Source organism: Durio zibethinus, chromosome 17 (genome assembly GCF_047325235.1).
Source record: "Durio zibethinus cultivar Kanyao isolate XHJ-2024 chromosome 17, ASM4732523v1, whole genome shotgun sequence".
Lineage (NCBI taxonomy): Eukaryota > Viridiplantae > Streptophyta > Magnoliopsida > Malvales > Malvaceae > Durio > Durio zibethinus.
Window position 1 is genome coordinate 19,412,885 of NC_143178.1, and position 72,089 is coordinate 19,484,973.

Genomic DNA, 72,089 nt, shown 5'->3' on the forward strand with positions numbered 1-72,089 from the left:
AATTTTTTAAAACCCTTAAACTTAAAAAACACATTGTCCTCAATGTGTAAGCAAAAAGAAATGAAGCATAAAAGAGGAACAAGAAAACTCCCCAATCATAATGGAGGTATGGTGGCTAAATCTCCCATGAATACTTGGTCGAAACTAGTGCATCCTTTCTTCAAGCTTTTATTCATCCTACAAAATAAAGAAACAACTCCACAAAGAAAACAACATCAATATGTACAAGGAAGAACATAACCAAATGAACAAGGAAAAACTAAACAATGTAATCAAATAAACAAATGAAAGTATCAACAAAAAAAAAACAATATCTATGTACAATCATGATCAAAAGCAAATAATATGTAAAGTAAAACTTGGGTTGCCTCCAAATAAGCACTTTCTTTTAAGTCAAAAGCTTAGACTATGAGCTCAAAATCAATAAATCAATCAAATGAACACCATCAATCACTTCCTTAACCTCTCTTCCATAATAGTGCTTTATTCTATGCCCATTGACTTTAAAGGGTATTTTTTCCATTTCATCCATGATCTCTATAGTGCTATAGGGAAAAATCTGTCACTAGAGATGGGCCTAACCATATCGACTTTAGCATACCTAAAAAAAGCTTTAAGCAAGAGTTAAAAAGCAAAATAGGTAGTCTAAGCTCAAATGTCCTATCCAAAATAAGCTTATCATGCCACTTTTTCATCTTTTCCTTAAATAATCGAGCACTATCATAGGCATGTAGGTGGAAGTCATCAAGCTTATCAAGCTATAAAAGACATTTCTCCCCAACAATATCTAAATCAAAGTTAAAATTCCTAATAGCCCAACATGCCTTACGCTCAAGTTTTATTGGCAAATGACAAGCTTTCTCATATGCTAGCTGATAGGGTGACATTCCAATCGAAGTCTTGTAGGCAGTTTTATAAGTCCATAATGCATCATTCAATCTCCTAAACCATCTCCTAAACCAATCTTTACGACTCAAATTCATGATTTTCTCAAATATATACTTGATTTCCCTATTTGACAATTCCACTTGACCACTACATTATGGATAGTAAGTGGTTGCAACCTTATGAGTGTCCCCATACTTAGCTACCAAAGTATCAAAGACCTTATGATAAAAATAGGATCCCCCATCACTAATGATAACTTTAAGGGTTCCAAATCTAGCAAATCTATTTCTCCTCAAAAAACTAAATACTACCTTAGCATCACTAATAGGTCAAGTTGCTACCTCTACCCATTTAAAAACATAATCAATGACCATCAAAATAAAATGGTTATCGTAAGATTAGATAAAAGGTCCCATGAAGTCTATACCTAAAACATAAAAAATCTCAACCTCTAAAATCGGGTTCAAGGGCATCTCATATCTTATAGACACATTCTCTACTCTTTGACATCAATCACACCTTTAAACAAACAAATGTGTATCTTGAAACAGAGTGGGCCAATAAAATCCTGAATGAAGCACTTTTGCAGCTGTCCTCTATCCTCTAAAATGTCCACCATAGTCTAAAGAATGACAATGTCTTAGCATATTCTCAACCTCTTCTATCGAAACAGATCAGCTCAAAATTTGATCTTTACACTACTTAAACAAATAAGGTTCTCATACATAATATCGAACATCATGCAAAAACTTTTTTTTTTGGTGGAATGATAGCTCGGGGGGTAAAACTCTTCTAACCAAAAAATTCACATAATCGACATACTAGGACAAAGTGTCGTGCCTAAATGCCATCAACTATTCATCAGGAAAACACTCACTAATGCTTAGATTACTGTGATGTCACTATTGTCTAACCTAGGAAAATGGTGAGCCACGAGGTTCTCCAATCCTTTCTTATCTTTAATCTCCAAGTCAAACATCTGTAGGAGGAGAATCCACCTAATCAACCTAGGTTTTGCATCTTTCTTGGTCATAAGAATTCTAATTGTAGCATGATCAGTGTAAACTATCACTTTAGATCTTATGAGATAAGAGCAAAATTTATCAAAACTAAATACAACCACTAACAGTTCTTTCTCAATAGTTTCATAGTTTAACTAAGCTTTATTTAAAGTTCTACTTGCATAATGTACGACATGAAATTACTTTCCTATCCTTTGTCCTAAAACAACTCCTACTGCATAGTCACTAGCATCACACATGAGCTCAAATGGTAAAGCTTAATTAGGTGCTACAATAACTGAAGAAGAAACTAGCATTTCTTTAAGCACTCAAAAAGTATGCAAGCAATCATCATCAAACTTAAACTTAACCTCCTTTTCCAACAACCTACATAAGAGTTTAAAAATTTTGGAAAATTCTTTAACGAATCTCCTATAGAACCCCACATGTCCAAGGAAACTTCTAACACCCTTAACTATAGTAGGAGGTGGCAATCACTCTATCACCTTAATCTTAGCTTTATCAACTCGCAAAAGAAACATTATGACCTAGCACTATTCCTTCTCTAATCATGAAAGATTTCTCCCAATTAAGTACTTGGTTGGTCTCCTTGCATCTAGTCAAAAAAAGAGCTAAATGATTGAGACAATCCTCAAAACTATCACCTAAGACCGAAAAGTAAACCATGACCTAATTGATGATATCTGCAAGTGCACAAAATCAACAAGTAATATAGTGATAAGTAGACTATTGTTCCCACAAAAATTGTTTTATTGAGAGTAATAAGTACCGAAATTGTCTCACCTTATCTTATACTTGGAAAACTCAAAAATTATGCAATTAAATATACTAATATACAAACCAAAAAGTTAAATAAATTAAACTACTAACCGAATTTAACAATGCAAAAATAGAAACTTTAATCCAGTAAATTAAAACAACATTAATGCATTAAATTATTTAAATGCTAAAGCAGTCTAATAAATTGAAGCAGTACACTAAAACAGATAAAAAAAAAATTAATGCAGCAAAATAATAACAATGCAGTAACCCTAAAATAACATGCAGAAAATTGAACTAGTGCAGAAAATAAAAACTAAACAATGCAGAACAGAAAAATTAAAAGCAGAAAATTATGCAGTAGCTAATTTAATTATGCAGTAATTTAATCTAAAACAAAATTATGTAAATAACCTAATGCAATAGTTAAAAATTAAGTGAACTAATATTTTAAATTGTTAAAACAGAAAATTAAACCTAAAACTAATGCAGAAAAATTAAATAGTGTGGTAAAATTAAATGCAGTATTTAAAAACTAAAGCAGAAAAATATGCAGAATAAATTAATGTAAATGCAAAATTATATATGCAGAATTCTTGAAGACAAATCAGAAATAAACTTCATCCAAAAAGCTTCCTACATGCCCATACAAAGTGTATTTATAGCCCATGCAAAATCCTACTCCAAGTAGAATTAGGAATACTTCACCACTAAGAAAAGAAATCCAACTCCAAATAGGAAAAGAAAATAGAATTGCTACCTCATCATGCCACATCATCTTCCTTAACCAATAAGAAAACATTTAAAATGCCATGTCATCTATAGTAATCCCGTGCATATGCACCTACACAAGCTACCATAGACTTGTAATCATGTGAAAGTACAATTTTGCCCCTATTCATTGTCAAAATTCCAACTTGAGTTCTTGCATGAATTTTCATATTTTTTCAAGATTCACCATCTTCAACTCCATAACACTTGCCAAAGCAAATCTTGAACATTTTTCCCATTCTTGAACTTCATGATTTTCAAGAAAATCAAAAACTTCCAAAAACATCTCAATTACCCATAATATGATCAAGAATCATCCAAGAACCATCAAGAAACTTAAAAAATCTTCAAGAATTACTAAGAATCATACTTTTCTTAAAAAAAAAAAAAAAAAACCTATACAACAGAAAATTCAACCATTTAGGACTAAAAAAAACTTTATTTGGCTAAAAACTAAGAAAAAATCAATCATAAAAGCACTAGAAATAGCTCTATAAAATAGAGTTATCAAGGCTCAAAACTTGAATTTTGGCTTGTCCTCAAGCAAAAAACTAAAAGAAATAGAAAATAACATGCTAGAGATATAACACACACACTCCCAATGCTAGATTCTTATGAATCCTCAAAAATTGCATAATAAGTTGTCATAACATATAGATCCATAGACCTACCGCTATACATGATTTTCAGAAGTCGCCACCAATATTTTTTGTTTAACTATGATTGGCCACCTAATTGAATTTGTCCTATTTAAAGAGGAATCCCAAGATTGACTTAGGTATCTTTAAGTAGTAAATTTTAGTCCATGAAACCATATTTATGATTCACCAAAATATTTAATATTGAAAATTACTCTTAAAATTATTCTAATAGTTTGGTAGCGATTTAAGATAATTCTCTCACCTCATGAGTATTCAAGAAGACTATTGTCCCACCCTAAAGAGGCTTTGTCGTATTTACTTTGAAGCATATCTCCCAATAGATTGGTGAGATTTTCTTGTAAAAAGATTTATAAAAATTTTTGAGAATTTCATTAACCCTCCTAATAGTTTGGTACAACTTAATTTGAAAAGTAATCCTCCAATAATTTGGTAGGATAAAAATTTTTATTTATTCATGAAATTTCCCAATAATTTGGTGGATTTCATAAAATTAAAATCCATGAAAGTTCTCTAATAGTTTGGTAGGATTCATGAATTTATTTGAAAAGATTTACTGTTGTTATTATTATTATTATTATTATTATTATTATTATTATTCATTTTATTATTGTTACCTTTTTTAGAAAAATGATTTTTATAAAATATTTAATAAATAATAACTTACTTAATAAAAATAAATAATAAAATATAGTAAAATATAATAAATAAAAAACTAAAAATAAAATAAAATATAAAATGAATAAAAATTAAAATTAAAATAGAAAAAAAAACCTACGATGGGTCGATCAAACCACGGGTGGTGCACAAATCCTATTCGAGTTACGTGCGGATCTAGGCTTGCTGAAATAGTGTCATTTTGGAGCCCTATTAAAGCCAAGCCTTTCATTTTTACCTCAAAGCCCTTTGCTCTCTCTTTTTCTCTCTCTAGCCTCGATTTTCTCTACCTTCTCTCTAGAAAATCCTAAGAACATCAACCAAAAATTGAAAAAACCCATCAATTTCTAGAAAACTGGCCAAAAATTGGTCAAAAAATTCAAACCTCGCCAAAAAATTCAACCAAAAAATTCAAAAATTCATCCTAAACCTAGATTTTCCCAAAATTTTCTTAGATTCTTTAAAGTTTCTCATAAATTCAACCTTGATCCCAGAATTCTAAAACTTCAATCCCCACAATCCAGAACAGAAATCAGAAACCCAAATCCCTTTAAAGCACTGAAACTCTGAATTCAAACACTCTCAAATCAAAATTCTAGAAACCCAATACCTAGAGAAATTTTTTCAAAAGCTTAAACATAACCTTTCTATCTAAAAATCCACTATCTTGTTCTATCAAATTATGTCCAATTTATAGGCAGTGCCTAGTAGAAATTTAAGGGATTGGACAAAACCAATCTAGGTTTGAAACATGGGATTCAATTATGCCCGAGCATAATTTTAGACCTTTGTCCTTGTTGATTTTCCTGAATCAAATTAAAAGTCCTTTGATTTGGTTTTGCATCAAAATCTTTTACTAAATAGCTTGGATCCTTCTGATTTAGTTATAAACTCAATTTCTGTATTCGAATGTAAATCCAGAAGAAAAGAAAAGAAATAATAAAATAAAAGTAAAAATAAAATAATAATAATAACAATAATATAGTAGTGATATAATAATATATTATACTATAGAATAACAATAATACTAATAGTAGTAGTAATAATAGTGAGAATAAAAATAAAAATAAAAATATAATATAATAATATAATAATAATATACTATACTATATAATAAAATAATAATATAATATAATATGCTATACTATACTATACTATAATAATAATATAATATAATAATAAATAATAATACAAGAATAATAATAGTAATAGTAACAAAAATCAACCCTAGTTGACCCCGAACACAGAATGGTGTCTATAACTGCCTCTCTTTACGCATCCCTGTTAGACAAGGATGCTGTAATGACCTAGACATCCACTCTGTTTTGGTCCAAAAACAAGAGTCAAATCAGTAAGTAAAAATGATCGAAACTGAGTCACAAGTCAAAAAGGTGATCTGGATCGAGTCGAGATCAAACAATCAAAATTAAACCACAAGTCTAGAAAATGATCTGAACTAAGCCGATATTGAATGATCGGGCCTGGATTAAGTCGAAGTCAAATGACTAGGATTGAATCGCACATCTGGAAAAGGATCTAGATGGAGCCAAGATCGAACAATCGGGATTGAACTACAAGTCTAAAAAATGATTTAGATTGAGCTAAGATCGAACAACCCGAGTTGAATCGTAAGTCTAAAAAATGATCTGGATGGAGCCACGATCAAATGATTGAGATTGAGCTACAAGTCTGAAAAATAATCTAGACTAAGCTGAGATCAAACAACCGAGATTGAACCATAAGTCTTGAAAATGATCTGGATAGAGCCAAGATTGAATGACTGAGATTGAACTACAAGCCTGAAAAGTTAACCTAGATCGAGTTGAGATCGAAGGTAGGTGACCATGGTCGAACCAAAGTCAAGAGATGATCTGGACAGAGCTAAGATCAAATTTCCAAGATTGAACTACAAGTCTAGAAAAATGATCTGGACCAAACTGAGATCGGATGATTGAGATTGAACCGTAAGTCATAAAGATAATCTGGATTGAACTAAGATCAAAACAAATGATGCAAGTGCGTGCCTTATCTAGGATGCAAATGTTAATCACGGTACTAAGGCTCTAGTAGCTTTCCTCTGTATTCTACATATTTCTCATAAAAAGATTACAAACCACTCTTCATAGCTCAAGACAAGCATTTATCTTCATCCAAAATAGAGCTTTCAAAATTGATAACCTTATCACAATTTGAAGATTTCATCTTTGTCTCTTATCACTTTCAATTCTCTCAAAGTAATACACAATCTCTTATTAATCATTATCTTAATTTCAAAATAGAATATACAAGTTATGCACTTCTTCTATTCATGGTAAGGCATAAAAAAAGAATAGGCAAATATTGAAAGTGGATAATAGGATAAAATGGATATCATTTATTTAAAGATGAAATAAATTATAGATGATGGTAAATGAACAAAATAGAGGTGTATAGGGATGGTTATTTGGGATAGTAGTGCCCTAAGATGAACAACTAGATAATCATGACAACAAATCTTAGATTTCCTCAAAAACTCACCCATATATGGCCTGACACTTTAAAGCTCTTTGAAATTCATTGACTTTGATACACCTTATAAGTGATGCCATATCCTCCTTATCTAAGTCACCTTTGCAGGTTTTCAACTTAAATAATCCCTATTTGGTTCAAGCCACCCTTTTAGGTTTTCAACTTGAACTTTTTTTTTTAGCTTAAGCAAAGTATTTCTTCACAGTGTCAGAATTTATAGGATTAGGGAGATCATCTCTATCTATTTCTGATAAAATTAAAGCTCCCCCTAAAAAAGCTATTTTCATAACATACGATCTTTCCTAATTCAGAGTCCATTTCCTTTATCATCATGTTGACTTGAGAGAATTCTTTTCAATACCAACTCACTTTCTTGAAAATTGATAAGGTTAGACCTTTCTGTCATGAGCCTCATCATTTTTTTTGGTACAATTAGCTGTAACAGAGGGCTACTTAACTCTTTTTTTCAATAAAGTTTAACTATTCATAGCACTCTTAGACCTATTCAACTTTTTCTAACGTTACTTCCCTTAGAAATCTTAAAGATGGGATTTTTACTTTCACTGGCAATACAACTTCTATTTCATAGATAAGGAAAATGAAGTTGCCCCAATGGAGGTACATACGAATGTTCGATAGGCATGTAGAGCAAAAGGTAATTTCTTGTATCAGTTTGTATATGTCTCAATCATCTTTTTTAAAATCCTTTTGACATTCTTATTTGTAGTTTCTATTGGCCCATTCATCTTTGGGCGATAAAGAGCTGAATTATGATGCTTAATCTTGAATTGAGCACATACTTCTCGCATCATCTTACTATTCAAATTTTTTGCATTATCTAAAATAATCCTATCTGAAAGTTTGTAAATACAGATTATTTCTCTCATAATGAACTTGTAGACTACTAATCGAGTTACTGTTGTGAAAGAAGTAGCTTTGACCCATTTAGTGAAGTAATCAATCAACACAAAAATAAATCTATTCCCATTTAATTCCTTTAAGGTGATAGGACAAATGACATCAATTCCCCACAAAGAAAATGGCCAATGTGGTGCCATAATATGTAAAATAGTGGGTGAAGCATGAATCTTATATGCATGAATCTCGCATTTATGACATTTTTAGGCATAATCAATGCAATCTCTCTCTATTGTCAACCAATAATTACCAGCACTCATAATTTATATTGCCATCATATCTCCATTTCCATATGCGCTACATAGACCATCATGCACCTCACCAATGATTTTCTTAACCTCTGAAACACTTACACAACATAGTAACACTTAATCTCTACTTTTTTTATACAAAAATTCCCCATCTAAAAAGAATCCCATAGCTAATCTCCTTGAGACTCTTTTATTATTTTTTGTTGCTTGATCCGAAAACTACTGATCCCTTAAATATTGCATAATATCGTAATACCAGGGATTTTTATCTTCTTCCTCCTCCAAACTGGCATAATACAATGGCATGTCCTTGACATCTAACTTGATAGGCTAAATTTCAACTGTATTACCAATTCACACCATCACAACCAAGGTGGCCAAGGATTCTACGATCTGATTTTTTCACAAGGTAAATGTTCAAATTGGATTAGCTTGAATTGCTTGCACAACTCCAAGATGTATTTATGGTATGGGATAAGTTTTGAATCCCTTATCTCCCATTCACTTTTTTAGTTAATAGATGACCAAGGCTGAATCCCCAAATACCTTTAATGTATCAATATTTCTATCTAAAGTAGCATGTAATCCCATAACACAAGCCTCATATTCAGCCATGTTGTTGGTGCAATTGAAGTTCAATCTTGTTGTAATAGGATAGTGGTGTCCTTTTGGGGATATTAAAACTGCTCCAATCCCATGTCTTATGGTATTAGTAGCCCCATCGAAATACATTCTCTATGACTTTTCATCACTATTTTCTTAGTTTTGAGATGGCCATTAAGTCTTCGTCTGGAAACTCAAGTTTCATGGGTTCATAATTATCAGTGGCCTAGTTCACAAGAAATTCAGTGATGGCACTTCTTTTGATCATCTTTTGGCTTACATATACTATATCATAATCTAAGAGTATCACTTGCCATCTTGTAATTCTTCTTAATAATGATGGCTTCTCGAAGATATAATTGATTAGGTCTAGTTTGGCTATAAGCTAAGTTGTATGATAAAGCATATACTACCTAAGTCTTTTAGCTGTCTAAGCTAAAGCATAACACATCCTCTTTAGTGATGAATAGTTGGACTCATACTCTGTAAACTTCTTACTCGAGTAATAGATAGCTCTTTATTTCTCACTAGATTCATCCTACTATCCTAGCACACATCCTATTGATTTCTCATGCACCACTATGTATAGAATCAATGGCCTTCCTAAAATAGGTGGTGCTAAAATGGAAAGGTTTGATAGGTATTATTTAATCTTATCAAAAGTTTTTGACATTCCTCATTCCATTCACCGGGATTGTTCTTTTTGAAGAGCTTAAAGATGGGATCACATTTGAAAGTAAATTATGCGATAAATCAAGAAATGTAGTTTAATCTACCCAAGAAACCTTAGACTTCCTTTGGTGTGCTTAGCAGGGAAAAGCTCTGAATGGCCTAAATCTTGTATGGGTCAACTTCTATTTTTCTTTCACTTACTACAAAGCCTAGCAGTTTTCCTGACTTGGCTCCGAACATGCATTTGGACATATTCAACTTGAGCTGAAACTTCTTTAGCCTCTCGAACAATTTTCTAAGATTAGCTACATGGTCTTCTTTTTTTTAAGATTTGTAATCATGTCATCCACATATACCTTAATCTCTTTATGCATCATATCATGAAAAAATGCCACCATAGCCCTTTGATAAGTTACCCTAGCATTTTTTAGTCCAAAAGGCATGACTTTGTAACAAAAGGTTCCCCACATAGTTATAAATGTGGTCTTTACCATATCATCCTAAGCCATTTCTATCTAATTATAGCCAAAAATCCATCCATAAAACAGAACACCGAATGTCATGCTATGTTATCCACTAATGTATCAATGTGATGTAAAAAAAAATTATCTTTTAAGCTAGCTATATTTAAATCATAGTAATCTACACACATTCATACTTTTCCATCCTTTTTAGGGATAGGTATTGTATTAGCCACCCATTCAAGATACTTGGCCACTTGTAAAAAGCTTGTATCAAATTACTTTTTTACTTATTGTTTAATTTTTAGTAACAACTCTGGTTTCATTCTTTTAAACTTTTATTGGACTGACTTACATTCAGGCTTCAAGGGTAGCTGATGTTCTTTTATTTTAGTGCTAAGCCTAGGCATGTCTTAGTAAGTCCAAGCAAACACATCTATAAATTTTTGAAGCAAATCCTCTAACCTTTGTCGATCAATTGCTAGGAGTAAGGTACCAATCTTGACTTTTTTTTGTTCTCAACATCACCTAGGTTGATATTTTCAGTAACTTCCTAATGAAGCTTGATAGATTTATTCTCCTACTTAATTAATATCATTAAATTTAGAGGTAAAGTGTATTCTTCAAAGTCCTCTTTAGTGTTAAGTTCATCAGTATTAATTAAGTTTTTAAAATTAAATCCTCGATGATTTTCATGATTACCTTCATATTCATTTGAGGATCGAAAATAAATGAAATAGGAAATATTGGCGAAATGCTTTGATGGGAGAATGGATTGAATAAAAGAAAGGGATAAAATGCATGCTCCTATCTTTTATTGAAATAGTGAAAACTAAAAGGCCCAAACATAAGAGATCATCCTAATGCTTTTAGGCATAAGCAATTAAGAACTATAATTACATTGAAAGAAAGTCATAAACAACAAGCATTTAGATGACATTCCAATTTTTCAATTCATAGTCTGGTGGGCATGGGTAAATCAATGCTTCCTCATTTTGGCTATCATCACCTACCATATGAATAGACAATTTGATGAAAGTTTCTTCCCACTTTGGTTGTTCTCTTATATTCTTCTCAGCTCTCAGGTACATGTATCTTCCAAGAATAAAGGTTTCATTTAAATGAGGAACAACCTAGACCCAGTCTTCTGTTATTGTTTTCAATCCTTGGTGGCTTTTTTATCCTTTATAGACTTTTTCCCAAACTAAACCCAATATTCTAACCCTTATTAATCATCTGATTAATCACAATCCTGCTTAATTTAAGCCCTTCACCTATTGCGTTGACAAGTTTAAAAGATCGATAAGAATATTTCAATGACTCTTCTATAGTTTTTACATATATGGCATTTATAGGTTGAGTTACTAGCAAATCTTCTTCCCCAGCCACAATTACCAATTGGCCTTTCACATTAAATTTGATCTTTTTATGTAATAAATAAGGAACAATGCCTGCCATATGAATCCATAGCCTTTCCAATAAGCAATTGTAAGATATAGAGATATCTATGACTTAAAATTTTATGTTGAAAATGCATGGCCTAATCTACGTGGGTATCTCAATATCTTTCAATACTTCAATTTAGTCCCATCAAATGCTCGAACCACCATATGACTACTTTGGATGTAGGACCTATCAAGGGGCAATTTGGTCAGGGTAGACATGGGTATGACATTGATAGCCGATCCATTATCAATGAAGACTTTGGCTATTATGTGGCTTTCGCATTTAACAATGATATGCAAAGCCTTGGTACTCTTTCTACCCTCGGATAGAATTTCATCATCATTAAAAGATATGTGATGTAGTACCTTTAAGTTTCTTACCAAATGGTTCACATATTTTATAAATACATTATGTGCCACATAAGCTTGATTCAATACCTTTAGCAAGGCATTACAATATGGTTTTGAGTTCAGTAGAAGTGATAGTAAAGAGATTCTGGCTAGCATCTTATTCAATTATTCCATCACAGAGTATTCACTATGCTTTACCAACTTCAAAAACTTGCAGGCCTCTTTTTTTAGCATAAACTTTAGGATATCCTTATCTAAAATCACTTTTGGCTTAGTTTATTTTTCAGCCCCTTTCTTGCTTCTTCCAAGGTCTTTGGAGTATAATATCTTTCACTTCTAGTTATGGCCTCTACACCTGTTATGTTGGTAGCCTCAAACTTTAGCATAGTTTTTTTTTTTTTGCCCTTGATTGTTACTTCACAACTATATTTCCATGGTACAGCTTTCTCATCTTTATAAGGGAATGGGCTTGGGACCTTGAAAGTTATTGGTTTGGGAACAAACTTATTCCCAACTAATTTTGGCTTCTTATTGCAATGAATGGTAATAGGCTTTGGCACCTATTTATCTGTCATAGCCACTTCAGTATTCTTTAAGGCCTTTGACTTCTTATACAACTTTATCTAGTAAGAATCCATTAATTTTTGTACCTCATCATGAAACTATTGGTATGTCTCAATAGATTATCGTGGAGCCCTACTATGATACTTGCATCTTTGTTTTAGGACACATTTCCCATGATAGGTGCATAGGACCACTAGTTATATCAATCTAGCCTCATATGGAGCATCATATAGCTACCCAAATGACATGTTGATCTCTTTCACTCTTTTTTTAATATGCCTTTTATCTTCATTCAAAGTATTGACTGCATGATTAGATAGTGGATTCCCGTTGACATTGGGTGCTGAGATCCCATTGGTTTCGAAGCTTTTCAACCTTTTCTTAATTACATTTTGCACCTTATGCTTCAAAGAATTGCAATTCTTAGTAAAAAAGCCAACCACTCCATAATGGTAGTCATAATAGGCAATGGAATCACACAGTTAAGGATAAGAAGGTTAAAGCTATTTGACAGGAATTAGGGCAATCAAGTGGTGTTTATAAAGCTCTTGGTAGAGTTCTATGTAACTTATGGGAATAGGATCAAATGTCAATCATTCTTGGGTCTGTGATTCCCAAACACCACTTGTTGTGTTGGCTAGGTGAGTAAAGAAAGGCATGGTAGGGTAAAAAGGTTATGTAGTTGATTGGTAAGGTGAAGTAGAAACATGTTTTACAGTATGGTGATATATGGGATAGGTTGGTAGAGGGTAATTTCTTAATTGCTACCCTTCAAAACTCATAGCTTGAGCCTCACTTTCTTTATTCTTAGGTACCCTTTTAGCAACAGAGGATTTCCCCCCCTCAAGTTTACCATTTTTAATGGCATTTTTTATGATTTCTCTTAAATCACCATATCGATAAAATTTTTGTTCTTGTTCCCTATATCCTCTCATAGTACAACCTCTAGTAACAAAAAAAAAAAACTAGAGTTCTTACAAACAACATTGTAGTTTTTTTTTCTGTTATTGGAAGTTGTACCTAAACAGTAACATCTTGTCACCTTTGGGTATATTCTTTAAAGGACTCAACTTTCTTCTCCATTCTACACAATAAAAGGTGATTAAGAGCCATCTCTATGATGTGGTGATACTGATTAATGAAAAATTGAGTCAAATCCTTTCATGATCTTATACGAGTCTTGTCCAATTGAACATACCACTTTGCAATAGACCCAATTAAGTTGTCCTAAAAAATGTGCATAAGTAGCTTCTTATTGCTAACATGCTGCCATTTTACACTAGTACATCATGGCATGTGTAATAGGGCACTTAGTACAATCATCATGTCTAGCACCAAACAAAGTCCCACAGCATCCATGGATCCATAAAAATCAATGCCTTCTATTGCTCGTAATATTTCTTCAATCATGCTCATGGCTTCATTGATCTTAAAGTCTTTTGAAGGTACAGTTATCTATAATTTCACTTTTTTTTTATCTCATCTAGATTAGGGATTTGGATAAGCTTAATTGCTTTTTTAGTAATCAAGATTTGTATAACTCTGAACATTCCTTTAATTGAGAGCATAAGTATTCTAGAGTAACTGTAATTCGAGAATGTGGCCTATTATGGCTGAAAGCTTGTAATGGTTTAATGTGGACTAAAACCTAAAAGATATAGTGACTCAGTAACTTCATGTGAAACACCCTCTTCTACTACTTTCCTTTTGTTTATTTTCTCCAAAGCTTTCAAAATTTTGCTTAGTTTTCCCTTAATTATCTTCTGGGCTTTTTTTAACCTTTCAAAATGGTTTGCATTATCATGTTCCATCTTTTTGGCTCTAGCTCAGGTGTTATATGGATGTTGAGCTATTCTTGCACCTTAGTACCACAATTTACAATTAGTGATAATGATATGATAATGAATGAATGTGATGCAATGCATGAAAAAAAATATTTGCCCCTTTAAAGATTTCAAAAAAAGTGAACATTCATTTATCCTATAAGAGTCTATTTTACATCAAATCTGATACTTTCCTTCTATAAAAGTGCCTAACTTGTTCATATTGATCCTTGGCTTCCTCAATGAATTTTAGCAATTTTATCTATGCTCCCCTACTGGCATGACCAAGGCTTTTCATGTCTCAACCTCCTCTACCATTTCTCTTACCTTAATCATTGCCTTACCTATCTGGGCTCTAAGATGCTCTATGTACCTTTATCTTTCCAACCCATCTCTCTTGTCAAACCACACCTAATAGGATAATTCCTTATGCTTTTCGGTGAGTGCCATGATGTGATTTCTTTGCTCATTCAACTTCTACTTCAGCATCTAGATGTACTCTCTGAGCATTTCATTTTATTGCTGAGCTTTACATAATCATCCTCTATTTGGGAGCATTTTCTTTTCAGCTTTTCATTCTCACAAGCCAAATTTGTGTTGTTTATTTTTTTGCCCTGTGCTTATATGTGAAACCTCTTATATTCTTATTACAGCTCCATCAACTCCTTAAAGGCATCATCCTATTCTCTAATAACCTTTTGAGTCTTGTTTTATTCTTTAAAAATCTTATGGACTTGAATTTCTAACTTATCTGCCTTGTCTTTCCAATGTTCCTTTTCTTCCTAAAGTTTTAAAAATTTTTATTTCAATTTCTTTTTCTCTGCTTCATGTTCTTTCCTTGTAAGTTCTGACTATAAAGGTTCCTTACCTATCTCCTGGTTCACTGACTGGTAATGGTCCTCGATCATAGGTGCAATCTCTTAGCTCCTTTTGGCTTTTCAAATCAGATATCCCTGTGTGGTTTTGTCAGTAAATGGTCCAAGGCTCACCCTCTTGGGCTTCTTGCAAGCCTTGATTATACCATCAATTTTTTAAAAAGTTTCAGGATCCCCATACAAATAGTCATATTGGCTAAGCTTGTATGTCACGGGAATAAACTGTTCAGCTCCATGCTATCTCCTTACCATCAAAGGTGCATAACCTGTTGACCCCTATAAACCTATGAGTGGAACCCTTACCTCATGTTCACACTAATACAATATAGGTTTCTAGTTCATCCATGAAGCTAACCATTTCACTTGACAAGCTGTGAGCTTTTGTAGCAGACTCTCCTATTCTTTCTGGGTCTTTTCTTTCGACCATTTACTTTCACAGAATTCCCTAATTGGATTTCAACTACGAAAATAAAGCTTGGAGAAAGCACTCTTCTTACAATTGAAATGGCTCTTTATCCATAGGTATAATAATGGTGTGCAACCCATAAAACATGCTTTGTCATTTTATCTATAAAAGTTCAAAAATTTGATGGTTTCTGCCAATATAGCTGGTGAAAGATTACACCTTTTTTAAATCTATTCAAATAAGTCTACCACTTCTATCTCAATGTAGCCTAAGACCTTGGGGAAAATAACCATCCTATATATGGCTAAAGGAAACACCCTCATTACCTGATCATCATTTGGATGTTTGATAATAAAATCTTGAAGAATCTCCTATAGAATACCCTTATGCTCTCTTTTTTCTCGAATATATGAATCTATAAGCTCTTTTTCCACTTTTAAAATTTGATCCAGCTTTTTACAATTCCCTGATTTGTGCTTTTTAACATACACTCTATCTAGATACCAATGATGCATACCCTCTAAAGTCGAATACTCATCTATTGTTGGCACCAAATCGACCTCATTAAAGATGAAACAATGGTATGAAAGATCCCAAAACTATACCATCACCTTAATGAGTGAGTTATCAACCTTCACTGATAGGAGATATGCAATATGACCAAACTTCTGACAAAAAGCATGCAACCTTGAAGGAGCCATGCCATTCCATATATCTGATAGTCTTTTCACATTATTTTGTTTGAGGAGCAAACAAACTTCTTTTGGCAATATAGAGATATAACCAAGCGATAAACAATCTTCTTCTTTTTGTTGCCTCTTTTTTGACTTTATCTTCACATTTGTGGGTGAAACACATTTAAAAGTATAGACGAGGTGCAAACCTAGCGTTCTATGGTTTCCATGAAAGCTTTTGTTGAAAATTCTTTTAGGGCAAGAACAATATGCAATCTACGTGTATGTTGATGAATATGCAAAAAAAGAAAAGAAAAGAAATAATAGAAGACAAGAAAATTAGTTAGTCATTTCAACAGACTAAACAATATAAAGCAAGTAAACTAATAGCATGACCCTAAACTTTAGGTTAACTATAAAGGATGGAAGGATATGGCTCTACCTATGGTTAGGCTCTTAAAGGTAACTATATGTGGTTTGGATTACTTCTAAAAGGTTTTCAGATTGTTTCTTACATTATTGTCCATCACAGACTAGGAAGGCACTCTGATCCTTGCCCATCATAGGCTATAAGCGAAAAGGGTTCAATTTGAATGGGAGTGTTTCACAGGCTTATGCAAAGATATGGAATCTCACAAGGGCATAGGTACTTCACTACCTCCTAAAGGTAGAGCTTGCGTGGAGAGCTTATGTTATGCACATGTAAATGAATGACAGATATATATAAATGAATAACTAAACAGAATATAAGCATTGAAAAAAAAAGAAATAGGAAAGAAAGAAAATAATCTCAAAGTTATTAAGTAAGGCTTAGATAGTAAGAAATCATTTACTAGCCTAACTCTCATTATCCCCAATGGAATTGCCAAACTATCATAATATATAGATACGTGAACCTACCACTAGATATTGTTTTCAGAAGTTGCCACTAATCTTTTTTGTTTAGGTGTGATTGGGCACCTAATAGAATTTATCTTATTTAAAAAGGAATCCCAAGATTGACTTAGGTATCTTTAAATAGAAAATTTTAGTCCACGAAACCAGATTTCAGATTCAAAAGTACGGTTAAGCGTGAGAAAGATTATATAGCACCTTCATAGCGTCCATCTAAAAGATGGCACCAATTTGATTTCAAATTATCCTTAACCATATTTATGATTTACCAAAATATTTAATATTGAAAATTACTCTTAAAATTACTCCAATAGTTTGGTAGCAATTTAAGATAATTCTCTCACCTTAAAAGTATTCATGGATACTAGTGTCCCATCCTGAAGAGGCACCGTTGTCAAATTTATTCATATGTTGTATTCAAAATGATAATTATTAAAGTCTTCCAATAGTTTGGTAGGATTTACTTTAAAGTATATCTCCCAATAGTTTGGTGATATTTTTTTGTAAAAAGATTTATAAAAATTTTTAAGAATTTCATTAAGCCTCCCAATAGTTTGGTACGACTTAATCTAAAAAGTAATCCTCCAATAGTTTGGTAGGATAAAAATTTTTATTTATTCAAGAAATTTCCTAATAGTTTGGTGGAGTCCATAAAATTTAAATCCAATGAAATTCTCCAATGTTTGGTAGGATTCATGGATTTATTTGAAAACAAATTTTTTATTGTTATTATTCTTTTCATTGTTGTTTTTTTTTTAGAACAATGATTTTTATAAAATATTTAATAAATAATAACTTACTTAATAAAAATAAATAATAAAAAATAGTTGTAGACACCTCATTTAATCAAAGGTCTAAGTCAATTGGGGTCAATTTAATTTCAGGTCTACAAGGCCTAAATTTTATATAGTTTTTATATTTATGTGTATTTATCATCTTCATTGTTTTTCTTTATTTTATATATTTATCTTTTATTATTGTTTATAAAAAAAAAAAGGCAAAACTGAAAAGATTAAAGTTTGGCTAGGTGATTACTTTTAAGTACGATATTAGGTATTAATCCTTAGCCTTTAGCCTCTTGAGTTGAGTTAGAAGTGATCCAGAGACAGCCTAAACTTTTCTCTATCAAGGTAGAACCTTATACCCGATAGTAGCCATAATTCCAGTCGCAATACAAAAATTCAAAAAACGAACCCTGTTCTTAATAAACCGCAATCAAGCAGAATAAAAGTCACAAAATGATTCACCATCATTCATTGATTGCCAAGCCATTGAAACAGAACTCATCCAGTCACCACCAAAAATTGCCAGGCCTTCCATCCTGCATCAAATTTCATCATCAATAACAATTTTTAGCTAGCCTAAAGCAGCAACACAGAAACAATTAGGAACACAAATTCTCAAATTGGATAAAAAGTTTCATAGGCAAAAACAATAAGGAAAAATATAAACAGTGAAATACACAATATAGAGGCAAAAGGAAATATTTAAAACCAAGTTTTTGGGCAATAGGCATATGCTTTTAGAGATTTGATCTTTACTAGTGTGTAGGTTATGTGAACAAAAGAGAAGAAAAGCAGAGATGGTGATTGGCAGCACCAGAGGTGACTTACAGCAGAGGTGACCCACATTGGTCAAAGAGTTTTTAGGGCTCTGTGTGGCATCATTGACTGAAACTAGTAAATGGTTAAAAATCTAGGGTGGTTGATCCATAAAGGATTCTGGAGAAGACTAGTAAAAAAAGAAAAGAAAAACCCACCTTCAGTAGTAGCGGGGTAGGTGATGATCGACACAAATTATGGGAGATCTGAATGGTGAAGAAGAAGAGCATGATGAAGAAAACGATATATTGAAAGTTAAGGAAGATCAGATAGTGAAAAAGAATAAAGATAGTTAAAAAAGTTGCAACTCTTAATTTCAGATTTAAGGCGTTTGAGGTGGATTTAAAAAAAATGAGCCCATATTCAAGACGAGAAAGGCAGGAAGAAATGAAGGTGAAAATTTTGACTGGATCAACTACCAGACGGTGATGGAGTATGGTTACCGGCGATAAACTATGACAAGCGATGATGGCCAAAAATTATGGGAGACAGAGGAAGTTTGAGGGAGAATTTGAAGAGAGAGAGGAGAAGAAGAAATGGAAAATTCTAATTTTTTAGGCTATTTATACCTTAAGTAAAACGACACCATTTTGGGCATTATAGAAGGGTAGGATTCACGTGTTTCTAAGTAGGTAACCTGACTCGTAATGCGACCCACACTAACAACCCATCTCCTTGGCCTTGTAGTTGAGCCATGCCAAGCCATTCCACTGGCCACACCAACCAATTCTTGTGCCTATAATTGAGTCGTAACACCAACAGTGACGAGTCGATTTTTTTTTTGTATTTTTTTTCATTTTTATGTGTTTTTTTTTAATTTATTTATTTTTTTTATTTTTGAAATAGCTTGCATGATTGGATTTTAGGAAAAGTTAGAAAAAATAAATAAAATAAAACATTAATATTTTTTTGAGAATAAATAATAATTATCCAATGATGAAATTTTTAGAAATTGCAAATGATAAATTTCTATAAAATTCCTAGGTGAAATTGTTTTTCTAAATTTGTCCCAAATGGTGAAATAATTTAGAGAAAGTTTCAATAATAATAATTAATATTTATTTTTAATTCAAAAAAATTTTAAAAACAATAATTGTCATATTATTTCTTTCCAAAAATTAAAAAAAAAATTTCTAAATAGACCCAAATGGTAGAAAATTTAAAAATAAAAAAAATTCTAAATTGGCCCAAAGGGTTGAAAATTTAGAAATAAATGATAATAAAATTTTCGAGGATGAAATTCTTAGTAATTGCAAATAGTTTATTATCTAAGAAATTTTTAGGTGAGAAGATATTTCTAATTTTGGCTCAAATGGTGGATGAATTAGAAATATTTCAATAAAAAAATGATGATTAAACCTTTTTTTTTCAAACGACGGAGTCTCTTCAAGAAAACAAATGGGATTCTTGAATACCCTTGAAGTGAGAAAATATTTTTAAGAATTCTTTCATATTGATAGAGAAATCTTAGAAGTCATTTCCAATATTTAAACATTAAAATAAAAATCATTAGAACCAAGATAATTGTTAAGATAATTTAAAATTAAATGATACAATTTTAGGATGGGCGTTGTGGAGGTGCTATAACCTTACCTACACAGAATCAAACTTTTGAACCTAGTTCTGTTTAGAAAGTCAAAACCTATTTTTTAAGGACCCTTAGTCACGCTTAAGAGCTTTTTAAAAAGATAAATTCATTAGGTGACCAATCACACCTTAGATAAAAGATTTGTGGTGACTCTTTTTGTTAAGTCTAGCTATAAATTTTTGGATCTATATATTATGACAATTTAGCAACTCCACTGGGGACTGCCAAAGAGTCAGGCCATAAAAGTTTTAAATTTATCTTATCCTTTGGTCTAATGGTTTTAAAGTGTAATTATTATGTTATTTGTTTACTAACTTTTGTCTTTTATTTTATTTATGGGGTTTGAAAACTTATATGTTCCTTCACACATACTATCACATACATTTGCATTACATGAGCTTTATACCCGAGCTCCGTCTTTTTTATGAGGGAGTAAAGTACATACGCTCTCTTGAAATGATAATCTCCATAATGGCTAGCAAAATACTCCCACTCAAATTGAATCTTTTCTATTGGTAGCCTATGATAGGTGAGAATTGAAGTGCATTACTAATCTATAACAATGATGTAAGGAACAATTTGGGAACCTTTAGTGGTCAAAGTCACTCAACTTTACCTATAATCAACACTTAAGAGGCCAACCTTAAGATAGAGCTATTCCTACTCAGTGATAGATGTACCCCAAAATTAAGACACAAGAAAGAACAATTTGTGTAATATATTGATTATCTAACCATTTTGTTTGTTTGACTTTATGCATTTGCATCATTTCAATATCACCCTATGCATCATTTTCATTATCATATTTAACATTGTGCATATAGGGAATATTTGTCACATCTTAGATCTCATATATGGAAATGTACATTCCATTCATGCAGAAAGATACCAAACATAAAGTATAGCATTTCTGATAATGTAATTGTGGTACTTAAGGTTCAAGGATAGCTTAACTAAGAAAGAACCTCACATAATCAACTCACCAATGCAATATAAGAGCTCTAGCTAGATAAATGAAACAAGAAATTTCTAATTATCTAAAAAATAAAGCGAAAGCCCAAGAGAAGCTTGAAGGGGAGTTGAGTAAGATTCTGAAATCCTTGAATAAATTGAATAAAGGAAAAAACGTAGAAAAAAATACCAACCTATAAAATCATCCCTCACAAGATGTTGTTGATCCTCTTTATCTTCCAAGTTATGGGTCACATCAAGCCCAGTGCACATAGAATGTACTATCATAGCAGTACACATACCTTGTAGGGTATACATGCCCTAGAATGCCACTGACTTCAAATTCGAGGCATTGTCAGAGTTATGTAAATCTTGTCTTTACTGTGAAGGTAGTAGAACAAATACCAATCCTCAACTTAGATGATCTAAAAGAAAAAGAGAAGTAGAGACCTAAGGTGAAAGAAACTTTAAAAGACTTAAAAGCTAAACAAGCAATAGGGGGAATTGGTTTTTATGATTCCGTGGATGCTGCTAGGCTTTGTTTAGTCCCAGATGTCATTATACCTTCGAAGTTTAAAGTTTCAGAGTTTGAAAAATATGATGGTACAAAGTGCTCAAAGACCCATATCACCATGTACTATTGAAAAATGGCTGCCTATATTAATAATGAAAAACTGGTAATGCACACATTCCAAGATAGCCATACTGGCTCTGCTATTAGGTGATATGTCTAGCTAGACATTACCCATATTTAGTCTTGGAGTGATATGGCTTGTGACTTTATTAGTTAGTATCGACATATCATAGATTTAGCTCTTAATCATCTTTTTTTGTAGAATATGGAAAAGAAGGCAACTAAATCATTCAAAAGAGTATGCCTAGAGGTGGAGAGACATAGCTACTCAAGTTCAGCCACCTTTGATTGAGAAAAAGATCACAATATTGTTTGTAAGGACTTTAAAATCTCTATATTATGAAAAGATGATAGGGAATGCAATGAAAAACTTTACTATATTGTGATTTCAGGAGAAATTATTGAAAATGCCATCAAAAGTGGCAAGCTTCAAGAAGGAGAAACCATCAAAAAAAGAGAAATGCCTAAAAAGAAATAAACTAAAGCCTAAGCTATGAATTTTGATGGCCAACAATTCAGAAGCTGTGCTCCATATCTACCACCTGTTCATCCTATTTACTATCTCACCGTTAATGGTATTGCATAAGCCCTTTACCAACCATATCCACTACCAGCTTACCCACCAACCTACTAATCAGCCTTTCAAGTATCTACATATGGGTCTAGTCAAATCACTACATCAGCTTCAAAGCCTAATAACCAAATGGGTGGTTTAAGGAGATCTTGAAATAACTAAGAAAGGGCCCATATTGATCCTATCCCTATGATTTACATTGAGTTATTCCTAGAACTGGTTAAAAACAACTTGGTATCTTTAGTTATTCTAGAACCATTAAAGCTACCTTATCCAAAATGGTATGATGCTAATGTGATATGCGATTATCATAATGGGAACACGGGTCATTTTATTGAAACTTGCCCTACTTTCAAACACAAGGTGTAAAGTTTGAGAAAGATGTAAAGTTTGCCCTACTTTCAAACACAAGGTGATCACATAAAGGCCTAATTTTAAGAAAGATGTTAAGGCTAGTTGAAAGTTGCTTGTCATTTTGAGATTTCTTTTAGAGTAATGTTAGAAATTCTTTCATGCGATCAGATTTCATTTGTTATCATTTTAATAAAAGGCAAGTTGATGCATTTCCTTACATTTTCTGTTTCATCCAAGTCATATTCCATGCTTTGTTATTTGCCACATCTTTTTATTTCCATTCTCAAATTCTAAATGATAAATGTTTAGACATTGATAACAATAATTTTGGGATTTAATTTTGGAAACTCATTCACATTGATAAAATTCAATTTGTGGAGACTATTTGAGCGAAAGAAGCAAGCTGTTAGCAGATGTAAAATTGATCTGTAGTCTTTTATAAAGATCCATGAGTTTGTTTTTGTTCAAAGAAAGCATTCACATTTGAGATAAAAAATGGTTGTATTTCTTTTATCATTCATAAAACCATCCATTACTACCATTTTTAAGCTTATTATGATTTTTTCTAAAAAACCCCAACCAAGGATCACCCTTCATACTGTGGGTAAATTTTGAGAAAAACAAACTTTAACAAATTTTGAATGAAAATCTACTGAATGTGAATTTTTGAACTCGAATGAGAAGCTTTGAACTTTGGATGTGAATCTCCAAAATTCAAATGTGAATATTTTAATGTTGGATGTGAGCTTTGCAATTTTGATGCAAATCCTTGAATTGAACTTTGGATGTGAATCTCTCAAATGTGAATCTTAAAATCTTGAGAATCAAATTCTTACGAACTTGAAAAATCTTGTGAATATGAGCTTTTATGAATCTAAGTTCTTACGAATCTTAAAACCTTGGGAATCAAATTCTTGCAAGCCTGAAATCCTTGTAAATCTAAAATTTTACAAATCAAATTCTTACGAATATTTAATTCTTGTGAAACAGAAATTTTAAGAATCAAATTCTTGTGAACCTGAAAATTCTAACAAATTTGAAAATTCTTGCGAAAATGAAAATTTTTGTGAATTTTTTAACTTTCCGAATCTTTGAATTGTGAATATTTGAATTTCAAAATTGTGATTCTTTCAACTTAAATTGTGAATCTTTGAGTTTCAATTGCAAATATCTTTGAATACTTCAAATTGTGAATATTTGAAGTTTTGATATTTTGTAATTTGTTGTTAAGTCACACCCGGATCTGATGAGGTGTCTATGTCTTTGCACAATTCTTGTTTCACAGAAAATGCGTAAAGAGGGGCAACTATAGACACCCCATTTAAACCAGGATCTAAGTCAATTAAGGTCGATTTAATTTCGGGTCTAAAAGGTCTAAATTTTATATATTTTTTATATTTATGTGTATTTATCATCTTTTTTTTCTTTATTTTATATATTTATCTTTTATTATTGTTTATCCAAAAAAAAAGGGTAAAACTGAAAAGATTAAAGTTTGGCTAGGTGATAACTTTTAAGTATGAGATTAGGTATTAATCCTTAGCCTTTAACCTCTTGAGTTAAGTTAAAAGATTTGACACTCTTAGATTTGCACTATAAATGGACAAGACAAGTGATCAGAATGGGGGGAGTGATCAAAGAAAAGACACAAGAAATCAATAGAAAATTAGAAATAGAACAATCTAGAAAATCCTAGCAAACATTAGTCAATACCACCACTCTTTGCCTTACTTGAAACCACTCAACCATAGCCTCAGATTCCACTCCATCACCATCTTATTGCCAACCATAACCTGCTCCTATCACAAGACCATCAAACATTTTTTGAAACCATAGACCCTATACACAAAAAGAACTAAAAACCTAAAAGCCATCCTAGAGATAACCTAAACTATTATCTGTCGAGGTAGAACCTTATAACCAAAAGCAGCCATAATTCCAGCCGTAACCCAAAAATTCAAAAAACAAACCCGAGTCTTAATAAACCACAATCAAGCAAAATAAAAGTCACAAAATCGTTCACCACCATTCACTAATTGCCAAGCCATTAAAACAAAACTCATCCAATCACCACCAAAAATTACTAGTCATTCCATCTTACATCAAATATCATCACCAACAACAATTTTCAGCTAGCCTTAAGCAACAACACAGAAATGATTAGGAACATAAATTCTCAAATTGGATAAATAGTTTCATGGGCAAAAACAATAAGGAAAAATACAAACAGTGAAATACACAATACAGAGGCAGAAAGAAACATTTAAAACCAAATTTTTAGGGTAATAGGCATTGGCTTTTAGAGATTTGACCTTTATTGGTGTGCAAGTTATGCGAACAAAAGAGAAAAAGAGTAGAGTTGGTGATTGGTGACACCAGAGGTGACTTACAGCAAAAGTGACCCACATTGGTTGGAGAGTTTTCAAGGCTCTGTGTGGCTTGTGTTGGTGAAGGGATCGAGGATTGCTGAAAGAAGTTTTGCAAACCAAAAACAGTCTTCGATGACCAACGATGGTGCAAGGTAGTAGCATTGACTAAAACCAATAAATAGTTAAAAATCTGGGGTGGTTGATCCAAAAAGGATTCTTGAGAAGATGAGCAAAAAAGGAAATGAGAAACCCACCTTTAGTAACAATGGGGGTAGGCGATGATCGATGTGACTTCTAAGGGATATGAATGGTAAGGATGAAGAGCTTGATGAGGGAAACAATATATTGAAAGTTAGGGAAGATCTGATAGTGAAAAAGAATAAAGACATTAAAAAAAACTGCAACTGTTAGTTTTAAATTTAGGTCATTTTAGGTGGATTTTAAAAAAAAACAAGCCCATATTCGAGTTGAGAAGGGCAGGAAGGAACAACGATGAAAATTTTAACCTGATCAGCCACCGAAAGGTGGCAAAGTATAGCGACTAACAACAAAACTGTGACAGCGACAGTGACAGTGACCAAAAATAATGGGAGAGAAAGAAAGTTTGGGGGTGAATTTGAAGAAAGAGAAAGAGGAGAAGAAGAAATGAAAATTTTTTATTTTTTGGGTTATTTATGCCTTAAGTAAAATAACATTATTTTAGGCATTATAGAAAGGCAAGATCCATGTGTTTCTAAGTGGGTAACCCAACCCACAGTGCGACCCACACAAGCAACTCATCTCTTTGGCCTTATGGTTGAGTCGAATCGAGCCATTCCACTAGCCACTCCAGCCAGTTCTTATGCCTACAATCGAGCTGTGAAACCAACCGAGCCGAATCGATTTTTTTTTTGGTATTTTCTTTCCATTTTTATGTTTTCTTTTTCAATTTATTTATTTTGTTTTATTTTTTAAATAGCTTGCATGATTGGATTTTAGGAAAAGTTAGAAGAAATAAATAAAATAAATATTAATTTTTTTAAAACAAATAATAATTATCCAATGATGAAATTTTTAAAAATTGTAAATGGTAAATTTCTATAAAATTCCTATGTGAGAAATTTTTTTTCTAAATTTATCCCAAATGGTGGAATAATTTATATAAAGTTTCAATAATAATAATTAATATTTATTTTTAATTCAAAAAAATTCAAAAAACAATAATTGTCATATTATTTTTTTCGAACATAAAAAAAATAAAAAACAATTTCTAAATAAACCCAAATAATGAAAAATTTAGAAATAAAAAAAAATTAATTGGCCCAAATGGTGAAAAATTAAGAAATAAATGAAAATAAAAATTTCGAGAATGAAATTTTTAGCAATCACAAATGGTTGATTATCTAAGAAATTTTAGTTGAGAAGATATTTCTAATTTTGACCCAAATGGTTGATGAATTAGAAATATTTTCAATAAAAAAATGATGATTAAACCTTTTTTCCAACGACGAAGTATCTTTAAGAAAACAAATAGGATTCTTGAATACTTTTGAGGTGAGGAAGTATTTTTAAGAATTATTTCAGATAGATGGAGAAATCTTAGAAGTCATTTAGAATATTTAAATATTAAAATAAAAACCATTAGAACTAAGATAATTATTAGGATAATTTAAAATTAAATGGTACCATCTTAGGATGGGCGTTGTGGGAGTGCTATAACCTTCCCTACACGTAATCAAACTCCTGAATCTAGTTTTGTTCAAAATGTTAGAACCTATTCTTTAGGGACCCTTAGTCAAGTTTAGGAGCTCCTTAAAATGATAGATTTATTAGGTGACCAATAACACCTTAGATAAAAGATTAATGGCAACTCCTTTTGTTAAGTCTAGCTATAGATTTTCGAATCTATATATTATGACAACAGTAAAATAAAATAAATCAAAAAATTGAAAATAAAATAGAATATAAAATAAATAAAAACTAAAATTAAAATAGAAAAAAAATCTGCGATCGAGTCGGGTGGAACCACAGGTGGCGCGTGGATCTTGTTTGGGTTATGTGCGGATCTAGGCTTGCTAAAATGGTGTCATTTTGGAGCCCTATAAAAGCCAAGCCTTTTGTTTTTACCTCATAAACCTTCTGCTCTCTCTCTCTCTAGCCCCAATTTTCTTTTTTTTTTTCTCTAGAAAATGCCAAGAACACCAACCGAAAACTTGAAAAACCCACTAGTTTCTGAAAAATTGATCGAAAACTGACTAAAATATTCAAATCTTGCCAAAAAATTCAAAAGAAAATTTTAAAAATTCATCCAAAACCTAGATTTTCCCATATTTTTCCTAGATTTTTTAAAGTTTTCCAAGAAATTCAACCTTGATCCCAAAATTCTAAAACTTCAATCCCAATAATCTAGAATAGAAACTAAAAACCTAAACCCCTTTCAAGCACCAAAACTCTGAATTCAAACACTTTCAAACCAAAATTCCAGAAACCTAGTACCTAAAGGAATTTTTCTAAAATCTTAAACACAACCTTTCCCTCTAAAAATCCACTCTGTCTTGTTCTGTCAAATTACATCCAATTTATAGGCAATGTCCAATAGAAATTCTAGGGATCAAACAGAACCAATTCAGATTTGAATCTTGGGATTGGATTCTGCCTGAGCATAATTTTAGACTTCTATCCTTATTGATTTTCCTGAATCGAATTAAAAGTCCTGTAATTTGGTTTTGCATTAAAATCTTTGACTAAATAGCTTGGATCCCTTTGATTCAGTTGTAAACTCAATTTCCTTATTCAAACGTAAATCTAAAAGAAAAGGAAAGAACTAGAAAAATAAAAGTAAAAAAAAAATAATAATATAGTAATGATATAATAATATACTATACTATAGAATAACAAAAATAATAACGATACTAGTAATAATAGTGAGAATAAAAATAGAAATAATAATATAATATAATAATATAATAATAATATACTATACTATATTATATAATAAAATAATAATATAATGTAATATGCTATACTATACTATAATAATAATATAATATAATAATAAATAATAAGACAAGAATAATAATAATAATAATAATAATAATAATAATAATAATAATAATAATAGTAATAAAAATCGACCCTAGTTGACCCCGGACATAAATGAGTGTCTACATAAGTATATCTAGAAAGAAAATCAAGAACATAGATCCCACACAAACTCATTCAAGAATAAACTTACATTCCAATCACAAATTTTCGTGTGTGTGTGAATAATCCATCTTAAATCAACATAAGAAGTTAAGCAAATATGAAATCAACAAATCCTATCAAAGCATGAACAAATTTCATAAGTTTACTTTTCATATACCTCTTCACTAATTTAGCCATAAACTTAGCCAAAGATCAATAGGACTTTATTAAACTTGTAATGTCAAGCTAGGGTTAAGGTATGATAAAGGAAACTTTAGGCTTATAAAACCTCAAACATGCATTACTAAGATCGAGTACAACATAATCCCTAAGTGCTCTAGTGTCTTGCTCAGCCATGGTGATTGTAGGATTAGGTTGTCTCTCCCTTTTAAGTCTCCTAAGTGTAGTCTCAAGCTTGGGATCTAGAGGGATCTACTCACGTCTCCTAACTTAGTGTATAGATGGGCCACAAGATCACAAAATCAAAAGAACAATTCACAAAGAAAAACCTAAGTATGTACAACTAATGAGAATGAACAACCAAACAAGGTAAGGTATGTACTCATAAAACTAAAGCAACCCTAAGACTAGCCTAGTGTAGGTACACTAAAGGTGAACCAATCTATAGCAAAGCATGATAAGGAATGATATTAATCTAACACTCTTGACTCCTAATCCTCAGCAATTACCTTAAAAATTGGATTAGACAATTCTACAAGCGCATATGCAGTTTAAGTAATAATAGACTAAAAAGTCCAGATGTTGATCCCACAATAATTGCAAATTGAACACCTAGCTAAGAGAGAAGTCCCTTGAATTGCTGTCACTAAATCAAGATCCAACTCAGCCATTGAGTTTAATTGTAATTTGAAATTAGATTTGAAATTTTGTAGATGGAATTTACAAGAGATTTTCTCCATATTTGAACACCAATGAGTTACGAATCTAAGAAAAAAATTTGACTCCAAACAAGCAAGCATTAAACAAGAACTAATCCAAAAACCACAAATAGGTCGAAATTGCAAATAGCCAAACAACTTTGAAAAACACTTGAGATCAATTGAAATTGAATACAAAAGCTTAAGAATCTTGAACTTTTATTGAAGAAATCATCAAATGCATCGAAAATTAAAATAAGAAGAGTAAATTTTGATGGAAAGTAAAAGAAAAATTTCTTCCAAACAACCTCTAAATGAATTATTTGGAGAGAGAAAAAAATGCAAAGAAAATAAAATGCAAAAACTAAAACTAAAATTCTTAAAAGTCCCCTATGGTAGACCACTCTCCCCTGTTTATAAACAAATGGGAGGTGCTTTAGCCCCTAAGAATGCAACAAAAAATTCTAGCTAACTGCCATCCTTCTAAATCCTTTTTTCTCAACTTCATTTAATCTTTGAATGATTGTTTACTTCCTCTAGTGTTCCTTTTACTTCAAGCCTCCTTTTCACCCCAATAAGCTCCAAGAAATCAACATTATGGCCAATAAGGAAGCCTTCAAATAGCTGACTCAGCAGCTCTAATTGGTCCCTTTTTGAATCTTCAAGTTTGTGGCCACACTCTTTGATCACATGGCCCATGCATCCAATGGTCATGGTTGAACTTTGCCTCTTCATTTTGGCACCAATAGCAAACATCTCTCCCTTCATTTTGCTGCCAAAATTCAAACATTAAGTGGACATTTATGCATTACAAACCCTGAAAAATTTCTAGAAAATTACAAGTCCAAAATGGCTTTCAACTACACTAATGCATCTATTACCTTTCATGCACGTATAAAAATTTTACAAAGGTAATAATGCATTAATGAGCTAAAAAAAATATTTACAAATGAAAAATACAAGAATTAGAACTTGAAATAAAGTTACATTGAGTTCAATTGAGCTAAAGAAATCATAGAAGAAAGGACTAAGAAAAACTTCCATGAGTGACAATAGAGCATAAACACTCTAATTTTGGCCTTTTTTAGCTTTCAGTCCCAAAAATCCTTCAAAATGAATCCAAAATCTCCAAAATTCATTATTTTGTATATTTTCACCTACATATGGAATATTTATGCATTTAGGAGTATTTTTACCAAAATTTTCAAGGAAAAAGCCAAAATTTAAGAAAAGTTACATTAAAAAAATGAAAAAAAAAAAAGGCTAAAAGTTTAGAGCAATAAAATCACTTATTTTAATTTAGGGTTAAAAATTGTAGTTTAGTTTAATTGCCTTCACCACCCTTTCAATAGATCCGAATATAATTAAGGTATCAAATTTCAATAGTTAATTTAGGCCACCACCTCAATTCTTGTGAAGATGATATTTCAGGTTTTTCATTCTATACATGGAAGACCCATTGCTGTGTTGCGTTACAGTGTGCTGAGTTTTTAGATCTTGCCTTCGTGGACATTACTGTTTCTATCGAACCAAACTCCAGAAACTAAACTGCAAAACCTGTGGCTATCTCATTATTGCCAATATGATTCATCAAACCTTGTGATTCTTCACAACTATAACCAATCTCATACCAATCATGCATGGCTCTACTAATATCTCACTGAACAAAACTAACAGAACAGTCTCTCTGGCAGAGAGAATGTTTCTTCAAAATTGATTCTTATTTGGGTCATTATACATGTAACACCAACGCGAGAAGAAACATACGCAGAATTGGTCAACGTTTTATGTTGGAGGGAGAAGAAACAAGTTGTCTGGTCGAAACAAGAAAGGGAGAAAAGTCTGAAACACAAGATACAAAAATTGCTGCAAAACAAATTAGCATCCAGAACATACATATATATATATATATATATATTTAACACTTGTGACGCTTGACATGTAAAACTATATTAGACCTCTAACTCTTAACACAGAATGGACCCTTCATTCAAGATTATGTTGGGCAATTCCAACTCTGGAATATAGACACGTTGAACCATATATGACAAGCTGCCATCAGCTCCCTTGCTTCTTTTGCGTCCACCAACCAGCAAAAGCGCCATCTGAAGATATATAGAAACAGAAAAAAATAGTCTAGAATTCGTTGAAACTTTGGCCTATAATCTTTGTAAACCAACACCTGAAACAATTATTTGTCATCCTCCCACTAACTAAATTAGCTTAAAACATTTTAATATTTCGTTTCCAGAAGAAAAGCACTGCCTGCTATGAGCATACTCGGGCTCTTTGCCTCTCTCGCTCTTCGGATGCAACCACAGATGATGACATGTCTCTTTCTGCTAAACATCTTTTGTACGGAACAAACCCCTTACTACACTTTTGAGGAATCATTCTTCCCTCGGGACAAGGATGTTGGGATTGAGAATCAACAGAATCTGAATTCTTCTCCCTATTTTCTGCTCGAGGAACTGTGCCAGTATTTGAACCAGTACAGGATCTTTCATTTAAAATTTCCTTCTCTTTCATCCTCTCTTTGAAACAAAAATCCATATGCGTTTGATTAAATGAGGTAATGTAATAAAAGGGTAGACCTGGGTGAAAAGCCCAACGTGGCAGAGTAGCACCACTGGTGGATTCTACATGGTCATTTTTATCTGGATGAATTTCCATGTGAGGGGATAAGTTAGCTCTGGAAGGCACCATACTCCAATCATCTATGACTGCCCCAAGTGACAAACGTGTGTCCAAGTATGTCGATGGTAATGCCTGAACAAGTATCTCACTAACAGCACCAATATCCTCTTGACCAGTCTTAGATGTTTGCGACTTTAAATTTTCTGCACACATGAAAGGTTTAACAGAATCTTTCACCTGAACTATTTTTCCAAAAAGCTTAATACTAGTGAAAGGCACAACTGTTGTTGCATCTCCTTTGGCACACATAGGGTCCTTGAAATCTACATTGGATTTCTGGATAATTACATGAAGAAAAAAGAAATCAGTCCAAATTCTAGACAAAGTGAAGGTTAGCATAGTTGTTTAGAATATAAACAAAACCAAAGATTTAATGCTGCAACTTTACCATGAAAAATATGTTCTCCACAGCTGAATGACCTAACATATTAGCAGATGACAAAGATGCTTTCTCTTCCTCTGCAGATAAGTTAGATGTCACATGGTCAATTTCCTTTTCAACAGGGGATGTATTGATTGACTCCATATTGGTACTAGAAGAAGTTGGGGAAGAACATCCGTTTTGTTGCTCAGAGTCAGTTGACCCCATTGCATCGGAAGCAAAGGCAGACAAGACTGATGCCAGCGATTTGTTATCTTGTTCTGTGACAAAGTGATTGGGGGATGAAGATGTCTCTGGTTGAGATGATGCCGATATTCCTTTGTGCGAATCAACAGATTTGCGGGGATATGGACGTATTGGCTTTCTTTTTGGACGAGGAGGGGGTATCTCAATTGGCTTAATGGAACACTGAAAGCCACCATTTGACTCCCGGACAACCTAGAGCCACACTCAGAAAACATACAAGTATGAGAGACTGATGAGAAAAACCTAACTAAGAATGTCTATACATTCATTGCATGGTCAAAAAAGATACAATACATTTTCTTAATCAAGAAAATCTTTCAATGAACTTAAAGTAATAAACCTTTGAGAAAAACTTTTGAGCATGGCTTCGAATTTGAACTGCAGTTTTGGTGCCTACATGCTCTGCATTAAAATAAGAGTAACTTAAATCTGTTCAAACCATAACTGTGGCAAAAAAGTGAATGAGATCATCCATGGTGCACTTACCTTCTATTTGGCGCCAGCCACGACCATACAACCTTAAAGCTTCAAGAAACTTCTGATGCTCTTCCTCAGTCCATTTTTCCCTTTGTTTAGTTATGGTATATGGTTTCCTGACCTATTATAAAGGGAAAGAAACAAACAAAAAAAGACTAACAATTACTTGTTGGGAACTGGTATTGAAAGTATACTTCACAGCCAACGTGAAGAAACAAACCTTCAGCGTATGATCATGCTTAAATGTGTACAACTCATGCAATTGGATCAACGTCTCAGATTGTGGGCTGCCATTGGAACGGCATATACCGGATTTAAGAGCATTAACCGATGTTTTGCCTTCCATTTGGTCCTATATCAAAATTTGCAAGAGCATTTAAACAATAGGGAAACACTCTTCACAACAAATGGTACCAAAACCAATGCTAATTCTCATTCAATCAAGCATATTCACCTCCACACAGATATAGGCATAGTGATAACAATTAAAGAAGCAGCAGAATTGCATCTTAACAAAATTTGCACACAAATATAAGCATATTCACCTTGAAAATTTATGCCTTTTATCATAATCAAACTAAATTAATCAAGCAGAGTGCATAACACTGGGAAAGGATAAGCCTCATAAATATAGGATGTTATGTACCTCAGCCTCAGTAGCCATCAAGGGAAATGGATATTGCTTCAGATCTTGCGGAGCTAAAAGTAGAATACTCCTGCAACTCCCCCAAAACCAAAATCACTCTTTAGATATATATATATATATATATATTATAATCCAACTAATTTATTAACACCACTTTAGATTTGCTCTTAATCTCAACCACCTGTCATAATTTTTCTTTTCCAATTAAAAGAAAAGGGGAAAAAACAAAAAAAATCAAAACTCCTCTCCACCGCAATGAACTGATGGTCACATAAGATAGATCATTAAATTAATAAAAATATTATCCAAATAAAAAAAAAAGAAATTAGATCACCCACGACTCACCAGTTAAAAAGAGAAACCTTGGAAACTGACAGCCGCCGGAGAAAGAGAACTTAAGCAAGGAAAGGAAAGGAAATGTTGTGTTGTGTTGTGACAGAGAAATCGCAGTAAATAATATTAAGAAATTAAAATAGCAGGAAATTTGAAAAAAAAAAAAAAAAGGGAAAAGTAATAAGAGAATCGAAGATACAGATAAAAGGGAAGCGAAGGAAAAACAGGACGGTTTTGGATTAAGGAAAGCAAGAAATATATTATTATTATTAGTATTACTATTTTATACAGGAAAGGCGCCACATCAGATGTAATTTCTGAATTCTTTTTTATTTCCATGGAAAATTCGAGCTTGGAGTCTTGTGGCTGAGAACGCTCGGGTTCCTTTACACGCGGCATCTTTTGCTTGCACTTTTTTTTATTTCAAAGATTTTTCTCTCTTGTTTTATTTTGTGGAAGATATTGAGTGATGGATGGATAAATGATAAAAATGTAGCCATTTTCAGATATTTCATGACTTTTGTTTCCACGCGCACTTCGCTTCACTCCTACTTTTATTCATCTTCGTACCATTAATGCCAGAGCGTGCCTACAGTCGCTGGCACAGGAGTGGAGAAACAGAAAATTTAAAAAAAAAAAGGCAGGAGAAAAAATCGAAAAATATCTATGACCTCTAAAAACAAGGAGAGACAAAGACGGCTGGCCGAGTGGTGCTTGTGACATAAAGGACTTTGACAAGCTGAGCTGGGGGCCACCAGACCTCCCATGCGCTTTTTGCCACATCAGCTCTTCTTTAACGTTAACGCTACGCGTAGCAACTACAACACAATACCGTCCAAGTAAATTTTAAATATATTTTTCTTTTATTTATAGCTCTTTCTAGACAGTTTGAGCGGCGATCCCACGCACTCGACTCTATAATAACACCTTGTTACGCCAATTTAATTTCAGCCTCATGTTTGTTTGTTTGTCGATATTTTATTCACTCTTTTCGGAGGATAATGGTGGAACCTAAGCTTTGCCTAGTCTCAACCCTCAAGTTTGTCGTTCTCATTCTTATCTACTCCAAGAATTCTACTCCTACATATCTCTCATACATCTCATGTCTTTTGGCTTGTCTCACTCTATCTACATATACTGGCGCACACATACATATAAAAAATATATATATATATGGCTTCAAGATTGCGTTTAAATTTTGTTTTCAATCATATGACATGAAATTAGATTTTACTTCATTTGAATAATTTTATATAAGAAAGGGATATGTCTATAGATAAATGGAGAATTGCAAATGCTAATTTTTATCAAATAATGTATATTTCTTATATAGTCATAGGTTTTTTTTTTTTTAATTTTGCAATCAAACCAATTCTTTAAAAAAATTTCAAACATTTATTTAGCTAACAAAAATTTGTTTCTTCATTTGTCATTAAAGATGAATACTTCATTAAAAGGTTTTATATATACATTTAATTCTTTTAGTAAAAATCACTTCTTTTAGAAGTATTAAGGTCATAATCTTTTATAGCCAAAGAATGACTCATCACCTAACCAAAGTTATTTTGGATATTTGAGCCGAGTTGACATGGTGAGCTGAGCTGATTTATTAGACTTCACACTAGCTTGGCCAACTTTGCATCCTATCTCATAGTATGTAAACATGCTGACTTGGCATCCCCTTATTAGGCATCTTTCAACGATGTTAAGTCCAGCTAACCTCTTTAACCCTAAAGTCGACTCCCAAAACTTAAATTGTTAGGGTCCAAACACCTTCCTAAACATGTATAAGTGCCCTTTTCATTTCAAGTATGGCAATCAATTCACAACATTCTCTTTCTAAATGTTCCTTCTTTCTTTATGTTTTTGAGCACTAACTTGAATATCAAAGCATAAATATTAGAGACACTTTTGGCCTTTGTCCTTAATCGATCCCGTATTTGTGATTTCAGACTTTTACCCTTTTCGCCCAATTCAACATAAAAATTTTTTGTGTGCCAAGTAAGGGCTTACTTAGTAAAGCTTACAATGCATTTGAAGAAGAGAGCCACAAAAAAAATGGAGAAATCCTACTATAGTTGAAACTGACAAAGAGAGATAATCCTGCTATAGATGAAACTGACAAGCTTAGTCAACCAAACCAAAACTAACCTACGCAAGTTGCACCTACATTAGAATAATTTGAACATTGACCCAACAGCTCAATCCCTCAAAAAGCTTATTTAGAATATAACCCCTCATAAGACCTCTAAAGAACTAATAGCCATAGCCCAAAGAAACCCTTAAACATAAAATTTGCTGACCTTTTGCATTAGGCTTCTTAGTTTGCTACACATGGACTGCCAAAGTTGCCACCTTTTGCATGGGTTGAGCCTTCTTACCTTCATAACCGAATGAGCTTGTGTATAAACTTCTCATGTCTTGGCTGAATGTCATCCACTAACTTTACATAGAGTCTATGGTTCATGCATGGCTTCTTCCTCTTGTCATTTTTACATGGTTTGCATGGTTTTTGCCTTTTATGTCCAACTTGTCTAAAGTCTTCATGCAAACTTGAAAATTAAAATTTTAACACATTAAGGCATAAAATTCATGAAAATTTTCAAATTTTAAAAGTTAAAATGACCTAAGAAAAGCTAAAAATTTCACAATCATCACACCTCTACAGTTAGCTTTTTGCTTATCCTCAAGCAAAATCCTCAAATTAACAATGCTCTCAAGCAAAATAGATGCATTCAAAGTCAAAGTTTCACAAGTCACCAATCATTCACTATGGTATAATGTAAGGATAGCTATGCACATAGTCAAACATAAAACTTATTCAAAAGTAAGCTTTCAATTTTATGCAAATTTCATGTATGTAAAGTTAATCTATCTCTAATCATACACGTAACCTAAGAAAAAAGTATGTAAAATATGCTACTACATATTAATTTAAAGTTAGAGGACATTTCATATGTTTATTTTTCTCATTCCCTTTCCACTAATGTAAGCTTACATACTTAACTCAAAATCAATAAGCCTTTATCGGCTTGTAATTTAAGGCTTAGGTTGAGGTAAGAGAAATTATATTTTTAGCCTCAAAACCCTTTACTTTTTTTTGGAACTTAGACTTGGTAACTTTTAAGACTTTACAAGGCTGAGGCATCTTTATTTTGGATTTTTTTTCATAGCCATTTTTAGCTTTTACACTTTTTTCTCCTTTTTTTATTTTTTTTTCTTTCTTCCTTGCGCCTCCTTACCTTTTAAATATGACTTGTTCTCTTATTTTATCCCTAATAATGTAGGTTGGGTAAGAAAAAGATGGTTAATTCATAGAAAGGCCTTGGGCTTATTTATGTGGGTAAATAAACAAAGAAAATGATTATTAGCCTTAAAGTAAAGTACTAAGGATGACTTATTAATAGGTGGGCTTGAAAAGCTTAAAAGGGTTCAAATATGGCTTAAGTCAATTCTTAAGTCAAGTACAATCTAAGATTTTACCTTGAGGGTTGAGTAGATAAATTTTAAACTCATTCTCATGTCCTAAATCTTTATGCAATTTTATGTTCGCAAAATTTTCACAAAAATTTATGCATGTCAAAGATCAAGATTAAAATGCATATTACATGAAAATCAACAATCCAAAGAATAGCATACTTAAGACATCATTTCATATTTTCACTACATTCATACTTGTCCCAATATTATACTTAAGTCACTCATGAACCATGTATGAAAAATTAACAAAGATAGCATTATCCTGATTGTAGGCATGTTAACTTCATTTGAAAACAAAGATTTTAGGAATAACTTTTGAAAATATTTAAAAAAAAAAACTTTTTGCACAAAAGAATTCCCCCCACCACACTTGAATTGCACATTATTTTAATCGACAAAATAAAAGAGTTAGGGAAATGGAATAATGGAATACTCCCCTACTTTACTTCTTGAAGCCAAATCTTATACTTTCTTTTAGGCACCTTGAATCATCCTTATTTCTAAAAAAACAAAAATAAAAAATATCAAAACATACATGTTTTAATAACAAATAATAACAAATTTGAACAAACAACAAATGTAAAACTTAATAAGGAATGTAAAACTTGTATCACCTCCCAAATGGAGCTAGTTTTGGTTGAGCTTGACCATAGCTAGATGTTGGGTTCAGTGAGGTATATTACCTCCTTAACTTGATTTGCAACTCCTCTATAGTAAGCTTTCAATCTATACCCGTTAACCTTGAAAGGCTGCATCACTTTTTCACCCAAGATTCCACCTTTCCATAAAGGAAAGACTTGTGTCACTATGAATGGTCCACTCAATCTAGACTTCAGTATGCCCAAAATAGTTTTAATCTTGAATTGAAAAGTAGTACTTGTTGACTAACCCTAAAGTGTTTTTCCATGATCTTTTTGTCATGCCATCTCTTAGTTTTTTCCTTATACACCTTAGCATTTTCATAGGCTTGAAGTATGAATTCATCAGTTCATTCAGTTGCAACAACCTCTTTTCTTTTACCAACTTTTGATCAAGTTTATGTTTTTTAGAGCCTAATATACCTTATGTTCTAACTCAACAGATAAGTGACAAGCTTTTCCATGAACCAATTGCTAGGGGGACATTCCTAAAAGAGTCTTATATACAATCCTATACGACTATAAAGAGTCATTTAATTTGGCAACCCAATCATTTCAAGACGGGTTCATAATTTTTTCAAGGATCTTTTTCACCTTTTTATTAGACACTTTGGCTTGGCCACTAGTTTAAAGGTGATAAATCATGGCTATCCTATGTTTTACTCCATACAGGGCTAGTAGCTTTTCAAAAATTTTATTACAAAAGTGGGTGCCCTCATCACTTATTATAGCTCTAGGTGTACCAAATCTTGTAAAGATGTTTTTTATTAAGAAACTTAGTATGACATTGACGTCATTGGAAGTGATGTTATGGCTTCTACCCATTTAGAGACATAATCTACTACTAATAATATGTAGATGTTTCCAAAAGAATGTGCAAAAAGTTTTATAAAATATACTCCTTAAACATTCAAGACCTTAACCTCTAATATGTTGTTTAATGGAAACTTATGTCATTTTGACAGATTCCCCATCTTTTGACATTTATCACATATAAGGACAAAGTTATATGCATCTTTAAACAAAGTAAGCTAATAAATTGCATTATAATAGCTTGGCCACTGTTCTTTCACCCTTATAATGTCCTTAATATTTCGAACCATGGCAATGTTGTAAAATGTGCTCCACTTCTTCCATTATAACACATCTTTTCAAAACCTAGCCTTTCTATTGTTTAAACAAGAAAGTGTATAGTATTTGACATCATGAAAAAAAATTTTATTTTGCTGATAATTCAAACTAAGGGGAAAGACATTACCCATAATGTAATCTACCAGATTGACATACCATGCTGGCTTTTGAATTTAAAAGAGTTGTTTGCCTGAGATTGACTCTTGTATCATATCACCATAACTATTTTTTTTTATTCTTGTTAGATGATCAACCACTTGAATTTCATAGCCTTTCTTCTTTCTAATTTTTAAATCAAATTATTGTAAGAAAAGTATCCATCTGATTAACAGTGGCTTTGCATCCTTTTTTGCTATTAAATACTTGATGGCTACATGGTCTATATAAACAATCACCTTCGTTCTAATCAAATATGCTCTAAAATTTTCAAAGGAAAAAGCTATGGCAAGTAGTTTTTTTTCTATTATGGCATAGTTGAGTTGCACCTTCGTTAAGTGTCTTGCTTGCATAGTAAATGGGATAGAAGATTTTGTCCTTTCTTTGCCCCAACATGGTCCCAATAGCATAATTGCTAGCATCACACATGAGCTTGAAGGATTGATTCCAATTTGGCCAAGATAGGATTAGTGTAGTCACTAATTTTTGCTTCAGTGCTTGAAACGCAGTTGGATAATCATGGTCAAAGTTGAATTTTGCTTTTTCTCCAACAACTTGGATAAGGGCATTGCGATCTTGGAAAAGTCGTGGATGAACCTTTGATAGAATCCAACATGTCCTAAAAAACTTTAAATTTCTTTAATTGAAATGGGGAAAGGCAATCTTTCTATTACTTCAATCATGAGACCACATTATAGACCCAAGCATTTATTTTCATATTCTTTATCTTTTGGTCATTTACCTTATATGCATTAAGATATTCATACATCATCTTTGAGCTATGCATTATTAGGAAAGAAATGTGGAGCTTGAAAAAAGAATGAAAAAAAAAAAAGAGAAAGAATGAAAAGAAAAGAAATAAGCAAAAAAAGCTAGTGTTCCAATAGAAAAAAAAATTGAAAAAGAAAAGAAAAAGAATGAATGAAAACAAAATAAAGTGGTGTGAAAAACAAAGAAAGAAAAGAAAGAAAAAAAATAAGAAAAACTATATTTAAAAGTGATTCTTTAGAAAAGCTCTTATCTTTCTTTACCTTGAAAGCTCAAAATTGAATGATCCTATCTTGACCATAGCCTTACATTGTTAGGGTACTTAAGCCTAAAATTACTTTTATCCCATCTTGACTCTAGCCTTACATTATAAGCTTATCGAAGTCCTAAATGATTTTTAGTTGTGTTTATTTTCATTAATGGAGAGAAATGTGATAAGCAAACATATGAAATGTGATCAAATTTTATTGATATTTGTTTTAGAATTTTCATGTTCTACATGACATCATTAGATTTCATGCAAGGATTTGAGAGATGTATTGGTTGCATTTTTAACCATAATTAAGAAGAAACATAGCCTAGGTTGATTTTTATAGATTAGCCCATGTTCATGATTTTACTTTAGTTATATTCATGAGATATTCATGTTGAATGAGTCAATGGAAGTAAGTAATGATTCTAGCTCACTTTTATTTTGCTTACGGACAAGCAAAAGCTTAAGTTTGGGCATGTGATAATTTTATATTTTTATAGAATTATTATAGCCTTTTAGGGCATTTTATAGTGAATTAGTGCTTGTTCCTTGGGAAAATATGGCAAAAATACTTCTAATTATGAAAATGTTAAATTTGTAGGTAAAAATATGAAAAAAAGGAAAAACAATGAATTGCGATCAAATTGGATGCATTTTGGTGGAATTTCTACTACTTGGACAAACCTAGTGTTGAATCTTGCTCACTTGCATTTTAAAGGAGAATTTCTTACTTTTCTTCCTTACTTCCTTATTCATGATTAAGCTTATGGAACTTCATTTCAAGCTTAACTTTTTATATTTTTTCATGATTTTTAATCTCTTTTAGCTTATGGAAGTAATGGTCACATTTATAGTAGTAAGCTCACATAAGTTAAAAGATGAGAAAAGGCTATCAATGGTTGTAATGGATTTGTAGCTAATTTTAGGAATTGAATTTTTCTAAATCTTTTTAATATTTTTATGGCTTATTTGGCTTTTAGGTGACTTTCTATTGGCTAAATTTTAAAGAGGGAAAGTTCTACAAATGGCACCCAGTTTAGAGGGAACAATGCAATCCTAGCCATTTGATGTGATCGAAAATGATTAAAGGACTTGGTCCCACTTTCTTTATTCAATTGGTGAAACCAACAACAGTTGCTTTTGTGGCAAAAAAGAGGCTTCTCATTGGCTATAATTATAACTTTTGGAGCTTAAATGATCAAAGGAGGAAAACTTGAAGAGAAGTGAAGAGAATAGAGCAAGTGATTAAGCTTGTGGAGCACTCTTGATTACATGGAAATATCTAGCCTAGCGGACAGCCTATGTGGCATTTTTCTATAATTTGATTGGTCTTAATGCATCATTCTTTGCCTATAAATAGAGAAATGGTAGGCCAAGAGTGAGAGGTTTTAGAAAGTAAGGTAGATTTTCATTTTTGCAATTTACATTTTGTACAATTTTTCTCCAACTAGTTTCTTACTTGTTCATTTAGAAGGTTATTTAGAAAGAAAACCCTTTAATTTTCCTACAAAATTTACTTTCCTGCACTTATATTTCATGGACTTTAAAATTCATGCAATGCACTTTAAAGATTTTTTAAATTTTCTTGCATTTTTACATGCTTTTTCCATTACAATCTCAATGCTATTTGATAGTTTTCTAATTTGAGCACTGTTAAGTTTTCATAGTTTTTCTCCAATTTTTGCTTATTTTGATTTAAAATCTTTTTAAATACTCTAAATTCATAGGACTTTAAATCTAAAAATTTTCATTGTCAAATTCAATCTACATTTTTTTTTCTAAAATTTTTGAAGGTTATGGTTGAGAACTTACGGCAGAGGAAGCAGTGAGTAGTGACAACACTTATGGTGACTTCTCTCCTTGCTAGGCAATCAATCCATTTCTTTCTTGATTTTCACTTGTTCCTTTACTTGTGTACTTCATGTTCTTCATTTCCTTGCAATTTGATTGATGTTTAATAGATGTTTGGCTGAGTTCTTTACTTAATGCTCTATTTTCTCTATTTTACATTCAATCATGTTTCTAGTTCATTGAGCTTGTTATCTTACTTTTTGAGCTGATTTTTTTCATGCATTTAAAGTTTACATGTTTATCTATGTTCTTTAAGTTGGGTTTAAGTTAATTTGCTTATTAGAAGTGTAGATTTAAGATTTAAATTCTAAAAATTTGAATTTCTTACGATAGATCTAGTTTCGGTTCTTGAAATTTTAAATTTCCTTGCTTTTAATTCATGTAATTTCAATATAGTGCATTTAGATGTAGTTTTATTTACTATTTTTACACTCATATGCAATTAAATTTCTATGTATTAGAATTAGATCTATTTAATTTCCTTGGTGATTTACGATTTTCATGCTTTAAGGTTTCGCTTTGGTCATGTATTCCATTTTCTATGTTGTGCACTTTCCTTGCAACTTTATATTCTATTTTATTTATCATTTTCTTGATGTTTGATCAACTTAAACATAGCTAGAGTGTACTAAAAATTGATACTTAGTCTAGATTACCCAAATGATCAGTCTTCAAGGGAACAATAATCTACTTTATCACTTTATTACTTGAACGGCCTCTGCACTTGCAGTCATTCATGGCCTTGTCAGTCCTTAGATAATTAATATCAATCTTAGAGAGGTCAAGGTCATTATAAATGAATGTAACCTACCTTAAGGCTAGTTTGAACAAGCTAAACACCTGGCTCTGAGCAAATTCTATCTGCTTATTGTAATAATTATCGAACATGATAAAGTTCTCTATAAATTGATGCTTAGCTTCCTTAAATGCCTTAAGGTTCTTTTTTAGACGTTCCACCTTAGTCAGAGTATCGTTGAGTTAGAGCTTAGTCTATTGAAGAAGAGAATTAGCGATGGCCTTTTGCAAAGACATGTTATCGAGCTATTGTGATAGGTTTTCAACCTTTTTGCTAAGCTCATCGTTGGTTTTCTATTACTCAACAATGGAAGCCTTGAGCTTCTTATTACCCACCATGACGTTGGTAATCTTTTTGGTATACTACTTCATATCATGTTTGACCTTGATGAGGTAAGCAAAGGCACTGTAGGAGTGCACAAGTGTTTGGCTCATGTTCTAGGATAAAATATTGGGGAGTCAATCAAAGTCTACAAAAGAAATCGAGCTCATACTTAATAAAGTTAATAAAATCTTTACTACTTAAAGCCATAATGATTGACCTACAACATGCCTTTCTTAATCATAGTATAATGGCTATCTTCTTGGCTACATTAGTGTCATTGAAAGGGCTATCCTCTGCAACATGTTTTATAGTTAGAGAGTACTTACCTTAGCAAGTTAGACCTTGGGCTGAGCATCGAATGATGAGGACTCAACCCTAGGTTTTTTCTATGACTTCTCTGTAGCCATCATCTTTTTTTTTTTTTTCATCTTTTTTGACACCTTAAGACTTTTGCCCTTAGTTTGGGAATGTTGAGAAGTTTGCTTAACACTCTTAAAGATCAAACTATGAGTTTGACCACCATGCTGAAGAGCCTTTCCTTTCCCTTTCCTTTGAGCATGTAACTAGGCGAATCTAGCCATGTTGAAGCTATAAATTTTCTTGAGAGCTGAACAACCTGCATACCCTACCATACTTGCAAACTAAAAATCGAATAAAGAGCTAGAAAAATTGTTCCTAAAAATGACAACAAGGGGTTAAAGTTAACTATGTTAGTTACCCTTAAAATTTGACTCTTTAAGAACACTAGTGAAGGTCAGCCCATAAACATTTACAACTATAGCCCTATACTTATCAAAGTCATTTATTGTGTTAGATGCCCCAAGCTTATCATTGGTCAATGTCCCCGTGCTAGCCTTTTAAAAAATGCTTGGGGTATTATTTACTTCCCATACCTTATTGATCTTTCATACATAGAAGAAGAAGACCTTTTATGGCTATGAAAAATATAGCTTTTCTTAAGCCATCTTTCTTTGAAATTTTGAAAATTTTTATGAATTGATTTCATTTCATGCCTTTATATGTTAAATTCTTTATTTCTAGGTTTGCATGAAGAAATTAGATAAACTAGACAAAAATGGCAAACACCATACAAACCATGCAAAGGTGACAAAGTAGCCATGCATGAGAACCATGCAATCAATGCAAAGGTGAGTAGCAATGCATTTGGCTTAAGCTAAGCAATCAATCCAGCCATGCATGCAAGAGGAAGGCTTAAATTCATGCAAAGTTGACAACATGCAGCCCATGTTATAGCTGAACCAAGAAACCCAATGGTATAAGTATCATGTTTGACCAAAATAAGAAAATTGGTGCATAAAGACTTTCAAATTTAAAAAGAGTTTTAAGCTACTTAAAAGAATCAAGAAGATCATGCATTCAAATTGAAATCCAATTTAATCTCCCATAATCCTAATTTAAAATTCAATTTGTGGTTGACATGACAAAGACACATAAGCGTGGGTGACATAAATGGACTAATCCAAGAGCTACAATCGGCTACACAAACTCCACCTTGTCCAAGAAGTTTCATTCATTCGACTAGCCTCATTCAAATTCAAGATTACATCTTCAAATTCAAAAGAGTTTTAAGCTTAAGTGAAAATGTCTAGGTTTATCCCCTTAGCCCAAGCCGTGTACTATAAATAGAGATCACTTGTAGAGCATCCATATCTATCATCTCTCATTCCATTTCTCTTCTTTTCTTTTAGTTTCGATTTTACTTAAGCTTTTGTCATCTTTTTATTTCCATTTAACTAGGGTGATAGACTAGCCTACATTCTTGTTTTCAAAGCTCTTTCAATACAAGTTATTTAAAGTTTTCTTCAAGCTTTCTTCTTTTATATTTCAAGCACTGAATTTACTTTCAAGTTCTTTTAAGCTTTCAGTTTGCTCTTTGCATACTTGCAATAATTCTTCATGTTTCTCTACATTCGGCCAATCCTAAGTTCTTTTAAAAGCATTTAGTTCTTTATTATTCATTGCTCTTTACATTTCATTGCAAACTTGCTTTTATTTCTTTTATTTCTTTTTTGGCCACCACCAAGTGTTAGCAAGTTACTATCTTGTTTAGCTTTACAATTAACCTTTACATTTTTAGCACTCTTATTTTAACTTTAATCAACAAGTTTTCATCCATCTAAATATAAACTCGAAATACTCATTTTGGTGCTTGAAACATGCATTTTATAGTCTTTAAAGGAATGATACTTTACTCACACTTTATTATTTTGAAATAACCTATGCACATGCAAACTAACAAAAAAAGCAATCAAGTTTTTAGTGCCATTGTCGAGGATTATTTAGGTGCTGAAAGACCAATATCAATGCCAACTCTTTCACTTTATAATTTAGATTCTTTTTACTTGTATTGCTATTCTCAGATTGATTTTTTGTTTGTATGTACAGATCGAGAAGTGTTGATTTAGCTCCGCTTGACAAGGAAATGGAAAGAACTTTAAAAAGATTAAGAAAAAAGCAAGCAACCAATTCGATCCTAAGGGCAAATGTTGGTGAAGATCAAAGAACACTAAGGGACTATGCAGTTCTTAATCCTAAAGGTTTCTAACCATATATAAGGAGGTTGGCGATCCAAGCCAACAACTTTGAAATCAAGTCGTCAATCATCCAAATGGTCCAAACATTTATGCATTTTGGTAGTCTACCCAATGATGATCTTAACCTCTATCTCTTTAACTTTTTATAACTTTGTAATACATTTAAATATAATGAAGTTTCTAATGATGAAATAAGACTAAGGCTTTTTTCTTTTTCTTTCAGAGGTAAGGTGAAAAGCTAGTTATCCCTACTCTCATCTAGCTCAATCACAACATGGGACAACTTGGTGTAAAAGTTCCTTACCAAATTCTTTCTACCAACCAAGACAGCAAAGATAGGGAATGAAATCATCACTTTTTAGCAAATTAAAGGAGAGACACTTTTATGATTTAAGGGAACGATACAAAGAGATGTTGAGAAAATGCCCACACTATAGACTACCAAAATGGCTCAAACTGTAAATTTTTTACAATAGGTTATGCCACCAACAAGAACAACAATTGTCTCAGTCGCAAGAGATGCCATAATAAGCAAATCCATTAATAAGGCATATGACTTAATTGAAAAAGATGGTGGCCAACAACTATCAATGGGGCACTGAGAGATGGGCCCCAAAGAAAGCTTTTTGGGGTATATGAACTTGACATCTTTACCTCAATTACTTCACAATTAGCTACCTTGACAAAAAGAGAGAAGCTCTAGGAACCCAATCAGCTATTGCTCCTATTCAATCCATCAAAAGTCCATTCTCAACTTGTGAAATTTGTGAAGGTCTATAATCTTTTTATAGATGCCAATATAAGACTGAAACCATCCAATATGTTTCTCAAACTAGGTAACCATAAAACCCTTATAGCAACATCTATAATCCTAGTTGAAAGAATCACTCCAACTTTTTTTTGGAACAACAACTAAAACATTCACCAAAACACTACACAATCTTTTAATTTTTGCCAACACCAACAACCCCAAAGTCCACCCTAAGTAAAGAAACCTAACCGACAAGAAATGTTCTCATAAATCCTTCAAAACCAAATGACCAACATTCAAAACCAAGCTATATCTATTAAAAATTTAAAAATCCAAATGGGCTACTTTGCTAATGCCTTAGCAAACTGCCCACTAGGATCCTTGCCTAGCAATACCAAGTCTAACCTCAAGAAGCAAGGCAAGGAAGTACGCAACACCATTTTCTCATATAAGGAAGAAGAAATCTATTTCTTTGATAATGAGACTTAATGGATGAGCTTATATTGGTGAACTTACCCAGTTTTGTGAGAATGCCTGAGGAAAAGTTTGAAGAGGAAAACAACTTTGAATAAATGGAGAAAAAGTATGAGGTTAAAGAAAATCCTGAAGAAAACCCTTGAAAAAAATCCTTAAAAAAACTTTTAGGAGAAGATGAAGGAAGAGAAAGCCCAAATTAAAGATGAGAACCTACTCCAAGTTGGGAAAGAAAATTGAAAAGTTTGAATCCAAGCATATAAATTTAAGAGAAGGAATAAAAAGAAAAAATAATGAAGTTAACTCTAGGGATATCCACTTTAAAAGAACATTTAAAGTGGCCCAATCATCGCCATTGCCTAAATAGAGAGGACGCTAAAGGAGTTGAAAAATGTTACACTTATTGATGAGTGTAACCTAGCACTTCAAGGATTCTTCCCACCAAGCTAAGCGATCTAAAGAGTTTGTATAGACCTTGTTCCATTAGTCCTTTGTTCTTTAATGAATCTTTTATGTGATTTAGGGTCTACTATTAATCTAATGCCCATGAACATTTTTATACAGCTTGGAATTGGTGCATTGAAACTTTTAACTTTTAGCATTAGATTTTCAGACAAATCCACAAAAGGGCCATAAGGAATCATGGAAAATGTCCTAGCCAAAGTGGGTAAATATGCTTTTCTCATAAACTTTGTAGTTTTTAAAGGGAATTAATTATACAAAGTTAAAGCAATGGAATTTTTTAAAATTTTAATTCCCTAAAGCTAATATCAATCAATAAGATTATACAAACAACATATATATGTAAACATGTATAATTTTAACTAAAGGTGTTGCCTCAAATGCCAAAAATCCTTTACTTCAATTTGGTGACCTTCTAAATAGATTCCAAGCCAAGAAGCTACCCAAATGTTTAGCCTCTAATAGTGATCCATATGAACTCTTATGAAAAAACTTTTTTTAAGTTTGGTAAAACTCAAAGCCACACTTTAGCTAGTAAGTATTTGCAAGAGCTTTTGTATTTTCTTAAGTGAAATTTTCCTTTTAGGTTTTTTCTTGTTTATTCCCTAAATACTTCATTGGTTACAAGAGAGGGTGGCTTGATGTTCCTTTTATGAGGGAAGCATTTGGCCACATTAGGTTTAATGCTTGGAATGCAAATTTTCACAATTAACCCTATGCTAACCGAATATATCAAACAAAGGAAAATTTTTCTCACTTTTTTTTCCTCTATTTTTGGTCATACCAAAATCAAATTAAGTCCAACTTAATTTATCCCAATTTTAATCTTTCACAATTATCCTATTGTATGTGAACCATTAGATTTTTTTAGCATGTTGGCAATAAATACTAATACAAGCTTTGTAAGCCTTAGTATTTGACTATGGATGAAAAAAACTTTTTGGTCTTCATCTGAAATTCTCCAATTAGCCAATCTTATGTTTATAGATCATGATCAATACTAACTTTATTGCCATGACCCCTAATTGCTAAAGAAAAGTCAATATGGCTTGACAACCTATATTTTATACATCAAATATGGCGTTTCTATATATGAAATGCCTTATTTGATGTCTTCATCTGTTTTAATAACCAATACATTTGTTATTTTCATTTCAACATATCTCAACTCAAAGCAAATACTTTTTTCTTTAAACCAACTTTAGCTTTAATATCTATCATTTAATTTTCGTCCTATTAAATTTATCATCATTTTTTACAAAATATAGGTTATGTACTTTTTGATACCTATTTATTTGATCTGCATTATTTGTTGCATTCCAGTATTTTTATTTATTTTTTTTCATATTTGTAGATGTCGTTTAGATTTGGATTTCTGTTTTTGATATATCAAACTTGTTTTGTAATTTATTTGTTTTAGCTCCTTCATCCATAAATGCTTTGTTGCTAATTTATATTTTCTTTGATGATGTTTAATAGACTCCATGTACCATATGCCAAGATTTACTTTCCATTTATATTTTTAACTTTAATGAGATTCTGTCTTCTGAACAGTTATGGTTGGTTTATCAGTAAGAACAAAGATGCAATTGGTTACAATGTTTATGATGCATTTAAACTAATGGAAACTTTGTTACATGTGTTATGTTTTTTTATTGTAACTTTATTACATATGAATGTTAGAAAATGATGTAGATGACGTAGACTATCTTATGGTGGAACATTTTATGATAGGGTACATATTAGAGAGTTAAACGTAAATGCAATGGTCTTTGAGAGTGATAAACAATATGTAGATAATACTAGAAAAGATAATAGAGTTTTTGCAAAATTATGTCATTTGTTTAAAATAGATGAAGGATTACAATAATCTAGACATATATCAATAGAAGAACTAGTTATTAATTCCTCCACATCATAGTGCATCATACAAAAAATAGGGTTATAAAGTGTTAGCTTTATAGGTAAGATGGTGATCCAAGAGGGGAGTAAATTGGATTTCTCCAAATTCTTCCCAACAATGATTTCAAAGTGATTGAATGGAAAATTAAAAACAATATCAAAATACGATGCGAATAACAATAAATTGATTAACTATAAGCAAATATAAACATAATCAAAACAAAGAGATAGACATAGAGAAATCAAACGTAAGGATTTATAAAGGTTCAATCCTTCTCCCCAAGGCACCTACATCCTCTCTCTTGGTTCTCCACACCAAAGCTTTAATCCACTATTCTTGAATTGAAATTACAACCCTATCTTTTTCTCTTTAAGGCTTAAGATAGAAACCTTATAGTCTCTATTTTCTAGGCTAAGTAGTAACCTCTCAATCTTACAAATTCAAGAGGATGCCTCACCTACTGATTACAAAGTCACTTAATAAATATGCAAACATAAAACACCTCTCAAAGGCTAAGTGTTTGCCTAATGAAGTACAAAGAAATATGATGAATGAAGAACAAATATGATTTGGATACAATAAATACAAAGATATAGATTTTAAAGCTCTAAAACTCGTGAGAGAATAAATATATGGCTTGTTCTTATTTGATCTTGCTTTCTTGATTCATCAATCTTTTTGGTGTTTTGGAGTAGCCAATATATAGGAAATTTTAGAACTAGCCGTTGGGGAAGCTTAAGAGAAGAAAATGCCCGTTGGAAGCATGAAAAAGTAGCCATTCGAGTGATTTTGCCTAGACCCAATTGATCCTTTTCATGAAAGGATCGATTGGTTCAAGCTTTGTGTCATTTTCCACTTGAAAGACATGACCCAATTGATCAGGTAAGGGACCCGATCAATTGGTTTAGCTAGAGGATCGATCCTATAACCCAAGGGATTAATCTGATCAAGCTGCACTGTTATACTCTACTCATTAATTTGATCATATCTTGAGTTATACAAATCCAAATCACAAACCGTTTGAAGATTTAGAAACTAGAGTAAAAGGCATTTCTATCCATACAAAATTCATCATCTAATTCATTGTATACGAATTATAGTGAATTTTCAAATCCATCTTTTGTACAATTTTTAAACAACTACAGAGTGTCTAGTAAAAATTCAAATTCTTTTCTTAGAAAATTTGGATTTTGATTTTGTTTCATCCATTAGAAAGTAGACTCAAAAAAATTTCCAACCATATAAAATTTAAATATTAAAACTTTGTGAATTAATATAGAAAAATAAAAAAATTTCAATGTTGGATTACATTATTCTTGTAAAACAACTTTCTTAAGTTAATCTATTTCTCAAAACCAATATTATCAAAATTGTATTAAGTCCAAAATGAATAAGTTCACTTTAAAAACAACAACTGGACTTTCATTTAAGCTCAAATAAATAATCTTTAAAGATAGATTTGGTTTGAGAAATATGAAAACAAAGAAAGGTTTGTTTAAACTTTGAAAATCATATTATTTATTTAGTACCACAATATGAAACTTAAGAACTTGTACTGAATAAATCTTTTTCAAAATCTTGATCAACTTATTTAGCTTAATATTTTGTCATTTCAAAAGAAAGATCAATTTAAGGCTAACATAAAGCATTTAGTAGCTTGATCCGGAGAGACAATTAGTAGACAATTCCATTTTATGTGAATTTTATTTTAAAACTACATACGTTGTTGTTTGAAAAACCTAAACCGATAACAAAAAATTCAACAGATAATAAATGAAAATGGTTCAAAGGTTGTTTGGGTGCCTTAAATGGGACATACATCAAAGTCAACTTAGACGCAGTTGATAGGCCTAGATGTAGGACTAGAGAAAATGAAATTGCTACCAATGTCCTTAGTGTTTGCACCCCAGATGTGCAATTCGTATATATTCTACCGGGATAGAAAGGTTTTATAGTAGATGGTAGAGTGCTAAGGGGATGCCATTACACACAAGAATGGGTTGAGGATCCCATAAGGTATTATTTTTATTATGTTCATGTTATGTTACCGTCTTAGTGATTAGAAGGCATGACTCCAACCAATAACCTTACAGGAATACTTCAATATGAAACACTCTGAACCAATAAATTGTATTAAGAGATGTTTTAGTATATTGAAAGCTAAATGGGCAATTTTAAGGGAGAAGTCATTTTATTCAATAAAGACACAGTGTAGAATCATTTTTTCTTGTTGCTTTTTTCATAATATTATTAGGTCTGAGATGGTATTTTGACCCTATTGAAGGTGATGTTGTTGAAGGAAGTATTAGCCAACCAAATGAATCTAAACATCAAGATTTGATTACGCACGTTGAGCCATCTAATTCTTAGACTTAGTTTAGAGATAATCTAGGTAATGAGATGTTCACCCATTAGTTGCAATCTCTAGGATAAGAACATTATAGAAATGTTTTGTATGTTATAACGTTTGCTCAATTTATTTGATTTATGTACCATATGGTTGAGTGTAGAATTTGCTTTATATCAATGTTGAATATATGTTTACATTATATTTTTTTTATTGTTGAGTGTCCAATATATATTACAATATTGAGTACACACTTCTTTGTTTTCTTTCCATGTGTATTCTTCTAATTCATTCCATTGATGGGTTTTTTATTACTATATTGATATTGTTCTATAATGTCTAATTGTGTGATTAGGAATTGAACATGTCTTCATCACGTGCCAATCTATTACAATCCGTTCAAGGCCTATTTAGAAGAAGAACTTAAAGTTTGAGGGTAGGTAACCATTTATGGACTTGAGAGAAAGATTCTTATATGGTTAAATGCCTACATTCTGTGGCAAAAGATCCTAAATAGAGAGCAAATAATGGGACATTCTGTATCGAATATCTAGTTTATCTTGAATAAATGCTAAAGCAACTCATTCCTACTTCACAACTTAAAGCCACCCCCATATTGAATCGAGGGTTAAGCTACTCAAGAGATAACATCACACAATTAGTGATATGAAAAATTCTAGTGGATTTGGGTGGAATGATCAAGAAAAATGTATCACAACTGAGAAAGAAGTTTTTGATGAATGGGTTCAGATAAGTTTTTTAAGATTACATTATGGCTTACCTTACATAGTTATGTTTGTTTTTGTTCTTTTTATTTGATTTGTATTTGCTTGAACTTTGGCAGGCACATCCGCATGCTAAAGGGTTAAAGAACAAACCTTTCCCTTTCTTTGATAATTTTAAAATGATTTTCAGATTTGATAGAGCAATCGACCAAAGAGCTAAAATGGCAACCGATGTCATTGAATCATTGAATGCTATTGAGGATGCTTACTTCTCTCCAAAGTTTGATATCACTACTGAAAGAAATATGGAGAGAAGAGATGAAGAAAAAGAAATTAGTTCAGCTGCTCCTAGCAATGGTAGGACGTTGTCATACAAGAAGTGTTTTAAGAGTGAAGATAGACTAATTGTTGATTTGGTTGATCACATCACCAAACTTGGTGCTTTATATGCTAGGGCTATGAATGTGATGGAGAGCATTTTAGCTTACTTCTAGATAGAAGTCAAGAATACGAATAGAAGAAGGTCACTTTTCAGTGAAATAATGTAACTTGATGAATTTATGCCTGATGAAATGATTGTTACTGGTGAGCATATGTCGAAAGAAAATCACAAAGTTGAGTTTTTCTTTACTCTGTTAGCTATATTTAGAAGTAATTACAATAGGAAACAGTTTAACGAATGTAATGTATATCACCCATTATTTAACTTTTCTCCTCCTAAACACACATAGATCATACTACATTTTGTACATAGATTCATACAATAGCTTTTAAACATATTTATTTAATTAAGGTAGGAAGAGGAAGGTTGTAAATATGCAAATTGTGTAGCATGTTTTATATTCATTTATTTATAACGGATATCATACTTGTATGAATGAAATAAATATTTGTATTGACTAGTTTCATATTTTTATTTATAAAATTATGTGAATGACAACGCAATTTAGATTTATAAATTTCATATTTGTATTGATAGAAGAATGTTTGATGGTCAATGTTGTATGTGTCATGAAATGATTTAAATTTAAATTCAGTATTGAGATGAATAAATTGCCCCAAAGTGATCACATTGCACGTGTATAATGTGAATGATATAAAATAAATATAAACCAATAAAAATAAACCAATAAACTAATAAAAATTAACAAATATCCAATCATAGTGCCTATACAAAAAAATTAGATCAATTTTTTTTATATATTTACAACCAATTTGGTTGTCCAACATTAAGTTTTAGCGAATGTCGATACATAATTACACCATTTTTTGTGGACTTCATCAATTTCTTCTTGCATGAAGCTTCCCTTGTTTGCCCATTATAAACAAAAAATAAGAAGTCAATGTTATTCAACTTGCACAAATTTATATAAGTTTAATTGAAAGATATTACTATTATAATTATTAATACTAACATTGAATGGTGTGCTCATAAAATCATATAAACAATCTCTCTCATAAAAAGGACATAATATCAACATTTGGTAACTCCTAGTTGACAAGGAACCTAAAAAATAAAATTAAGTGGGTTGGTAAACATTTATCTAAACAAACTCAACATAAAAGAATATATTTTACACTTACTGGTAATAACACCTAATTGAACTTTCTATTCTTATAAACTGCAACCATTCCCTTAAATTGAACAAAAAAACAATAGTAAACAAAAAAAAATAGTAATTACACAAAAACACAATTTAATATAATTATCACTTATTAATAAAATGTAACACCTCTTCATTAAATTGGCAATATAGGTTTTAGGCAATGCCGTTGGTTGAGCAGAGTTAAATAAGTATGGCATCCACGTATTACTATCAATTGCAATAAGCTACCAATGATGCCTATAAAGTAATAAGCATTATATAAAAATAATAGGCATGATATTAGATGTCATAAATGATACAATTATTACTATGAATAGAACTTAAATAGATTTAAAAGGCACCAGAAAATAATCGGATGATTTTCGCTTGCATTAACCCACATGAAGAGAACAAATAACGATAGTGCTACTATCATGACTAATCAAATTTGGGTCAACGAATCTGAATCTATGGGTCATTTATCTCTCCTTTATCTCTCTATATAAAAGGCCACATGATGACAATCAATAGTATCATTTAGTAATACTACATAATATAGAATAATTTATATTGATAGAATATATTTACTTTAATTGATAAGGTAACGTCATATACACAACAATATCAAATGTTGATATCTCATCCATGGTATAAAATGCCTCAATCTCTGCCCCCAATGTTAGACTTCGATGGATGATTCAATAATCCATACTCTCCCTCAATGACAATAATGTTTCCTCTTGATAAATGATCAAGCACATAATTAGATAAAGCCTTAATGGTAAACTCTACAGGGGTTATGATCTGAGTCTGAACATCCCGTTACAAAAGAGTATGAAATATAAGTCTTAAAACCAAGTCAAAAAATATAAAATACAAAAAAATATTCAATAAATAAATAAAATTAAAATATGATGATTATTGAAATTTGGATTTGCTGCAAGATTTGATTCATGAATTCATTTCCTTATTGGATGTCAATAACAGACTACCCTTTAGGCAATTGCTCGAGGCATGTTAGATTGCATTGCTGCCACCATTGCCTCTAAAGCACGAGTCATTACTGTTCATCATTTAGGCGTTGCTCTTGCTTATCAAGTCTTTGTTGTTGGTATTGGATGATTGCTTCATATTTTGCATTTTTCATTAGGGAGTTTGGGTTGATTCCTAAAAAATTGTGATGGCGACACAAATCTACCAATCCCTTAAACTTGACCATGTCTATCTTTTGCTCCTAATGCTAAAGATAATAGATCTTCACCATAACCAGTTAATAGGTCATTAAATTCATATCTTGTAGCAAATTCATCTTGAAACACAAAATTATGGTGTGTAAAAAACCATATATAATATAAAGTCATGTATACAAGCACATACATCATACGTGATAAAATAACGAAATAACCTTACAATCTTTTTAGCCATTTCTTTAGTTGTTTCATCTATGAATGATCCATCTTTACACATGTCTTTTTCTCCTCATATCTCATTTAGAAACTTTGGTTCCAGAGCTAGATGATTCCTAAAAATGAATAATTTTAAGTTCTTCAATCTATGTTTACATGTTCATAAATATTTATATACGATTACAAAATAAGCATTTGAATACTTATAAGATCATACTTGACATTTGCATAACCCTTTCTTGATGTTCGATGGTGATATAATTGATTGGTTCGAATGTTTTTTTATTTTTCTTTGATTTTTGGAAGAAAAAAAGATAAATCACATATTAAGATATTGAATATATTAAACAAAATATTATAAACAATTAACAAACTATGTATGCATACTAAGAATTCATCTAATATACGATCTTGAACAAACTGTGACTACTCTTCATAATTGATAACATCTACATATGCTATTGGTGGATCGGCTAACAATTCAAAATTATCAGTGAATGGTAAAATATATTAAGTTGTCAATTTACTTTTAAAGTCTCTGAATACTTTCCCAATCGATTGCAACACAAGCTTTTTATACTCGGTTGGGACATTAAACAATTCATAAAAAATTGAATACATTAAATTTAACACATTAATTCTATTCAATTAACAATTAACAAAAATTTGGATATTGTTGAATAGACATATCATAACCGAATCTCATATACTATCCTTTTTATCATCAAGAACTATCCACCAATAAGGGTACATAGTAGATATATTGTGCCAGACAGCATCTCCAATATGGCTAGCCAACTACGTACCTCTAATTAATATAGACTGCCTATCTTGATTGAAGTCAATGTGAATTTTTATCCCAGTTGCTTTAATTTTTTACCATGTCTCCTTGATTTTTTTTTTTTACGATGGATGTGTCTTCTTCATACTCAGTAAAAGGAGACATATATTATTCAGATGCCATAATACCTAAGATTTTGATCACAATTATACGAAACACACCAAAATGTCTCTCTATATATCCCACATAGTAAAAACAACCAATATCCACTACAATAAATAAACCAATATATATAAAACATAACAAAACCAATAATATTATACAAGGTACAAGCCATACTATGTTTCATCATATCATAAGAGTTCCATGCAAAACAAATAAGGAAAAATATAACAACTATTTACCATAAAACCATTCAACAAACCACAATATTCCAACCAAACAACAAAAATACCATGCATGCAATGCAATGAGGGTTTGCAACATTGGTGATGGTGATAAATGCTTATAAAAATAAAAATAAAAATATATATAGCTAGAAAAGAAAAAAAATGACATAGATAGATGAATAAACATTGTACAAAAATGATAAAATTCACATATACTTGGTAAAAACTATGTGCAATGGCATTGAGTGGTCATGTTTTACGATGACGAAAGAGATGAAGAAACCAAAATGCCAAGTGAATGGGCTGATAGGTTTAGGGAAATACTTGCATTGCAGCTTTTTATCGTTCAATTATTCTAGTTGTTTGGTTTTCCAAGGTTCAAGAATGGAATGAATCATTTAAAATGATCAATTAAGGTGTTCGTAAACACAAATGCCTTAATTGACTAGGTTTAAAAATTATTTTTAGATCAATTAAGGTATTTGTGTGCAGAAACACCTTAATTGATCTAAAATATAATTTTTAATTGATGATTAATTAAGGCGTTTATGTACAGAAACACCTTAATTAATCACAATTATAATATAAAAGTTAGATCAATTAAGGCGTTTCTGTACTGATCAATCATTATAATTTTTAAAAATGAAAAATTGAGGCATTTTTGTACACAAACACCTTAAGTAATTGGTTTTATAACTTAAAAGAATGATCAATTAAGACGTTTGTGTACAAAAATGCTTTAACTAATCGATCATTGTAATTTTTAAAATAGATCAATTAAAGCCTTTCTATACACAAATGCCTTAATTGATATGTTTTAGAATTTTAAAACATCCCACAAACGTCTTAATTGATATATAAAATTCATTTTTTGATTAATTTAATAGATAAATATCATAACAAATTGATCATTTTCAAAACCATCAATTATAATTATTAAAAAGGATCAATTAACGCGTTTGGTACCTTGAATGCCTTAATTGATGATGTTTTAAAATTATAAAACATATCAATTAAAACATCATCAATTAAGGCATTTGTGTAACCTAACGCCATAATTGATTTGTTTTATAATTATAAAACAAATGCTTTAATTGACGATGTTTTAAAATTTATAAAATAGATTGATTATGGCATTCAAAGAACTAAATACCTTGATTGATATTTTTCTAAATAAAATTTACCTTATCAATTAAGGCGTTCATGTTTAAAAATGCCTTAATTGATCGTACTTTATAAATTAAAACAACATTCAATTAAATATTAGTTTTTTTTTGCTACTAAAGGCATAATTTGTCGTTTGGGTATTTATTATTAATAAAAAAAAATGAAAAGTTGCCATTATATATGTTAAGGAGATTATGGTAATTATACAAGAATTAATATACATGGATTCCTTCCAACCAAACGAGTGATTCTGCATTGTCCCCTAAGGTATCGTACTTTATTGGGGATCACATTGTCCTCTAAAATTTAAGATTCCATTAACCAAACCCCTTTTAAGGCAAAATGCTAGATTGTACTTGACCTAAGAAATGATTTAGGCCATTCTTGGACCGTTTGAACTTTTCTCAAGCTGAACTATGAATAAATAATCCTTAGTACCTTACTTTAAGCCTATAATCCCTTTTATTGTTTATTAACCCACATTAAATAAACCCAAGTCTTTATATGAATTATCCATCTTGTTATCACCCAACCCACTATGCTTATGTATGTTAGGGATGAAATAAGATAACAGGTTACATTTGGGAGGTAGAGAGGCATAAAAAAAAAGAAGAAAAAAGAGTGCAAAAGCCAAAATGACTGTAAAAAGAAAATCCAAATAAAAGCGCCTTAACCTTGATAAGTCTTAAAAGTTCTTAAGTCCAAGTTACAAAAGTAAGGCCTAAAATGTCCTTTCCCTTACCTTAACCTAAGCTTTACATTACAAGCTGAAAAAGACTTATTAATCTTAAGTCAAGTATGCAAGTCTACATTACTGAAGGGAATGAGGAAAGTAAACATATGAAGTGTGCTCCATATTTATATTAATATGTGATGGCATATCTTACATACCTTTTGCTTAGATTGTATGCAGAGATTGGAGATAGATTACCTTAACATACATGAAAGTTGCAAGAAATTGAGAGCTTACTTTGGAATAAGTTTATGCCTAACTATATTCATAACTATCCCTATATTATACCATAGTGCATGATTGATGACTTGTGAAACTTTGACTTTGAATGCATTTATTTTGGTTGTTAGCATAACGAATTTGAGAATTTCACTTGAGGACAAGCAAAAAGTTAAGTGTAGGGGTGTGATGACTATGGAAAATATAGCCTTTCTTAGGTCATTTTTGCTTTGAAATTTTGAAAATTTTTTTGAACTAATTTTATTTATGCCTTAGTATGTTAAATTCTTGACTTTTAGGTTTGCATGAATAAATTAGACAAATTGGATGAAAATGGCAAAAACCATACAAACCACGCAAAGATGACAAGAAAGGTAGCCATGCATGAAAACCATTCGCTGAACCAATAAGCCTAATGGTGCAAGTACCATGTTCAGCCAAAGTAAGAAGATTTGTGCATAAAGACTCTTTTAAATTTAAAAAGAGTTTAAAGCTACTTGAAAGAATTAAGAAGATCATGCACTCAAATTTAGATCCAACCGAATCTCCCATAATCTTCAAAATTTAAGAGGTTGTTGACATGGCAAGGACACATAAACATGGGTAGCATAAATGGACCATTCCAAGAGCTACATTCGACAAAACAAGCTCCACCTCACCTAGGAAGCTTCATCCATTTAGCTAGCCTTATCCAAATTCAAGATTACATTTTCGAATTCAAAAACGTTTAAGCTCAAGTGAAAATGTTTAAGTTCATCCTTTCTAGCCTAAGTTCTGTACTATAAATAGAGCTTACTTTTAGAGCATCCTTATCCATCATCCCCAATTCAATTTCTTGTCATTTCTTTTAATTTCAATTTTACTTAAGCTTTTGTAATATTTTTATTTCCACTCAGCTAAGGTTATAGGCTACCTTGCATTCTTGTTTTCAAAGCTCTTTCAATACAAGTTATTTAAAGTTTTCTTCAAGCTTTCTTTTTTTACATTTCCAGCACTCAGTTTACTTTTAAGTATTTTTTAAGCTTTCAATTTTGCTATTTACATCTTGCAATTGTTCTTTACATTTCTCTACATTTGGCCAATCCTAAGTTCTTTTAAAATCGTTCAATTTTTTACTATTCATTACTCTTTACATTTCATTGCAAACTTGCTTTTATTTATTTTCTTACTCTATTTAGCCACCACCAAGTGCTAAAAAGTTCCCATCTATTTAACTTTGTAATCAGCTTTTACATTTTCTAGCATTATTGTTTTCACTTCAATCAATAATTTTTTATCCATCTAGATATAATGTTGAAAGACTCATTTTGGCACTTAGTCTTAACACCCATTCTATAATCCTTAAGAGAGCATTACTCTACACATTTTATTACTTGGATGTGACTTGTGCACTTGCGGGCTAACAAAAAGTAGCAATCAACTTTCTAGGTCTTTTTGAGCTCAAACAAGTAGCAAAAATTTTCTTGGAGAGTCAAATTGTTACATAGTATCAGTTTTTTAGGGATCTTTCTTAATAATAAAAATTTTTTAAACAAATGTATAGATGGAAAAAGACTTAACTTATCACAAAGAACTATAAAACCCACTATATACCTAAAAAAAATTGAGGACATGTTGGGTGATAGTTAAATTATAAGCAAGCATAAGTTCAACAATAAAAAAATGCAAAGAAAACCTAAGACCAATTAAGGTAGAATCTTAGTAGACCCAAAACCTATTAGACTTTGCTGGATTATTTACCCCATCATTAGAGCTCAGTTTGTTTACTTTAAACTTTTCCATAAGAAAGTCAAACTTAGTTTTTAAGTAGTTAAATGATGCATAGAGCAAAGGTTAGGACATTTTTTAGGAGTAGTTCAACCCTTAAAGCCTATTATCACCTATTTTAGGCTAGTCCCAAGGTCACAAGGATTGTATAGGGGAAGAGAAGGATCTACCACCATAAAATCAATGTTAAGCTCTAGAGGCTCTATATCACTGCCCTTTTCTTCCTCGATTTGCTTGAATTATATAGTTTGCTAATGTTTTTCAAGTTGCTCGAGACCAAGAACCTCTATAATGTCAAAAGAAAACATTGGACTAAAAGACAAAAGGTTCTAAGTCTGACATTGATCTTGAATTAGAGTCTAAGATAGGGCTTATAATGGTAAAAGCACTAGAAAGGATCATTAAAGGTTTGGTTAAAATGGGAACCTAGCTTGAAAAAAGGGTTGACCTATGTGGGATTGAGAAAGAAGGGGTCAAAGAGAAATAAGGAGTAGAGGTAAGTTTAAAAAAGTTAAAAGAAACAATTGGGTTATTGACGTTGGTCAAAGTTGGCGAGTTGTTAATATCAATGTCCAAAGAAGCTAAATGCTAATCTATATTATAGGTAACTTTTTTTCCCTCAAGTCAGGCATTATTTTCAATTTGTTTTTTTTATAGCCTTAAACATTTAGTTTGGCCAAAAATTAGCTTAACTATATTCTTTTCCTACAATAATAGAGGGAACCTCATCATTTAAAGGAATTTCTATCCTACCCTGGCTTACTTAATCCCCTCTAACCTCTACTTTAAAATTAGATAAGTTTGAGCTAGAAAAAGACTTACTTAAAACTAAGGTTACTAAATGTACTAAGGTGTTTAAGGTGAAAAAAGACAATGGACCAGGATAGGTTGAAACTATTAAAGAAATAAATCAAACATAAAGCAAGAGAGTCTAAGAGCAAAAAAAAAAAGTGTAAAAAAAAAAAGAGCCTCAATAAGATTTTATAGGCAAGGCTTAGATTGAACATGCGACTCAAATCAAGCCATGTTATACCATGAGAGCCAAAGAGACTTTTCAACTTTTTTGTTCAAATTAATTAACCTTCCAAATTCAAGGAACCTGCTAAATTTTTAAAGACTCTTCCTTCATTAAATGCTGATTTAGATGAATTTGAAGTCCTACCTTAAAAGATATCATGTGGTACCTTAAATATACCAATAATAGTATACTCAGATGAACAAAAATCACCAAAATGGAAATTTTAATGACCTTGGTCTAAGTTAACTTCAAGCAAAGCCTAGACCAGTATGATCCAAATAAAAACCACATTGTCACGCCTTACATATTATTATCCTTGCATACTAGAACCTCTGACTCTTTGAATACTTACAAAGATCAATGCTAAGAACTAAACCCAAATTAGATAAAATACTTCTTAGTTTTGACCCAAAATATATTGGCCATTTCAACCTTTGTATTAGTCTAACACTTTAAACTATTTAATAAGGGACCAAATTTTAAGGGCATTTTAAGGTCATAAAAGTATAATTGTTTTTTGTAGCTAGAGAATGACTCATTGCCTAACTAGGGTCATTTTGGACATTTAGGTCGAGTTAACGCAGCAAGCTTAGATGATTTATTCATCCATATAAACTTGGCTAGCTTTGCATCCCACTCAATAACATGTGAACATACTGACTTTTTATCTCCTTATTAGACATCTTCTTACCATGTCAGGTTAGGTCGATCCTATTAGCCCTAGATCTGACTCTTAGAGCTCAAATCATCAAGGTCTGAACACCTTCCTGATCAAGTATAAATCCTCATCTTATTTCAAGTATGAGTAATCAATTCACAATATTCTCTCTCTAAATTTTTTTCTCTCTTTCTAGTATTGACTTGAATGTTAGAATAGAAATGTCAAAGGCACCTTAAACCTTGCCCTTAACTAATTTTATACTGTGATTTCAAACTTTTACCCTCCTCCCCCAACTCGGCACCAACTTGAAATGGTAAATTCACTATAATACACTGAATAATACTTAAAACTAATCTTAAGTAATCTTGTGAAGTGGGGCATTGTTATTAGCTTCTTATCAATTGGTTTGTTAATTAATCCATTATCATATATTAAAATAAAATTTAATAATAAACTTATTGCACTAGTATATTTAAATTTTTATTGCTTTTACCTAAAAAAAGCCTTTTCTATAAGGGTTAATATGATAAATTAAAGTAGAATAGACTAATAATCTTGTATTCATTTGACTGGCTATTAAAAGAAAAAAAAGGTTTGCATCTGATTGCTTCTTATTGTTAGGTTGTAAGTGCACAGGTCACTACCAAGTAATATGAGTGTGAGTCAAGTTTGTCATTCCCTCGAGGACTATATGGTGGTGCCAGATCAAGTACCAAAAGTATGCCTTTTAACCGTATATCTAGATGGCCAAAATTATGGGAGATTGAAATGAACACTAATAAGCTTGACAATGTTAAGGCTAACCAACTAAATAAGATAATAATCTTGCAAACAATGGTGTAGGTTGAATGGAACAAAGTAAAAAAAACCTAATTGCAATAAAATAAACTTGGAACTTTAATGGAACCGAATGCTTTGAAATGAAAAATACAAGTGGCCGAATGTTTTTAAAAGAACAAAAGTAATTGCAAAATCAAAAATGAAAACTAAATGCTTTAATAGAAATGAAAGTGAACCAAAACTAAATTTAGTGCACAAAGAGTAATCAAAACTAAAAGCTTTATAAAGAATACTAGATTGCTTGAGATTGAAATATAAAAAATAGTTGCTTCAAAAGAAAAAGATCTTGTATAAACATAAAAGAGACTTCATATTGAAAAGAAGTTGAGAAAATAAAGGCTAAGCTGCCACCTTAGTCGAATGGAAAAGAAAATAACTAAAAAAATTAAAAAAATAAACTAAATAAAAAAAAGTGGAAAAAAAGATGGGAAAAGGATGAAATTCATGGTTTATTTATAATGTAAGTTTTAGCCAATGGGGGATGAATCTAGACACTTTTAATTTTGGTAGGTAATCTGATTAAAAAATTACAAATGAATGTGATTGATCCAAATCTTGCTCTTGCTTTCAATACCATTGCCACCCATAATTTACCATCGAAGAATGGAATTTAGTCAAACATTAAAGTCCATCTCGTGGGTGATTTAGCAAATTGGCATTTAAGATAATATCTTCTTAATTTTGCATAAATTATGGGATTTTTAAGGAAATCCAAGAATCACTCTTGCATTTAACCCATTGTTACCCATAATTTGCAATCCAAGAAAGGCATTCAATCAAGCATTAAGAACTATATCATGTGTGATTGAGCAAATCAGCATTAAAATGCCATATGTCCTTGATTCAGCATAAATCATAAGATTCATTAGAATTTTCAATATTCACTCTAGTATTCATTTTAGCTTTGGTCGAATATCCTTTGGATCCCCATGGGCTTTTTAGTCTAGCTTCTTGATAGGTTGGCATCTTTTCATGGATCTCATCATTGCACGCGTGACCTCATCTTATCACCTTTGCATGGTTTACATAGGATTTACAGTTGACATTCAAAGTAATTAAATTCTTCATGCAAAATTTACATCATTATTGAGCAAAATTCATGAAAATTTTTAAAATTTTAACTTTCAAATGATATGTGAATAGCTATAAAATATAAAGTTATCACACTTTTTACATTTAGCTTTTTACTTGTCTTCAAGCAAAATCCTTGAGTTATTAATGCCAATAATCACATAGATGCGCTCATAATCAAAATTTCACAAGTTATCAATCATGCAGTATGGTATAATATCAAGATAGTGGTGAATGTAGTTGGGCATAAAGCTTAATCATAAGTAGTTGCTACTTTAATACATGTGAAATCAATCTATCTCTCATCTATGGATGTAATCTAATCAAAAAGTATGCAAACCATTCCATCACATATTGAATCAAAGATAAAACATACTTTATAGGTTTGCTTTTCTCATTCTCTCTCCATTAATGTAGGCCTACATACTTGATTTAAGATCAATAGATCTTTATTGGCTTGTAATGTAAGGCTTATGTTAGGTAGGAAAAAGGAAAATTTATGTTTATAACCTTTTGGTTACTTAAACTTGGACTTGAGAACTTTGATAAGGCTTGAGGCATCTTTTTTTCTTCATGTAGCCATATTCCACTTTTTCTCTTTTTTTTTCTTTTTTTTTTTCATATAGTCATTTTTAACTTTTTGTCTTCAACTTTTTTTTCTTCCTTGCGCCTCAATGTCTCCTTAATATGATTTAGTCTTTTATCTTGTCCCTAACATAAATAAGTAATATGGGTTAGGTAAGAAAAAGAGATAATTCATAAAAAAAGACTTAGGCTTATTTGATATGGACATATAAAGAAGAAAAAGGATTTAATATGCTTAAAGTAAAGGTACTAAGGATGATTTATTCATGGGTGGGCTTGAAAAAGTCTCAAATGGTCCAATGATGGCCTAAATCATTTCTTGAGTCAAGTATAGCCCAAGATTTTGACTCAAGGGTGAGTAGGTAAATTTTAAAGTTATAATAATGCATTAATTCTTTATGCAATTTTATAGTCACATGACTTTTCACTAAGATTCATGCCTGTTAAAGATTAAGATGACAATTCATAGTTTCATAAATAGCACACCCATGATTTCATTTCATGTTTTCTCTATGCTCATACTTGTCTTAAAATCATGAAGGGAATTATATATCATTATTAGAGTTAAAGCCATGAATTTTTTTTTTAAATTTAATTCTCTAAAACCAAGATCAATCTATAAGATTATACAAACAACATATATATACAAGCATGCATAGTTTTAGCTAAAGATGTTACCTTAAATACCAAAAATCCCTTGGTTCAATTTGGTGATCTTCCGAATAGATTTCAAGCCAAGAAACTGCCAATTGTTCAACTTCTAATGGTGATCCATGCAAACTATTGTGAAAGAACCTTATTTAAGGTTTGGTAGAACTTAAAGCCATGCTATACCTAGTAAGTGTTTATAAGACCTATTGTATTTTTTTGAGTGATCTCTAGATACTTGGTTGGTTACTCTTACAAGATGGTGCAACTTCTTGTTCTTTTTATAGGGGAAGCATTCCGTCACATTAAGTTTAATGCTTAGAATATAAATTTTCCCAATTAACCCTATGCTAGCCAAATGTACCAAACAATGGAAACACTTTCTCTTGTTTTTTATTTTCTCTATTTTTGGTCATACAAAAATCAAATTAAGTCCAACTTACTTTGTCCTAGTTTTAATCTTTCATAATTGTCCTATTGTGTGTGACCCATTAGGTTCTTTAGCATGTTGGCCATAAACATAAGTATTATAAGCCTTAGTATTCAGCTATGGATGAAACAAACTCTTTATCTTCATTACCAATTCTCCAATTAACCAATCTTATGTTTATAAATCATGATCAATGCTAGCTTCATTGCCATGACCCTTATTGCTAAAGAAAAGTCAATATGCTTGACAACCTATCTATTATTGGTCTTTATGTATAATTAATATCCTTTGATCACATAGTATATCGGTTTGAACATTAAGTATAGTTTAGTAACTATTCAATCTTGTTCAACCATGTTAAGTCTTGTCCTTGACATTAACTTACAAATAAGTTTTAGAACAATTCTAAAATCGTATTTCACTTTGGCCAAATATATTTCAAGTTAATTCAATCAAGACTAGTAGAGATACTCTCTTGATCACACAAGGTGATGAATCCAATCATCCAATCTTGATTACTTCATGCATCTTTATATGCCTTATGTTATACCTAACAATACTTGACTCGAGCATTCTTGGCTAGAACCATAAGTAAAGCAAAAGCATAACATTTATTATATAAGATCATAAGTAATCTCAAGTCAAAGGATTACTTGTACAACCATAATAGAATGTAGCTATAGACACTATGTAAACTACCTTATAGCATTCTCATATCGGGTTATGTTCAATGAACTTGTTTTTGTAATAAGCACCCACATGTTAGCCTAAGTTTACCTAAACTTCAACCTATAAGATCAGTTGCTTGCTTTATAAGCAAAAACATAATCATATGCTAGTCTCAACCACTTTTGTCAATGTTTTCTTATTGTTAAAGCATCGACTAAGAACAATTTTAGAACATAAAGCTTTTATGCAATGATGATCTCATAATATAATCTCATTATAATTCCCTTACAAAGCTTTATTAATATTTTGAGTACTTTATCATATAAACATCAACATTGAAATATATGTATACAAGCTCATTGATAAAGAAATAAGAGCTTTAGAAGATATCAAATATTAAAGTACGACAAATATGACAATATCTTAGCCAGATATGATTTGGCTTGAAGGATAAATATTAACAGATCATATACAAGTCACTTATGAATACTTGATTTAAAAACATGATGATTGAAGGCATAACAACTTATTTTAAAAGCAAAGATTTTAGCGTAATCTTTTGAAAAATGTTGAAAACTATTCTAGCACAAAAGAATTCATTCCCCTACACTTGAATTGCATAGCAATTAAAAGTTAAGGGTCAAGGAAAACTCCATTTTCTTTGTTTCTAGAGGCCGAATGGTTTGGCTCTTTTATTCATCCTTATTCCATCTTTATTCCTAAAACAAAACAAAACAAACAAAACAAGATCAAGGTAAATATGTTCTAACCAAATAAAGAAAACAAATAACAAAAGCATCAACAATTAAAATGAAACTTGGGTTGCCTCACAAGTAGCACTAGTTTTAGTTAAGTTAGACCATACCTAAAGATCTAAAAGGTTATGTGACTACACCACACTTCACACCAGAATCCACTCGCTTAATGGTATTGCTTCACACCTCTTTATCAACAATAAGTTCTAAGGGGAAATGGTGCTTAATTGTTGTGACTAAATCTCCCACCTTTAACAATGTCTTCATTTCCATTGGACTACGATAGTTGGGCACTGGCTTTAGTACCATTGAGAGAGGTACAACCATGGAAAATATAAGTTAGTCTTTAAAGTTAAAAGTTCCTCCATATGTTGGTATAATTAGAGTAGGTGATGTGTTTTCCTTTTCCTTAAACTTGACAAAGTGTGTTTCTGAAGATTCATACAAGTTTTCAACTAGACAACCCTTATCAACTTTATTTTCTACCCCCATTTAATTCCACATCATGCATTTGATCTTTGTATGGTTGAGAAATTGGTAAGGGTGGACTATAAGGCTCAAGCTCAACTTCAGTGGGACTAAAGCTAAGATCATAAAAAATGTCCAATCTTAGAGCTGATTATACTTCCTTTTTATCAGAATGATTATCCACCTCTACCATTTCTTCATAGTTGTCTTCCATCTCAGGTTCTATACTCTTCAAGAGTGCTCTTACAAATAGGATGAGTTCTTTATCCTTCATTTCAGAATCCTTATATTCCTTTTTATCTTCACACACAGTGTTCGATTCTGTATTAGTAGGTAGGGTCTCTTGAAGGTGTGTGGTAAAAGTATTTGCTAACCGTTGACCATTCTTCTCAATGTTTTTAAGAAAGTTTTAGCTTTGAAATATGAAGGCAGTTTGATCTTAAAGCATTTGATTTAACATCTCCTTTAGGGAAGGTTTCTTTTCTTGAGGTGGGGGATCATATTATATAAAGGAATGGTATTGTAGTGGTGGAAAGTCAATAGGATCAGGAAAGGACACTTGGTTGTTAAACTAAAGGTTTACCCACTGACTATTTTCCAATGGGTAATTAGGCTGAATCTCCCAACCTTGAGTGTAGGTGTTCGTGTAAAAATTGCATTGTTGGGCATACTGACACCTATCACTATGGTATTGCCCCCCATAACCATGCCAATTATCTAATGTGCTCTAAACTGATTAAACATGTCTAAGAATGCACTTTCATTCAAAAGCATTTACCTATTTAGTGAAAGAAGCTAGTTGTGAGGTTATGGTTGTAAAAGGATCTTCATCATATCTTTCACTAGTGCTCCATAGTCTAAGATTTTGGAACTATGGTTGGATGTTGGAATAATTAAACAATGGCTTTGCATGGCTCCCAAAGGTTTTGGCCTCGCTATAACTGAAATTAGACATAAAGGAAGAAAAATAAAAAACACATTTGAATAATTAAATGAAAAAAATATTTAGATTACAAAGTTGGAAGGAAAGTTTATTGGTCTTTAGCACTGTAATAGTCCCTGGTAATAGCATCAAAAACTTGATTGCTCTTTTTTGTGAGGATGCAAGTGCACAGATCGCTACCAAATAATAAGCATAGGAGTCAGGTTTGTCGTTCCCTCAAGGACTATAAGATGGTGCCAGATCAAGTACCAAAAATATATTCAACAGAATAGAATATAATCTCTAAAATTAAAAAAAAAAGAAATTATTTGATTTTTTTCTTTAACAAAAATTCGTTCCAATTTGTTCTTAAATTATATAAATTTGGAAAAGATTTAGCGTTTTTCAAAAGTGTAGAAATTTTATTTAACAAAATTTGATCCCAATTTAAAGATTTTTCAAAATTTTGGTTTTAATTTAGGAATTCTAGAATTATGATATTCTTTCTCAAACTTGTGAAACTCTAAAGACTTTGCGTTTTTTTCTTTTTTGAAAATTTGATTTTTTGAATTTTCTTTATACTTAATTTTCTTTTAGCTATTTTTTTTCCAAATTATATTTAGGTCTTCTTTCATATTTATATATTTATAATGCTAAGTGATACTAAATGACAAAGTTCCAAAAATACTTAATTTTTTTTTAGTTTATTTCAAAATTATTTTAATTTAATTAAAAATAAAATATAATCCCTATAGAATAAATTTAATTGGATGACTCATGAATTCTTGCAACTTAATTGCCTGAAATTTGAATTTATCTTTAAATCATTTTAATTTATTTAGAAATAAAAATGATAATTCATTCAAGAATTTCCATTGATTAGATTATGCATATTTGAAATTTGATTGAACAAATTATGTGTCTCATCTTGATTTGTCAAATAACTTCATAAATCATCAATTAATTTATATAATAACATTTAAAAAATTTAATTTGTCACAAAATATTAAAAATAAATTGAAACGAGATTTGTCATCTTGTAGTTGGTCAAAATATCTTCCGCTTTAATTCATAGAAACACAATATCCTTAATTTGAAAATATTAAAAATTATTCAAATTAAAATTGGAAAAAGTCCAGGTAAAGCATTTTTATGAAAGGGAAATATTGTGGGCATTTAGTGGTCAAAATGGTATGTTGATCTTTTCCCTCATTAGGAGCCCCTGACAGACAACCAAGGGTAATTCAGACATTTATGCCGACATGCTTAGTGCCATATTAGCTCAACCATATCATTATTGTCCCCTGGCTCTTATCTATAAATATAAACATCCAAGCATTACCATGGCAAGTTCTTACCTTAATTTCCTATCTTTCCCTCCTTCCAATCTCTTCTCTAACTTGTGTGTCAGAGTGCCAATGTAAGGAACATCCCTTACTTTTGCCTCTAACTGCTTTCCTCTTCTGTCCTTCCAATAACACCCTCACATCAGAGCTTGGCATCAACATTTGGTGTGTCAGGTAGGGGCTTTTCCATTTATTAGCCAAGAACGAAACAATGGCACCTAGGAAGAGAATTTTTTAAGAAAGAGAGATGACCATTCCGACCAGAATGGAAACACACAATAGCTAGCAGTTGGATCAACTTGTCCTATAACAAGTTGGTTTGACCATGGAGCAATTCTAGGCCTTAACTAAGCAGATACAAGCTCTTAAATAGATGTTGCAGACTATAACCCCACCAAAGGCTTTGGAAATGCTTGACTAATCACCCCTAGCTAACAAGCTACGAAAAGGCAACCAAGTTACAAAGAGATAGAAACCTCCTTGCTTTCCAAATAAGAAGAGCATAACACCTTAGCCTACCACTACCCTAATCATAAGTCGACACATGCCATGATCCAAAAATCCAGACAAACAAATCCTGAACCCTAATCGAACAAAGACTTGAAAGCTTAGATATAGGCTATGGAGAAAGAGTTGAAGGTAAAGGTAGTAGCTTTCAAGGATGAGCTCAAATTTTTGGAGACCTTATCATTTACCGAAGAGATTGACATAACTATGCCTTCGAAAAGGTCAAAATGCCAACCTTGGAAACTTATGACGGTACTTTTGACCCCTTCAATCATCTAGAGTTTTATAAAACTAACATGACGATGCAATGAGTGAACGAAGCTTTATGAGTAAGGGCTTTGCTACCATCCTTAACGGCTCAGCTCGATCTTGGTATAATAGTCTGAAATCAAGATCTTTAAGAAACTCAGCCACTTCTTTCTATCTTGATTTGTAAGTAGCCAAAGAATGATGAAGATAACTTTGAGCTTAATATCGATCGTATTGAATCCTTGAAAATTTATATCATGTGTTTTAACAAGTGAACGAAAAGATAACCTTTAGGTGAAAGACCTAGAACAAATAGCTACTATAGCCACCTTGAAAAGTGGACTCAATGACAAAGAGTGCCACCTAAAGCTGACATTATCATTAAAGCCACCCTAAACTTTGGTTGATGTTTTACTTGTAGCTAAAAAATACATAATGCTAAAGCAACAATGGGAAACAATCGGGGTGAGAGAGGCTTATGATCTTGCCTCAAGATGGAGATGATATAGGGCCTGAAACCTCAGTGGAGAAAAAAATTATACTACACTAAATACCTTCTTATAAAGGATTCTGATGCAAATTGAGAGAATTTCAAAGCTCAAATGGCTGAACCACTAAAGTAGAATATGAGGAGGGATCCGACCAAAAGATGTGCCTTTTATAGGGACATAAGCCACAACACCAAGGACTGTGTCAACCTCAAAAATAAGATTGAAACTCTGATTAGAAGAGGTCAGCTAAGGAGGTTTGTGGACTAAAAAAATAAGGATAGAATAGATTGGATTATAGACGTGACCAAAAAAAGTCCACAAGGGATAAGGAAGGTAGCCCAAAAAAAATAAAAAAAGGGATGTTCGAGGAGATGAGTCAAGACATAAGAAAGGCCGAGCTGACAATAATAGACCAATAACTGGAATGATCAAAGTGATTACTAGAGGGAGTTTAACCTCAGCCAAAAAAAAATCCAACCCAAGTATGATCATGGTCATTGGTGCTTCAACGAATAAGGAAAAAGACTAGAAAGATGAACCGATCTCGTTCAACTCAAAAAATTTGAAAGGAATCCAACACTCACGTAATGACACCATAGTAATTACAATTGCAGTATATAACTACATGGTCGAGAGGACCATGTTCGACAATGGGAGTTTGAGCGACATCA

The 72,089-nt window shown here is 31.7% G+C and overlaps 1 protein-coding gene across 1 annotated transcript; it reads right to left on the minus strand.

Annotated features, from left to right (window-relative positions):
- Nucleotides 1–31,158: 31,158 nt before the first annotated feature.
- LOC111282811 (protein REVEILLE 7-like) lies at nucleotides 31,159–34,349 on the minus strand. Its single transcript, XM_022871071.2, has 7 exons — nucleotides 34,109–34,349; nucleotides 33,764–33,833; nucleotides 33,338–33,469; nucleotides 33,127–33,238; nucleotides 32,981–33,042; nucleotides 32,401–32,832; nucleotides 31,159–32,288 (listed from the first exon to the last, which is right to left on the minus strand). The coding sequence occupies exons 2-7, from the start codon at nucleotides 33,779–33,781 to the stop codon at nucleotides 31,584–31,586; spliced, it is 1,461 nt and encodes a 486-aa protein (XP_022726806.2). The 5' UTR covers nucleotides 33,782–33,833; nucleotides 34,109–34,349; the 3' UTR covers nucleotides 31,159–31,583.
- Nucleotides 34,350–72,089: the final 37,740 nt, after the last annotated feature.

Coding starts and splice junctions, on each gene's coding strand:
- LOC111282811 (XM_022871071.2), bottom strand. Junction 33,043..33,126: donor TGGCTGGCGCCAAATAGAAG/GTAAGTGCACCA, acceptor ATTTTAATGCAG/AGCATGTAGGCACCAAAACT. Junction 32,833..32,980: donor CTCAAAAGTTTTTCTCAAAG/GTTTATTACTTT, acceptor GTGTGGCTCTAG/GTTGTCCGGGAGTCAAATGG.